Source organism: Mesoplodon bidens (assembly GCF_964165515.1).
Source record: "Mesoplodon bidens genome assembly, chromosome: 13".
In the NCBI taxonomy this organism is placed as follows: domain Eukaryota; kingdom Metazoa; phylum Chordata; class Mammalia; order Artiodactyla; family Ziphiidae; genus Mesoplodon; species Mesoplodon bidens.
The window spans coordinates 56,439,406-56,511,494 of NC_138169.1; positions in this window are offsets into that span (position 1 = coordinate 56,439,406).

A 72,089-nucleotide genomic window follows, 5' to 3' on the forward strand; every position below is an offset into this window, starting at 1 on the left:
AGGGATCTCTCCATAGCCTCTTTTATAAGGGCACTAATCCCATTCATGAGAGCTCCACCCTCATGAACTAATCACCTCCCAAAAGCCCCACCTCCTAATATTATCACCTTATCATCACCACTTTAATGGTTAGGATTTCAGTGTATGAATTTTGAGGGGACACACAAATATTCAGGAGATATTCATATGTGTGTGTGTGTATTTTAAGGAATTGGCTCACATGTTTTATGGAGGCTGAGAAGTCCCAACATCTGTAGTCAGCAAGCTGGAAACTCAGAAGAGTGAATGGTGTAGTTCCAATCCATCTGCAGAAGACTAATGTCTCAGCTCAATAAATCAGGCAGAAGAACCTTCCCTCACTCAATATTTTTGTTCTATTTGGACCCTCCAATTATTGGCTGAAGACCATCCATATTTGGAAGAATAATCTGCTTTACTAAATCTAATTCAAATGTTACTCTCATACAAAAATGCCTTCACAGACATACCCAAAATGATGTTTGACTAAATGTCTAAGCACCTCATGGCCCAATCAAAGTGGCACATAAAATTAACTATTACAACTTCATACCTAGAACATCATACATTTTTAAAAGATAAAGTGTCAAATGCCAAAGATAAATAATCTTGAGAGCATCAAGAGAAAAATGAATTATCACATGCAAGAGATTCTCAATAAGATTTTCAGCTGTTTGTTCATCAGAAACCAGAGAGGTCAGAATGCAGTGGGATGACACCAAGTGCTTAAGGACATATTCAAAGTGTTGAAAAGTGAATTCTATATCTAGCTAAAAAAGTAACATGTAGCTGCAAATACACATTGCTTACTAAAAGAATTCCCAACCTTTGCCATTCTGATGGCATTATGAGAAAGCGGAGCAAACTCTAAGGTATGAATAAGGGATATGGGGAGTTTCCATTTGGAAGTACATATTACTCATCTGTACACATCGTAACACCAACAATATATTCATTTTATTATATGTCTATTTGCTTTGGCAATACTAAACATTTATAGAGCAAATAATTTAAAAGCTGAATTGTTTTGTTTTTATTTGCTAAAACTAGGGCATGACTTTCAAATAAACTCATTTTAGTCTTTTTCTATAATCCTAATTGTCAATATATTTTAAAAAAACCTCTTTAAAAATTATAAAAAGTCAATTTATGCTGTTTTAATTGAAAAAAATGTTAAATTATGATTTCTTTTCCTCTTTGATTTAGCACAGTGATTCTTACATTCACACCAATTACAAAGTTATCCCCCCATCCCCTAGCCCAGTTCACATGTTCAATGTTAGATCATAGAGACAATGGTTGTTCTTTAGAACACATTCTCAAATATTACACAGATCATAAAAGCATCTTATTTTCTTGTATTTTACTGTATTAATTTATCAAACTCATTTTTAATCTATTCACATTTTATGAATAGAGTTTTAGCAGTGTGCTCCATTGTGTTAAGAAAAATATTATTTAAACTGTGGAAAACTCATCTTTAAGAGTTAGCGTATTTTCTTAAATTTGTTATTTCATGGTGAATTGATACTTCTAGTTTGCATGTCTTCCCTCTAGGCATTAGATCCAAATTAATTCCATTTATCCAATCACTAAGTTCAGGTACTAACATGAGACAAGTGCTGTGAAACTACCCTCATAGAAGGCTTAGTCTAATTATAGAGAAAAAAAGCAGCATTCAGGCATTCCTCATTTTATTGTGCTTCCCATTATTGTCGTTCAAAGATTTTGTGTTTTTTACAAATTGAAAGTTTGTGGCAACCTCACATCAGGCAAGTCTATCAGCACTATTTTCCAACAGCGTTTGTTCACTTTGCCTCTCTGTCACCTTTTTGTAATCTTCTCAATATTTCAAGCATTTTTGATGTTATTATATGTTATGGTGATCTGTGATCCGTGATTTCTGTTGTTTCTACTTTGACTTGCTGAAGGCTCAATAATGATTAGCACTTTTTAGCAATAAAATGTTTTTAATTAAGGTGTACACGTTGTTTTTTAAGACATATGCTATAGCACACATAATAAACTATAGTGTAAACACAACTTTTATATACACTGTGAAACCAGAAATATTTGTGTGACTCAATTGTGATATTTGTTTTATTGTGGTGGTCTAGAACAAAACCTGAAATATCTCTGAGGTATGTCTGACTCAGACAGGAGAGTACTGATACTAGGAGGAAAAAACAGAGTGCTCTGAGACAGTAACAAGTAACTCAATTTCTACTGGGCCATAGGGAAAGTCAACTGACATGATGTAAAAATGATCTGAGATTTGAAGGATAAGGAAGATCTAGTTGGGAAAGCAGTGAAGTATTCTAGGATTGGCTAGCATGGGGTAGGATTTCAATGTTTACTTGCATGAGCTTCAGCAATTTCCATGTTATTTTAAAGTCAAGACTAAATGCTGCTTTGCTTTAAAAATTTCAGGTCATGATCTCACTCTTGCACATTCATTGGCAGGGAACCTGGTTTTCCTGGTGTTGGACAAGAAGTGAGAAGGGACGTCTTTAATATTCCATTTAAGAAAATTAGGGCTGCTTCTATCTTCAAAGTGAAATACAAATATTTCAAAATTCTGGAAATATTTCAAAGATATTCTGTCAATGTTTCTAAAGAAGAGATCTGAAAATTTTTTTCAAGAAGCTACTAGTAACCAATTATTTATCTGTTTGCTTTCAGGTAGTTGGCACTTAAAATTTTTTTTTTTTTCTAATTTTAGGTTGCTGGGGTATTTTCTTTGCATAAAGATGCAATCAATAAATTGAATGATTTTTTGAGGAAGAGAGGAAGTGATTTGAGTCCCAAGGTTTTCAGTTATCCCATGAGAATAAGTGCAGACAATTTGTTATTCCACCTCAGTATCCAAAGGTATGAGATTTAGATGCTTATATGCAGAAGCAACTAGGTGAGCATTCTAAATTTACAGTTTCTCCTGAAGTCACAAAAATGTTTGAGATATTACTGTAAAAATTACTTGTTAATATATATTTGCATATCTTTGGAGCAGTAAAAATTATTTTTAAAAGTTGTTACAGGGCTTCCCTGGTGGCACAGTGGCTGAGAGTCCACCTGCCGATGCAAGGGACAGACACGGATTCGTGCCCTGGTCCAGGAAGATCCTACATGCCATGGTGCAGCTAGGCCCGTGAGCCATGGCCACTGGGCCTGCGCATCCAAAGCCTGTGCTCTGCAATGGGAGAGGCCACAACAGTGAGAGGCCCGTGTACTGCAAAAAAAAAAAAAAAAAAAAAAAAAAAAAAAAATTGTTACAAGTTCCAAAGCTAAAATATCTGAAAAGCTCATTAAAATGAGATGCAATTTATTCACTAACTCACAGGCGAATATTTTTTTAGTAATGATAGAAGAGCAAGGCTAAAGAAAAATACACCTTTCATGCATTGCTGTTGAGAGGCTAAATTGGTACATCTTTTCAGGAGAAACACGATAAAAGTTTAAAAATAGACATGCCCTTTGACTCATAATCATATTTTTAGGAACTTATCTTTAGGACATTGGTAAGAAATTCTAGGAAAAAATGGATATAAAAGTGTGTTTTAGGGTCTCATATACTTGCAAGTGACTTATACCCAATTAGGGAACTTGTTAAATATATTATGGTATATTCATATAATACTATGCCAGTATTAAAATGATATAATTAAGGTTTATTTTCATTGAAAATATTTATAACATAGGTTGGAAGAAAATTGATTCATAATCATATTAAGATGGATTTAGGGGGTTCTTGTTCAAAATGGCAACCTAAGGGGGTCATGAACTCACCTTCCCTGACAGATACGTGAATCTACAGCTACATATGGAATGATTCTCTCTGAAAGAAACCTAAAAACTAGCAGGGTCAATAAGAAAAAACACACACTGAAACAGGTAGGAGAGCCTGAGACACAATGTCATCATAAAACCACCCCTGGTATGGCAACCTACAATCAGGAAGGAACACACAACTCTCAGCTTCACCCTAATAAGTGAAAGTTTGAACCCCACATCTGACACACCATCTTTTAAGGCCTGCACCTGAGAGATGGGTCCCCACAACATCTAACTCTAAAAGCCAACAAGGTTTGCATCCATGAGACCCTAAAGGCTATGGTGAACTGAGAAACAATTCTGAAAAGTCTCACACAGATCAGATTTGCTCTGGCTAATGCCCCAAGACACAATGCAGAGACAGCCATCTGAATCTTGCCCAGTCTTTCTGTGAAAGAGGCCTATTTGTTTATCTTAAAAGACTTTGTGTGAGGGGCAAGTGTCTAATTTAACACACATATAGGAGTCAACTGAAATACTGAACACAGATCATGGAGGCCAGCACATCTTCCCTCTCTCCCTCTACCTTGCTCCAGGTTGCTGATGTCTCCCAGAAAGAGCCTTGTGCACACATCTGGGTGGACACCCCTTAATTATCTGGTTCTGGTAACCAACAGGGCTTGCATTTGCAAGTGCACAAGACTGTAACAAATGGAGAAATGGTTCTTAGCCAGCTACTTCAACACCCCCAACAGACAGAAACACCCAGTCTTTCCATAAAAGAGGTCTATCAGGTTATTTTCACAGCTACAGAGAGCTAATTAAACATATATCTAGGAGTTAATTGTGATTGTCTCCAGAGACTTGTACCATCTTCATGCTCTCCTTCTGCCTCATCCAAGATTGCCAGTGTTTCCAAGAAACGACCTTGTGCATACATCTGGTGCTCTAGATTTCAAGGCTTCTGCTTAGAGGACACATCCCTTGAGAGCCTGGCTCTTGTGGCCCAGGGGTTTTTGTTCACATGTTCAAAAGCACTATAGCAAACAAAATATTTCCAAACAAAATAGTTATCCTTTAAAATAGAACAAAATAGTACTTGACTGGCTCAGAGAGAAACGCCCATATTCCAGTCTTCCTCTGAAAGAGGTACATTTGTGTACTTTAAACTCTGCTTGCTGAGGGTCTTCCTTCCAATCAAACTGAATCTAGGTGCTCACTGAGATAATCCCCTTCAGGGCACTGACAGGTCTTGGTAAACCCTCAACTACTGGGGACTACTTAGAGCAAAGTACACTTCTTGGAAAATCACAAAGTTTTGAGTGGCAACGAAGAGGGAGGGCAAGGTTGAACAATAAGTTTTATCTCTTACATGATTTAATCCTTCAAGACTGGGAGAAGTGGCTGTTTTTTTTGAATGCATAGAAACCAAAACTGAGAGTCAAGAAAAATGAAGAAACAGAGGAATATGTCCCAAACAAAAGAACAAAATAAAACCTCAGAAAAATACCTTAATGAAATGGATATAAGCAATTTACCTGATAAAGAGTTCAAAATAAAAGTCATAAAGATGCTCACCAAGCTCAGAAGAACAATGCATAAACAAAGTGGTAATATGAAGAAAGATACAATACAGTAACTGAACTGAAAATAATGATAGAGGGGTTCAACTCTAGACTAGATGAAGTAGAGGAAAATATCAGCAAATAGAAAACAAGACAGTGGAATTCATCCTATCAGAGCAACACAAGGAAAAAATAATTTGAAAGCATGAAGAAAACTTAAAGGGCTTATGGGATAATATCAAGTGGGCCAATATTTGCATGATAAGGGTCCCATAAGGTGAAGAGAGGGAGAGAGAAAAGAGCATAAAACTTTGAAGAAAAATGATGGTTGAATACTTTCTTAATCTGGGAAAAGGAAAAATACATTCAGATCCAGGAATCTTACAGAGCTTCAAGTAAGATGAACTCAAAGTGATGCACATCAAGACACATTACATTTAAATTGTCAAATGTTAAAGACAAGGAGAGAATCTGAAAAGCAGCAAGAGAAAAAATGTTTTTTTTACATGCAAGGTAACTCCCGTAAGTCTATCAAGAGATTTTTCAGCAGAAACTTTGCAGGCCAGAATGGAAGTGGCACAATATATTCAAAGTGCTAAAAGAAAAAAAAAAAAAAAAAGAAAGAAAAGAAAAGAATGCTAACCAATATTACTCTACCTGACAAAATTGGTGAGGTTGTAGAGAAAAGGGTGCCCTTGTGCACTGTTGGTGGAAATGTAAATTGGTGCAGTCACTATAAAAACAGTCTGGAGGTTCCTCAAAAAAAATAAAAATAAAAAATAGATCTATCATATGATCTAGCAATTCTGTTTCTGGGCATTTATCCAAAGGAAACAAAATCACTATCTGGAAAGGTTATCTTCACCCCATGTTCACTGTAGCATTATTTACAATAGCCAAGACATGGAAACATCCAAAGTATCCATCAAGGGATAAATTGACAAAGAATTTGTGATAGGGCTTCCCTGGTGGCGCAGTGGTTGAGAGTCCGCCTGCCGATGCAGGGGACATGGGTTCGTGACCCCATCTGGGAAGATCCTACATTCCGCTGAGTGGCTAGGCCCGTGAGCCATGGCTGCTGAGCCTGTGCATCCAGAGCCTGTGCTCCACAACAGGAGAGGCCACAATGGTGAGAGGCCCGTGTACCACAAAAAAAAAAAAAAAAAGAATTTGTGATATATATACATAAAATTGAATATTATTCAGCCATAAAAAAGAAAGTTCTGGGCTTCCCTGGTGGCGCAGTGGTTGAGAGTCCGCCTGCCGATGCAGGGGACACGGGTTCGTGCCCCGGTCTGGGAAGATCCCACATGCCGCAGAGCGGCTAGGCCCGTGAGCCATGGCTGCTGAGCCTGCGCATCCGGAGCCTGTGCTCTGCAAGGGGAGAGGCCACAACAGTGAGAGGCCCGCCTACCGCAAAAAAAAAAAAAAAAAAAAAAAAAAAAAAAAGAAAGTTCTGCCAATATTTTTTAATAATGTGATTTACTTGAGTGCATTGTTAAGTGAAATGAGCCAAATAGAGATAGATAGATATTGTATGATCTCACTTGTATGTAGAATCTAAAAAACATAAAAACACAAACAAAACAAACAAACAAACAAAAAGAAAACATAAACTCATAGCTACAAAGAACAATTGATTGGTTGCCAGAAGCAGAGGCTGGGGTGGGGAGTAAGATGGGTAAAGTGGTCAAAAGGTGCAAATTTCCAGTTATAAAAATAAATAAGGGCTATTCTGGTGGCACAGTGGTTAAGAATTCCCTGCCAATGCAGGGGACACGGGTTTGATCCCTGGTTCAGGAAGATCTCACATGTCTCAGAGCAACTAAGCCTGTGCACCACAACTACTGAGCCTGTGCTAAAGAGCCCATGAGCCACAACTACTGAAGCCCGCATGCCACAACTACTGAGCCTGTGTGCCACAACTACTCAAACCGAGAGCCCATACTCTTCAACAAGAGAAACCACCAAAATTAGAAGTCAATGCATCACAACGAAGAGTAGCTCCCACTTGTCACAACTAGAGAAAGCTGGCGTGCAACCATGAAGACTTAACACAGCCAAAAATAAATAAATAAATAAGTCCGAGGATATAATGTACAGAAAGGTGACTATAATTAATAATATTGTATAGTATATTTGAAAGTTGCTAGGAGGAGAGATCTTAAAACTTCTGATCACAAAAGAAAACATTAACTAGGTATGGTGATGGAAGTTAGCTAGATTTATTGTGACAATTATTTCACAATATATACATATCTTGAATCTTTATGCTGTACACCTGAAACTAACATTATGTTATGTGTCAATTATATATCTATAAATGTAAATTAATATTTTAAAAAGATGGAGTTAGTAAATAAGAATTGCAGAAAAACTTCTAGAATGCTACACTTGCAAAAGCGTTTGTGTTTATTTCTACATGATGAGATTAAACGTGATTTGTTTTTTTCTGTTTTTGATCATCTATATTTGTTTTTTTCTGTTTTTGATCATCTATATTTTCTATAATAAAATATATATTCCTTTCTTATCAGGAGAAATCATGTATTATTTTTCAATTAAGTTTCTAAATGTAACTTACATTAACAAGTAAAATAACACCACTAAATGTAAGGTCAAGAGGTTTTTAAATTTTGTTTTCAAAGTTTTATCTAAAGGTTTACCTATAGAGATGCAAATTTCTAGAGTGACATTAAGGAATTTTTTTCTTATTTTTCCAACTCTTGAGTCACATTTCTAAGTTAAATCCTTGTTTATGAGATCTTATGACTAGCTATATAGAAAAGAAGTGTTATTCAGGATAAATGATATTTGTTAAGGTTTTACAAAATACATACTGGATGTAGATTTCATATGGAAACAATTCAGAAATAAAAATCATTATACACTGATTTTTAACTCTGTGAAGTTTCTTTTGTTGGCATTTATGGTGGTTATTCTATCATCAGATGGCAATGTCTATACAAATATTTATACTTTTAATGCTGGTTTAACTGGTAATATTTCTCAATATTGTCCCATTCAAGGTGACCTCAGAGATTATTGAAGTGAGTTGTATTCCTCAGAAAGAATTGAATATTTGCAGGTTAGTTGCCATTATTTAAAAATAAAAATTAATATAAAAAATAATAATAAAAGAAAGAGAAAAAAGGAAAAAAGAAAAAAATTAGTGATCTGAAGAAATTTTCAGAACCATTATTATGATCCTATGATTGTCTGTCAGTGACACAGAGATGCTACAGATGATCTTTGCTCTCTACCTGAATGTTTAGACTGGAGTCTGGACAAACCATTTAGTCTCTCTTCTTTAAATATCATTTCACGGAAGGAGAAAATCTTCCAGATGAGAAACTGAAAGTAACATGATGCTCATTTTCTCCTAATCCAAAATTCCTCTGGAATATTAATAAAGCATTTTTTGAGTGTATTAAATAAATGAGATTTATACAACGATTTTTAAAGCTAACAATGAAAACCAACAAATTCAGGTGCTTCAAATCATTCAAATATATAATTTAAGACATTACAACCTCTGAAGTCAGCTGAGCAAATAGTGTTTCATTTACTGCTGAAGAAACTTCTAACTTATCCCAGATGAGTCATAAGTGAGTGACTGAGTGGTGAGATGGAACTGCAAATGAATTGACTATTTTCTTCTAGTATTTATATGTCTGTCTGTCTGCCTTTCTATCTGAAAAATCAAAATCCCAAATAAAAGTGGAAATTATCTTTTTCATTAGTGTTCATATATCTGTGTGGGTTTATTTTTGCAGAAAGTTGGAAGGAATATCCTTGAAAGCAGAGAGAGGGAGAAAGGGAGGGATTAGCACATTGAAATTCTTTGCTGGCACTTTTCAATCTCTTTACAGTTATTTTCTCCTTGAATTGTCTGGCAAATTTTTGATTTTATTGTTGCTCATATTTGTTTCATTTTTGTCTCCTTGATTCTTGTTGTAAACTGCATATGAAATATGAAGAAAGCAAACAAATAAATTTGGTGGATGGTCTATCTTTAGTCAAAATGACCCACACCAGAAAATTCCAGATGAGCTCATGATTTTAATCAGTGATGAAATGACATACATGTATAATTCTAACTTCCTCATTTTCTGATTTGTGTTTGATTCACACTGCGGCTGAATAGGGTAGGAATTCTTTTAAGAGGTGTGGCTTTTTCTTCCTGATAGGATTTTAGACATGGAAAAAGATTTCTAGTTGTACTGGATAGATGCTATAGCTGAATTATAAGGGAACCAATGGCACTTTTGAGGGTCACCTATGTTGTAACTAGAAAGAAGAGCGAGCACACCTCACATACCAGTATAAATTATTGTACTTGTTTACATCTTTAATTTGAGAGACTTAAAATTTTTAACACTGCAATTAACTAAATACAGTCATATAGTTAGACTATTAAATTGTCTGTGATTAGATATGCTGTTAAAAATTATAAACCAAATCATCAAATCCAACCTTTCTTCTAGGATTTTTATTATTTCAGGACTTACATTCAAGTCTTTAATCCTATTGAGTTAATTTTTGTGTATGGTATAATATAGTGGTCCAGTTTCATTCTTTTGTGTGTTGCTGTTCAGTTTTCCCCAACACCATCTATTGAAGAGACTGTTATTATCCCCATTATATATTATTGACTCTTTGTCAAAAATTAATTGCCCATGTATGTGTGGGTATATTTCTGGGCTCTCTATTCTGATCCACTGATCTTTGTGTCTGTTTTAATGCAAATACCATACTGTTTCAATTACTATAGCTTTGTAACATAGTTTGAAATCATGGAGCATGATGCCTCCAGTTTTGTTCTCTCAAGATTGCTTTGGTTATTTGAGGTCTTTTGTGGTTCCATACAAATTTTAGAATTTCTTGTTCTAATTCTGTGAAAAACGTCATTGGAATTTTGATAGGGATTATCAAATTCCATCTTGGTAACTCTTCATGGAATCTTTTTGCTGGATCCTATGAAACTTATATAAGCAATTCAAATGCAGTTAACATAAGCAGGAAATAGCTGGGAAAGTATTAAAATATAGCACACAATGTTAAATTGGAAGTGAACTTTGAAAATGACATGGCTGAACATGGATATCTTTTTATAAGAGAAATAGAATCCCAGAAAGATGAAGTGACTTATTGAGGTCAGAAAAATTGCTTGTGCAGTGGGTAGGTATAAAGCCCTCTACCGTTTTTCATACTTCCTGCCATTTCCCTGAAATTACTAGCATTCACATCTATTTCTTGTAGGCATACACTTCTGGCCATGACATTTTACCATGTTATATTGATCTGAAAAGGACCTTCAGATCCCTTTCTGTTTTCTCACTCTTTTATACACTAACTGTATCACCTTAAAAATATAACTTAACTGCTCTGCACTTTTGTTTCCTCATTCATGGTATCTATGATTATTAGTATCCATCTCATAGGATTTTTATAAGGATCCAATAAAAGAGTTCCTCAAAACAGATTGGCATATCAACTGGCATTGAACTTGGTGTTGTTTATTGTTTTTATTGTTAGTAATATGATTGCTTTCAGATAAATAGAAGAGGAACACCATGATGAGGAACTCTCTATAAAAGAAAAGAGATATAAGGAAAATAAGTCTGTCTAGAAAATAATATTTTTGAGGAAGAGTCTGTAATTTTGAATTCAGGTCATCAACACAATCTCCTTCAACATAGGCTCTGCTGATGAATGTTTGAAACATAAGGAATAGCTAAAATGCAGAAATAACTCAAATGTCTATCAACTGATAAATGGATAAACAAATGTGTTATATACATACAATTATGTGGTATTCAGCCTTAGACACATTCAACAACATGCATGAAACTTGAGGACATTATGCTAAGTGAAATAAGTTAATCACAAGAGGACAAATTCTGTATGATTCTATGATACATGGATTGTTCAAATTCATGGTGGCCACGGGATGAGAGGAGGGAGGGAATGGAAAGTGTTGTTCAATTACTATGGAGTTTCAGTTTGGGAAGATGAAAAAGTTCTGGAGATCGTTGATGCTGATGGTTATACTACAATGTCAATGTACTTAATAGTAAATTTTAAAATGGCTAAAGTGGTTAATTTTATGTTATGTATATTCCATCATCATTAAAACAAAAGAAACAAAACACATAAGGAAAGGGTGTTGCACTGAAATATAAAAGTTTTGAAGATCTGTACCACAGGATTCTTAGTAAAAAAACTGAGATGGAAAGCCAGCAGTGTGCAGTGGCAGCACATAGTGTGAATGAGGGAAATATGTATTCCTCACTACAACAGTGGTTATTAGCACAGGGAACAGAGGTATAAATGATTGTACTTCTTCAGAAATGCCAGTTCCCCACATTTTCCAAGCCAGCAGCAAAGGAAGAGGTGGTCACATCAGTTGTTGTCACCCAACCCCAAGGAGATAAATTATAGAATTTGCAAGACCAGAGGAATTATTACTGTTTATTTTCATTCAGATATTGAATATACAGAAGAGTTGAAAGAAACGATTTAAAGCTTTCTGTGTGTCAGAGACTATGGTGGTTACTTTATGTAATCCCAACATATTTATTTTTAAGGATGTCTAATATTTTCAGGGATGGAATAGATTATCCTTCGGGAACAAATACTCACCCACAAATTTTTACCCTTTTACACTAATACATCATTTAAAAATTTATCAGTAGAGTTTGAAGTGTGTGTGTGTGCAAGTGTGATGTGAAGCATTATCTTTTAAAAGGATAAACCACTATAATTTTTTACAAATTTATTTAGAGGCAGTGGCAACTTACAGGCATGATTTTCTGAAAGAGTTAAAAAAAGAGCTACCTAAATCTTTCCAAGATGCTAAGAAATAACAGTTTATCACTACTTCTGTTATGTCTTTATATTGAAGGCCATAAAAATTAGATAGGCTAGATGTTAAAGAACCCAGACCTGGAAATCAGACAGGTTCACTGATGTGGTCCACAGTCCTACAAGTGGCAAGTGTGGATTATTTCAAGGAACAGGCCAAAGAGAAAGAACTTGAAACTCAAAGTGGGAAAAGGCAGAGGAGAATCTGTGAATAGGTCTGAGATTTACCATTTACTCTCTATCTAACCTTGACCAATTTACTTAATTTATTTATGCCTCAATATTCTCGTTTTTAAAACAAGGATTTCAATATCATTGATATTTAACTCATAAGGTTCAAGGGAAGATTAATTAAAATAATACCAGTATAATAAGTAATGCATAGTAACTTCATACAATGCAAATAATTTAGACATTCAATTAATAAATTAATACATTAATAAGGATGTTCTCAATAATAGCTATGACAATAATATTTAATAATATGAATTGATATAATAAATCAACATAAGTATACAATTAATATTAATTATATTGAACCAACAATATGAATAATTATAATTAAGATTAGATTTATGTAAGACTATTAATAAAATTAATAATGAAAATAATAATTCATATTACTTTTGTGTCAGGCGTAGTGCTAAATGTTTTATAGCTATTACAGTAATTCACACTGCCAACAACCCTATGAGATCTGTACTATTATTCGTATACTCCTGCCCCCATTGTGAATAGAACATAAGACACAGAGAAGATAAATAACTAAAGGCCACTAAGTGGCAGAGTAAGGATTCCACCCCAAGAGGTCTGGGTTCAGAGCTCATGCTACTCACAGACACAGTAAATGTGCATGAATTACCATTCATGGCACTAGCCATTGTATTTAACACAGGAAGAGCACAGGGCACACTAGCATATGCTAATTGTCATTATTCGATTGATTTCTTCTACTTCTATCTTTTAATTTTACAAATGCTCTATTTTAGTTATATTAGTCCTCTTATAAGGCGAACAGTCAGCTCTCTTACATTACTACTGAAAATGGACCTGTTCTTACATATAAAAATGGAAGGTGATGACCCATTTGGTGCAATAGGATTTCTCTTAAATACCTACCACATTAAACTTGTAAATTCAGATATCAAAACTGGGAAGAACTAGGGAACTAGTGAAAGAAACAATGCAGAGGACAAGCTTTAAGCACAGGAGAATGAGTGAGCAAGGGGGATAAGAAAAATTTACCTGCTCTAGAGTCATCTAGATTGTGGAAATAGGTAGATTTTATTTAATGTTCCAATCTAAGAACCAAGTATATTCCTTAGACTGAAAAAATACAGATGTGAAAAATATTTCTAGGGCAGAAAAAGAAAGGCTGCAGCATAGATGTCAAGATGGAGAACACCCATGTGGTTGGAACTATGTTTCTCCAAGCCAAAATTCCTACTCCTACAGTGGGATTGTGGCTTAGCTCAAGGAAGGCCTTCAGTTTTCATGTGACATTCCAGCAAAGGGTGAGATTAGTCGCCTCACACATAAAGTCTTATGCTGGAGGAGATCTTCATGATTAGATAGTATTACAAGAAAGTTCAAGAAGGAGACCTAGAGTGTTAAATAATCGGTCCCAAGTCACACAACCCATGAGCTTGGTCTTAATGTCCCCATCTGTTTTTCCTTCTACATATCTACTTTTATTTTATGTCTCATTTCCACTTTTACCACTTTACTAGGCAACAGACATTTACCATTGAAGGGTGCCTCTCGCTTAATTTTCTATGTCAGAAGACTTCTTAAACCATAATCAACTGGGCTGACTGCATTTTGTTTCCCAAAGACAATTTCATTTTTAAGTATAGGAACTGAATCTACAGTATAGTTGTGCCTGTTTCTTTTTCTTAAACCAGAGTGCTGACAACTAGCAAGCTGGAAGCTGTACTATCTACAGGCAGCCTTCTTTATTTTATTATATTATATAATATTATATTTTATTTTATCATTTTTGATTGTCAGCGCCCTTTACCTTATCTCAGTTTAAAGATGTCCAGAAATGGGTACCTTGTGGTCTACTGCAATGCCTTTTGGTATTTTGTTACTTAAGTGTATCCCTGCTAATAATATTGTGGAGATATTCTTTTTATTTTAATTTATTTTTTACTTTTTTCTCTGCCTAACGAGGTTTCATGGCAAAATCTAGCAAATGTCACTATCAGCTTGTAAATCATTATGTTAAAGAAGTAGAATCTATTAATGTATGAATGTGCAAGACAGTCCTAAGACTTTCTCAGCAAGGCAGAAGGGAACAAAGGAAAAAAAAAAAAAACAGGATACTCTGCAAACTTTTAGCAAAGCCTACTTATATATAAAGCTTAAATGACTATAAAGAGTTATGAAGAAACAGAGAAAATACATCATATTCTGGAAGACAAAGCTTGTACTGTTGAATTGCTTTGCATTTTAATGTGTAAATTTGCTCTTGGCTTTTCCATTGAAAAAAAATCAAACCATTTGGCATTCTGTGTGAAACATAAATGTATTAGAAATGTACAGTAACATTTATTAAAATATATAATGGAAAAAAGGTTAAGATTAATTTCCCCCTTCTCTTTTTATTTGAGGGCCACCACTGGGACATTTAATATGGGTTAAACCAGATTCAGAAAGCTTTCAACTAGCCAGTTAACACAAATGACTAAGAGCTTAATTGGCATATATCTTTTAAATACATTCAATAGAGGAATTGGACTGTTTATTGCATTGTAATTTATAGGTTTTTTTTATTATTACATAAGGGAAATTCATTTTTTATGCCTTAAAAGCGTTCTTTTGTGATGTCAAAAATGTATTACATTATTGTTCAGAAAATGGTGTTTCAACTTGGTACGAAAATCTAAAATCACCAGAGTGGAAAAGATAACAAGTGGATTCTTCAAAGTCTTGCCATTTGTGATTTCTTTTTTCTTCCAAAGTTCTTTTCTTTTGGTTAAATAATGAGTGCAACTCTGCTCAATGGCATCTTCCAATTCTTTCTAAGTGTTTAAATCTTATATTTAGTATATTTGTGGAAAGTCAGTTTAAACAGGATTAAAATAAGTACTTAGTTACTATTTCAAACAGACATAAGGAAAGAAAATGACGTTGAAAATAAAGTTTGATGTTTTTCTTTATTTTTTTTTTACATTTGGTGGTAATATAAAAGTAATTCTATCTCCATTTAAGTAATACCTAAGGTAACTATTTGGATCAGCTGTTCCATCAAAGATGATTATAAGAAATAAACTCCTAAAGAGGCAAAGCAGCTCTTCTTGCAGTAAAGTTTATCAGCATAATAAGGAGGATTATTTTCTGAAGGCGAGGCCCTTTGTAACAATTTCCACCTCCTCATATGGCAGCCCGTTTCTCTCCTGAGCTGGTCCCTGTGGCCATGCCTCCTCTGTTTATCCCTTTCCTTATTGCCCTCCCCACATTCATCATACTCTTAACAAAAACAGTAAAGAATCACTGCTTATTCTGAAATTATTGTGAACTCTTATCAGTCAAAAGGAAAAGGACACTTTCCTTTCCCTGGGAGTTTGCTGTAGTGACTGTTTTTGTAGGTCAGCCGGGAGGGAAACACTTTCTTTGGGATCATATCCTTCATTATTCAGAGGAGAGCTAGAGATATCATTCTGAGAAAGGAGAACACCCAAGTCATACATCTCCCCTCCCATTCTCTCTTCTCCAAAGAAAATGATTTACATACATGTTTCCTTCTGAGGTTTGTCCAAGTCTGCTTTTGACATATGCTACCTGGAAAAGTGACTATAGAGAGAAAATGGGTACACGAATCAGGCATTGCCAATGTGGGTTGGAGCAAAGCAGAATTCTTCACTTCTGATGGGAAGATGGCCCTGGGGAGACAGCCACCCCTTTCCAGCTTCCGAAGACTTATCTAGATGTCTTTTGAAAGCAACTTGCTCTATAAACTCTGGTAAACTACATATAGTTCCTATAGTTGCACTTATCCAAAATTAATTATAAATATTCTACATATTATGGGGCTCTTCTGAGGCAAACAAAAAATAATACATGTGAAATTGTTTTGAGATATCATTAAGAATTCATGAATATAAGGAATTGCCGTCTTTAGGAAACCAACCAGAACTTGTTTCAAAAGTACTAACCTAAGCTTACAGTTTGATTTTTAACTTTAAAATATTCATATATTCACATATTGCATATATATATATATATATATAATATCTATTTAGATAATCTTCTCTCTTAATTCACATTTGATTAACCTGATCTGTGTAATGACACAAAGGTAAATGTTTTATAACTTTCTATTTAAATTATGCAGAGAACTTTACTTCTGACTTGCCTTATTCTAATGTCACATCCTATGTGTACCTACTTCTATTGCAGTAATTGTTATCATATTATAAATATAATATACTAGTCTTTAGACTAGTGCTTTTCAAATATTTTAAACAGTGGAATTGTTCTAATGATACCTCATTTAAAACTTCAAAACATAAAACATAAAGTTAACAAAAGTGTTAGTTCCATTCAGAAAAGTGGATTTTATATATTCAAACATGGCATTTATTTTTTAAAGTTTCGACCACTGAAGCAACAATATGATTTATATGAGGACAATAACAACAGCATTTTTAAATCAGTTACTATGCTTGGCCTCTTTTTTATTGTATCTCTTGAACTTGTATCTACTGAAAAGGAACGACTTATTGCCTGTTTCTCTATCCTTCCGAATCTGGCCTTTTTCTTTATTTACAAGCCAACAGAAATCTTTTGCATCCTTACAAAGCCATTTAATGGGTCTTTCTATGGAGTATACTCAGTTTTCACTCAGCGTCTGATTATCGTTTCCCCTAATACAGAGAATTCAAAATATAATATTTAGATTTGACATTTTTGACATGGTATTGTGGTGCTTCATAATATTAATAAAACAGTAATAAACACTCACTGAAGTCTTACTCTGTGCCAAGAATTATGCTAAGTAATTTATGCATAATGGATCTTTTAATTAAAAGAAAAAAACTACAACAGAATATTAAATGATTATTTTATTACAAGCTTTATTACATTTTTTACTCTGTTAATAAATGTGCACCACACATCAGTGACCCGTCTGTAGATAATATGAGATAAGAACCAGTGAAACCATATTCACTAGGTAAATCAAAAGCACTCAACTCTAAGGAGGGTCATTTGTTTGGTACAGAAGTAATTGGCCTCCATTGGGTGTAACCCATCAATTCTCCCAAAGAACTGGTTAATTGATGGAAATGTCAATCAATGCATTTGTCAATCTTATTAACTCAGCCATACTTAAAGGCATTAAAATCACATCAGTGTTTTGCTATTTGCCCCTCTGCAACCATGTATTCATACTAAAAGGTGGATACAGAGATACTGTCATGAGAATCTATACAAAATGCTCAAATGAATCATATAATTAGAACATTCAGTGTTATGTTACTTAATAAAATGGTATTTTTGTATACAGTTAAGAGTACACGTGTCTTTATAAGTCTGTACTCATATACAAAATATATGACCATATGTATTTATTGTATGTTTTACATATGTATGGGTGTATATGTGTGTATACGTGTATGTGTGTGTGTGTGTGTATATATATATATATATATATATATATATATATATATATATATATATATATATGATATCTATAGATAAACACATCCACATCTCTCCTGCTACTTGGATAGATGCCTTAGGGCACATTTTAATAAATGAATTTATATTATATTTGCATTAATATTTAAAACATAAAAATATATGGAATTTTCCTCAAAATACAACATAGAATTTGAAATAGTAATTAATAAATTAAATGAAAGAATACCTAGGATCTACTTATTGCTGAAGTGAAGGTCTATTAATTCATGTTCTTCCTGTGAGCAAAAGTGGGGGAAACTTTTATGGGAGACAACTGTAATTTTCATAATGTCTAGCTGCCAGCATGCACTGGAAAATGAAAATGACCTTTATTTAGGGTAGTGAATGCTCATCAAAGCTCTCAGCCCAGGTGACTCAGTCATGCTGTTAACAGCTAGAAAGAGCCCCCAAAGGCAAGGTCATTATCTGATGATGGGCATTTCTCATCTAGATGCCCCCTTTATGTGCAGAAGTTGAGTGGAAAGTAGAAATATACTCCTTGTGAGAAGATCAGCTGTCAGATAAAGTTTTCTTCCCAAGAAGTGACTTTTCCAAGCTACCTCAATCCAAACAACTGGCATGTGGTGCATTTTGAAGATGGATTGTCAGCTGTGCTCCCACAGCTGTGAGAGTCTGGCACACTGGCTCTCAAGTCAGCTAGCAGGAAGACAGATACTGTCATTTGGGGGGGAATGGATCACCCACAGATGTTTAGAGGAGGAGGAGAAGTGTCTATGTCCTTTGGCAAGCTCATCAAAATCAAACTCTTACACACAGGCATAGAAAGAACTGGAATCACTACCTAGCCTGCCATTACATTACCCAGGACACTTTCAAACTATTCATCCTTAGGTGGAAAAAAAATTGAGATGAAATTCTTTGGCCCTTGAGCAGATGGTACCACATGCCTCATGTGAAGGAAACCAATACACCTGGATTTTTTTTTTATTGCAAATTTTCTTAAGAGCAAATTCCTGCTCTAGAAACCCAAAACCTAATTTTTTTCCCCTCTAGAAATGTTCCAAACGTAGAGTTGATGTTTGCTCATGAATACATTTTTGTTCTTCCCTTGCCCTACAGTAGCAGTACTCTTTCTTTATATGCTACCTCTGACTTTGTATGCTTTAACGGACCAATAACGTAATTGACAGGAGTCATTCTGACTAGCAGACATGTGGCTTTGTAGAAACTTGCCTCTTCAGTTCTTTCTGTTTGGGTTCTCTCTTTTTGCAGACTTTTTGCTCTTCTGCTTTACATAACCCAAACACTACTACTCCATTCTCAGCTCTACTATTGTTATGTCTGCTAAATGATCAAGTCTCAGTATCTTTTTTTTTCTTTTTCCAAAATATGACTGAGTACCATTAATTCAGAGAAACAATAAAAGAGTGACTGGTCCACATATCAGTGAATCTTTTATTGTGAGAGTAAGGGGTATCAAGTGCCTTTCTTAGATGCAAACATGGGTTAAGATTGAACAATGGCAGACTGGAAGAATTAGCCTTTTGAAATGGACATGATCTGGAAAGGCAAGTTTCCCATCTATACATCCCCCACTTGCATCACAAGCTATTTATTTCTTAGTGTTTACATCGGATAAGAGTTTTAAATAATAGTTGATGTAAACTAAAAGAATGCTTTTTTAAAAAGTAATCATTTGTCTTAAACTCATCACTTCTGTTTATAATCTCTTTGGCAAATGTAAAATGCTCAGTTATTAACACAGAGAGGAATGTTTTAAGGGTGATCAATAAGATTCTTTTAAAATAATGTTTCATGCCTGAAGTGCTCCCCTTAACATGGACCTTAGTTCAATATTTTTTGTCACTGTGCCTTGTTGAGTTTACTATTATTCATTTGCTTTGAGTTACCTCCTTTTATCCATTCACTTAGACCAAATTCACCTAATCTTTCAAAGTCATATGTACTTCTCACATCTTCTATGAACATTTTCTGGAATAATGAAATTGCATCTTGATTTTCTGTAGTAGTTTTGAGCTGTACAAAGGTTTATTTGGAATTATTATTGTAGAATTTTAGAACTACAATGCATATTAGAGATTGTCTATTCCCACTTGTAATTTTACAAAGAAAATACTGAGACCCTTAGGTTCCCTCCTCTTCTATACCTGCCTTGTAAAGCTCAATTTTGTGAATGATACCTTAGCTTTTATTTTAAAAATGATCATCTACTATATTTATTTCTAAAATGCTTTTGTTTGAATATTATTACTATTTCTTTGTGAGATATATACATGTTGTACACATATACATTGTACATATCTATACATATATATTTGAATGTATATATTTATATAAAACACTTCTACTATTATGAGGATTTTCTCAAGGAGTTAGGGTTCCCATTATGTTAGTTAGCAATGAAAGTCTCACTTCTCAAGAAACCCCTCAGACCCAGGAATTGGATTGTTGGTCACCCTACATCATGTTATTTTGTCTTCTTTGTAAATAAACATTTAATGTCTATAATATACAATTAACCATTCCTTTACTGCCTATTCAGATTGCTTCCAAGGGTCCAATATACCCATATTTTTATATTTCCCTAAATCTAAAACCTCTACACTGGATGGCATGGACAATCCAAGAGCAAACATTCATCCCCTAGACCTCAGCAATCTAATGCAATAGCCATGAGACACATGTGGCTAATGAAAATGTTACTAGTCCAAATCAATATGTACTGTAAGCATAACATATACCTTAGACCATGAAGACTTAATAATACAGGAAAACTGTAAGATATCTCATATTTTTATCCTGATTATACATTGAAATGGTAATAGTTTAGCTATATTAAATATGTTGTTAAAATTAATTTTTCTAGGTAAAATTATAGAAATGGAAGATGGATAAGTTGCTAGGGGTTAAGAATGCAGGACACAAGAGATAGGAAACTGAGACAGATAGGGATCTTGGTGGTGACTGAACTGTTGTGTTTTGACTGTGGTAGTGGATACACGAACAGATGTGACAAAATTGTAAAAAAACACATTCACACTCACATACAAATGAGTACAAGTAAAATGGATGAAATAAGAATAAGATTGATAGGATAGCATCAATGTTAACATCCTGGATGTAGTATTGTACTCTAGTTTTATAAGATCTTATCTCTGGGGGAAGATGGCTAAAGGGTACAGGGATCTCAATATATTATTTCTTACAGCTGCATGTGAGTTTACCATTATCTCAAAATAAATTATTTAATTAAACATAATTTTACCTGCTTTTAAATTATTTGATGTTCTTACTTAGAAAATTTAAAATGTCATATGTGCTATGCATTATATTTCTATTGGAGAATGCTGTCTTAGGAAAATGGTATATTTACCACCAGTAATTATGCAGATATTTTGTTGACATAAGGCATCCTTCCTTTATTTTTACCACTCAACACAGTCTATGAAGAGATATATAATAATTCAGCTCCCTATCAACAAATCACTATACAAGGTGAGGGGAGATCTTATTATATTACTGTCAGTCCCCACCTTTTATGCCAGTAAATCAATATTTTTATTTTTCTCCTAAAACTTCTAGAAACGGGGCCCCTGAATTCATCACTGTAGCCTTACAACTAAATTTCTATACAGCCCATCTTATACCCCCTGCAATTTTGGAACCTCCCTCCACTGAGGAGCCTCATGTTTAGCCCATCTAGAAGAGTTTCTGAGATTTCAAAGGTAACCCCTTTATCTTTCAATAGGAAAAATAACAAAATCCTATTCTGGAAAGGCTCAAGTCCTGTTCTGTGAGCTTACATTTATCCAACATGATGCTATTCCTGCCCCAAAGCTTCCTGTTCTGAAGACCCATCACCATGAGAAGCTAATTTCTTTGTTGTATAGATTCTGATAGCCTTCCTCATTAAGTGGCCATATGTCTCACCATTATCTCACAACATGAGTCTTTTCAAACTCCTCCTCTACTGAGGGCTTTGATTCTTTGGCTTTTTCTTAAAATATCCCCATTAGAATTGAATAGGCCTATATCTTCAAGTAAACTACTTTATTTCTCCTATCAAAAGAGGTTTGGGGACCTCCTTTATATTTTGATTGAAATAGACTACACCAACTCTCTAATTATCAGTTAAGCATCATCCTAAATATTCCTAAACATTTAAAAATTGCCTCCTCTCAGACTTGATATATTCCTGGAAGATAGTTCACAGTCAGTAAAATTAGTATTTTGAACAATGGCAAAATAATGCAAAGATTCTGACCTATTACATTATTTCTCTATAACAGACTTTGGACATTACTCATTGATATTCTCATCCTCAAGACAATTTAGCATTTTTTCTTTGTAAGAAATTTAAGGCACAATGAAACAACACAACATAAAATATATCAAAACAACAATTAAACACCCTATGGCAAATGAAAGGATAGCTATATTATATTTACATCCGTTAATAAGATTCCATGCTTATTGAGTTCCTACTGTATTAATTTTAGAATAAGATGGGAATGACATGAAATAAAGTTCATGTTACTCCTGCAAAGGTATATAAAAACGTTTCATGGTATATATAAAATGAACTGTCTTTTCAGACTTCTGACTTTTAAATCCTACTTGTATCCAACAACTGATTATTAATTTCAGATATCGAGCAATCTGAGTTGGTAATGACTTGGTTGAACAGGATTTTTATTTTTTTTAACCATGAACCATGAGAGGCTAGAGTGGAGTAAAATTAACTCAACAACATGTTGTGCTTGAAGGTAAGATGCTACAAAGGGCTCCAAAGATTAGTATATAAGCAGGAAGTAGGTGAGTGTCAAGAAACCCTAAATAAGAGAAAAGAAAAGATGATATGGGAAGGGGTAGAGGAAATTCACAATTGTTGAGTGCCAACTAGTGAGCTAAGCATTTTAACTTTTTTTTCCTCTCATTGAATCAACTCAGTCATGCCATGAAAAAGACAATGTTAAATTAGTCCAGAGATGAGGAACTAAGACTCAGATTACCATCAGTATCCAAATAACATTTACCCATTTGAACTCAATTTCTGCATGAATTTTTAAAAAATGTACTTTAACTCCTCTACCACAAGCCCTCATGGGAATATCATTTTGAAGTTCAGTCTTTAAGAAAGACAGAGGATTTCCTTCTGTTCTGGCTGTGAAGGAATTAGCAGCAAGGTTAAATGAAAGTGACTGAAATAAGTAGTCATAGCAAACAGGGACTATGTAGTTTAGCAAACAGGCAGCTTCATCAGCAGAAAGAAGCAGAAGCAATGACCTCTAACAGGTGGTGGTATGTTCTGTCCACCCCTGCCTTTCCTATCCTGCTGGTTACACTGATAGATGCTTTTACCATCTCAACTACTGGGAACTAGACAAAAATGGTATCTGCAAGCTCATCTCTCTAAACAGTGGAATCTCTGGCAGTCCAGTGTGCCAGGAGTAAAACCTTGTTATCCGTGAGTACTTAAGTCACAACATTTAGGTACTTTCCTGTCACAATGGCCCAATTATTTTTATTCAGTTTTCTCCTTGTTTTCTTGCATATCCCTCTATTCTAAGAATAGAGGTTTTGATATTCTGCTTAATTTTCATAAATCCCTTGAAAAAAGCCATTGTTTATACTTTCTATACTCATAATAACACTTACAGCATCACCATTGGTTTGGCTTTGGGTGTTATTTAGCATTTTGATTTCACTCTGTATTGAACCTTCTCAGATATTAACACTTAATCTAATCAAGCAGAATTCACAATATTTGCACACCAGTTGGCTACCTTTAAGGGGCCACATCTATAACTAGACTAAATTCCCCATTCATCATCCTGTCCAATTCAAATCCATCTTTTCCCTTCCCTGATCATGTGGCTGAGGTCCTAACAATCCATGCAGTCACACCTAAGAAGAATAAGGTACGGTCAAATGGGTTCACTGGAAATATTATGTTCAAAAGGGGAAGAAGACTGACAGCAGTTAGCTATAATCCCGCTTCAGTGTCCCCTGATATAACACAGCAGATAGATTGCCATTGGCAAAGCCACAGGCAATGTTGTTAAATTTTTGTTTTTTAAGGTTTTAGGTGAATTAATCTTAAATGCTTTCAAGTGAGAATTACTCAATAGTCGAATAGTTCTTTGTTTTGCTTTCCCTTTAGATATTTAGTTAAAGACTTCAGCAAGAAGACATGCAATAAACCTGTGAATATAATGAGTTTTTAGAGTACAGATTTCAGTGATATTCAACTTTTGAGGGGGAAACATTATCTCCAAGAAAACTACATGCGGTATTCCATAGAAATATCATGGCTGCTTCATGCTTTAATTTTAATCCATTCAATTTTCCTTTTCTTTCAATATTTTGGTTACAGTATTAGAGTTCTTTAGAGAAACAGTACCAACAGTAGATATAGATATAGATATAGATATGTAAGAGAAGATTTATTGTGGGAATTGGCTCACTCAATTATGGCATCTGAGGAGTCACATGATATATTCCCTCTGCAAGCTGGAGAACCGGGAAAGCCAATGGTGTATAATTCAGTCTAAGTCCAAAGATCTGAGAACCAGGGCGTCAATGGTATAACTATCAGTTGGAAACTGAAGGGTTGAGAATGTAAGTCCTGGAGTCCAATGTCCCAAGAATCAGGAGCTCTGATGTCTGACAGCAGGAAAGGAACAATGTTCCACTGCAAGGAGAGAGAGAAAGAGTTTGCTTTCCACCATTTTGTTCTACTTGGGCCCTTAATAGATTGGATAATTCCACTCACATTGGTGAGGGCAGATGTTCTTTACCTCAGTCTACTGATTCAAATGCTTTATCTCTTCCAGAAACACCCTCTCAGATACATCTAGAAATAATATATTACTGGCGATCTGGGCATCCCTTAGCCCTGTCAAGTTGACAAAAAATTAACTGTCACAGCTCCTGCTCTTACCTCCCAGCTTCTTTCCACTGCTAACCCCTGACCTCCTCTGTGCAATATGCCTTTTCTCACCCTCGTTTGACCTTCTTTCTTACTTCTTCCTTTGTCTTAACCCCCTGGATATGATAACACTCACACCTCCAAAAGCTATGGGATTTTGGTTATCCTAGTACATCCACCTTATCTTTCTCCCAAATCTTTCTCCTTTTGTAATGGACAAGCTGAGGTGAAATACAGCAAAGAGTAGCTGAAGGCAAAATTACCTCCAGGGCCTACATCCTCTTCCTCCCCGTAGTTTGCACTTTTCATCGCTGGCTTTGTCTGTTACCTTTTCCTCTTAGAAATAAAGACACATAAACTTCTCAGGGTTAAATTTCTTTTCTCCATTCATCCGGGACATTCTTCCTATCCTAAACAAACAGATAGTCTTTTCCCATGGCTCTGTAAAATGAATTATTTGATATGAGAGTCCATAATGAATTTTTCTGTCTTAATTAGATCATTAAACCAGGGGTTGAGATCAAAACATGTCATCCTAATGATATCTGTTTAATCAAAATGTCCATTTGTTTATATTACACCAAGTTTAGAGAGCAATTCCAAAGTGCTTTCCAGGGTGTTAATTTCTCTTTTAGGTTTCTTTCTTTCTTTTTTCTTTTTTAATGTGGAGGTGAAGAATGTGCTGCAATGGACAAGAAATGATTTTACTAGGTCAGTTTCTGGTTCTCCTTTTCTGTCTCTCATTATCCTCTGTTCTTCAATGTTCACCCTAAATGTTAACTTTTCTAAGAAATCTAGACAAGGTTTGCCTATGATTTTTCATCATGTTAGGTAATCCCTTGATCTCCATTTATCTACCAATATGTAAAGGAGTTAGTAAAGAAAACAGTCCCTAGCAAAAACAAAAAACAAAAAACAAAAATCAAACAAAACAAAAACAAAGCATCCTTCTTAATGTATTTTTTTAGAAATGGCAACATATGACAGCAGCTATCACTAGTTCTCCCAGTGGGAAAAAGGAGGACTGCCAAAGTGGCTGACAAATGAGTTTGCACAAAGAGGTGAGTCTTGGTTATCCTTGTGAAATAAGACATAATATGTGCTCTAAAACAGAGTTTCTCAAAGTTTGGTCCCAAACCAACAGCAACAGCATCCACTAAGGACTTGTTATAAAGTTCCACACCTGAACTGCTGAATCAGAAACTCTGAAGTTGGTTCCAGTTGATTCTGAATGCACACTGGAGTTTGAGAATGCTTAGAAGATAGACGGTTAAGCACTCCCAGGTTACTTAGAGCAGGGGCCCCCAACCCCCAGGCTGCAGAAGTTATGTGAAAAAATAGCATTATCTGTTTATCAATAAATAATCATATATGGAACAATATCTATGAGCCAAGAATTTAATCTTTTTGCCAACTTTATTAAATATGTATCAATAATTCAATTTCCCAGATGAAAACACATTAAGTAGTTTAGACCAGAAAAAGAACTTACACCAGTTGCTTTATAGCAAAGCCAACTTTCAAATGCAGGCTGTCAGACTACAGAACTTGAAGCCTTAACTGCTGCAACATTTTGACTCCATAATATAAAGATGGCATTTCTCTTGTTCCCACCTGTGTCCCAACATACATATATTCCTGGCAAAGACAGACACTTGGTATGCTTTTAAGAATGAGTGAAAAAATGGAACTAATTTGAGATGGGCACAGAGAGCAAGTAGAGTAATGCTCTTCTGTTTTCTTATCTACCTAGATTTTCACTTGCCCACTTTTCATCTACTTTTTATGGGATTCTTCTTTGTTAGGAAATAGTTCCATTACTACACACAGAAACAGAAACCCAAAGCTGTGATGCTTTGTTCTAATTCGATATCCTCCAAACACAGCCAACCTTTGAACAACACATGTTTCAGCTCCATGGGTCCACTTATCTGTGGATTTCTTTCATCAATACATACTACAATACTACATGACCTGGATTGGTTGAATCCCAGGGATGCAGAACCAGGGATATGGAGGGTCAGAGGGCCAAATAAAAAATTATAAGGGGATTTCGTATAACCCTGGTGGAGGGTTGGGGCCCCTAACCCCCCACCCTTGTTGTTCAAGGGTCAACTATGTAAGTTCATTCCTATGTTTCTCAAGTATTGGTCTACGTCTGAATCACCTGGTGAACTTGTTAAAGTTACAAACACCTAGACCTCGCCATTGAAGATACTCATTCCCTAGTTCTGAAGCAGAGTCTGAGTTCTGGAATTCTTTTTTAACTGAACCCCTAAGGGTTGCTATGGAAGCCAGTGAAACTTTTTTTTTTAACATAAGGAAAAAAATTTAATAGATTTACATAGACAGTTGTTTTAGCTCCAAGGCAAATAAATATAAGCAAACTAAATAAATATGCAATTCAAGTGGGGGAAGATTGTAGTCCTTAGTGTTGTAGTCGATATTATACATAGATTTTTCAGGACCAAGTTATAGTTTCTTAGTGATCTTTCACTGAGTTATAAAAATACAGTGAAGATTAATTTGAGAAAATAAAATTGAAAGACTGAGAGAAAAGAGTCCAGTGTTAATGAGGGGTTGATTATATTTGGTATCACTTGCACTGTTTGAAGTTCACTGGTCTTTGTTAACTGGGTCAGATAGCCGTCAAGAGAACAGGTGGTTGAGCACAATTACATAAGTACCTGTTTAATATTTGGCTCTGCAATTTCCCTAATGTTGATCAAAGTGGAGATATGATCATTACCCAAAGATTGTTTAGAGAGACTGAGCCTTGACTGATGAGAAAGGAGCTAATTAGAAACTCACCTTTCCAATCTGGAAGGTGATCAATTTTAAAGAAGAATGGCGAGAAACAGACTGACCTGATAAAATTGGTCTCTTGCCACTGTTCTTGTCCCTCCTACCACCAAACATTTTTTGTTCACTTTTCCTAATTTAATTATCCCCTGGCTCTGTTAGAACATACACATTTGTTTTCTATTCTCACTTTTTTCTCCTTTATTAACTGGATCTAACACTGTCACAAAATCTTTAAAATACAAATAGATCACATACATTGTTTGTCCTTACCTACATGTAGATTTATCTTCTTTAATAGTCTCAGTAGATTATGTGCACAAAATTTTTCTTTATAGAACTCATATAGCTTTGATTTGGAACAGTGTGCTACCTATACACTCTACATAAGTCACTTGCTGGGCAGAACTGTAGTGGTGGGTAATGTGGACACATTTTAGCACACAAATCTTGCCTAACAAATACAGGTATTGGGAGTATCTAGGTCTGGAATTCAATATATAATTAAATCTAGTGAAACTAGTGAAACTATGTTAGTTTCAGTAACTACATAGGGAAACATTTTGAGAATGAGATATTATGAAAGTATAGAGCATTGATATCTCAACATAAGTTTGAAAATTAAGTGAAAGAATGAGTGACAGAAGACTAAATCAAAGATTTTCATCTTTTCTCACTAGTATTAATGTATACTTTAAAATAAGCATTATACAATATATTATTTAAAGTAGCAAATAATATTTTTCCTAAATAATTAGAAAACATTACAGAGATGGTAATGATATTCTGTTTTCATCAGCTCCTCAACAAATTCCTAAACTAATAAATATACTTATCAAAACTTTCTAGGTTATAAGCAAGGTAACCACTGAAAAAAGAGCAAACTTATATTTTTAAACTTTTTAATTGAAAATCATATGGTAAACCCCCATTATGGGAAATTGGAGATAATAAATAGATGCATAAAGAAGAAAATCACCATCATCAGGGTTACATACATAGTTAACAACTTCAGCATCTGGCATCCTATCTCAGGGCTGAAGGTTGGTGACTGCTACAAGAATATACAAACAAATATATAAATTTATCATTTTATTTTTTCCTTTATTGCTCATACACCTAATTCAACAAATATTTATTGAGGACCAGCCAATGGGGCTACATAAGAGAATCAAGAGTAAAATTCCTGCCCTCATAGTACTTACATTCTGGAGGACAAAAGAAGTGAATTTTATATTGATGAAGATGGAACATTTTCTTATAGATTCTCTTTCTTACTTATCATGTAAGCAAACACTCAGATGCAGAACAACCAGCCTGGTGAAGGACAAAAGTGGCCACCAAACTAGTAGGTGAACAAGGTAGCTCAAGAGACTCTGACACTGGTCAAGCTCATGAATTCACATGAGGAAAGGATATATTTCTGGTAAATGATTTGAAGACTGTATACTCTTTTGAATCCACTACAAGAAATTTTCTCAGGTATGGAAGACCTTCTATGGTTTTTGCATAGCCAAAGATGTAAACAAACCACCATTTATGCATGGAAAATTGTCTTATTTGCTGTCAAAAAATCCTAAATTATATTCAATTAGCAAGAATTTTGTGGCACTGTATCATGTGGTCTAGATTGAAATGAAATGCTATTAGGAATATAAGTCAAGTATAGAAAGTGATCTCTGATATAGAAATAGTGTACATTTACACTTTGGTTCAATGTATAGGCATACTTGTGGACCAACACTTTTTTGTGTTAGGGAGGTATTTAAAAAGCCAATTGTGCCAGGCAGACAAATCTCACATTAAAAAAAAAAAGTATTGGAACATAGCTGATTTAAGATGTGTTAGTTTGAGGTGTACAGCAAAGTGAAACATTTATATATATATATATATATATATATATATATATATATTCTTTTTTAGATTCTTTTCCCATATAGGTCATTACAGTGTACTGAGTAGATTTCCCTGTGCCATACAGTAGGTCCTTATTAGTTATCTGTTTCATATATAGTGGTGTGCATATTTCAGTCCCAATCTCCCAATTTATCCCTCCCCTCTTACCCACTGTTAACCATAATAACCATAAGTATGTTTTCTACGTCTGTAACTCTATTTCTGTTTAGTAGTTATGTTCATTCCTAAAAGTTTTTTTAGAATCCACATATAAGCGTCTTGCTTACTTCACTCCGTATGACAACCTCGAGGTCCATACATGTCACTGAAAATGACATTATTTCATTCTTTTTTATGGCTGAGTAGTATGCCATTATATATATATAGGAGTATAGCTGATTTACAATGTTGTGTTAGTTTCAGGTGTACAGCAAAGTGAAACAGTTTTTCTTCTTTATCCATTCCTTTGTTGATGAACATTTATTTTCCTTCCATGTTCTCCTGGTTATTGTAAATAATGCTGCAATGAACACTATGGTGTATGTATCTTTTCAAATTATGGTTTTCTCCAGATATAGAAACAAGAGTGGGATTGCTGGATCATATAGTAGCTATATATATTTTTAGTTTTTTAAGGATCCTCCATACTGCTCTCCATAGTGGCTGTACCAATTTACATCCCCACAAACAGTGCAAGAGGGTTCACTTTTCTCCACACTCTCTCCAGCATTTACTGTTTGTAGAATTTTTGATGATGGCCATTCTAACTGTTGTGAGGTGATACCTCATTGTAGTTTTGATTTGCATTCCTCTAATAATTAGTGATGTTGAGCATCTTTTCATGTGCCTTTAGCCACCGGTATGTCTTCTTTGGAGAAAGGTCTGCTTAGATCTTCTGCCCATTTTCTGATTGGGTTGTTTGTTTTTTTGATATTGAGCTGCATGAGCTGTTTGTATATTTTGTAGGTTAATCCCTTGTTGGTTGCTCCATTTGCAAATATTTTCTCCCATTCTGAGGGTTGCCTTTTCATCTTGTTTATGGTTTCCTTTGTTGTGCAAAAGCTTTCAAGTGTAATTAGGTGCCATTTGCTGATTTTGTTTATATTTTCATTACTCTAAGAGGTGGGTCAAAAAAATTCTTGCTGCAATTTACGTCAAAGTGTATTCTGCCTATATTTTCCTATAAGAGTTTTATAGTATCTGGCCTTACATTTAGGTCTTTAATCCATTTTTGAGTTTATTTTTGTGTATGGTGTTAGGGAGTGTTCTAATTTCATTCACTTACATGTAGCTGTCCAGTTTTCCCAGCAGCATTTATTGAAGAGACTGTCTTTCTCCAGGCAAGGAGGTATATTCTTGCCTCCTTTGTCATAGATTAGGGGACCATAGGTGTGTGGGTTTATCTCTGGACTTTCTATCCTGTTCCATTGATGTGTATTTCTGTTTTTGTGCCAGTACCATACTGTTTAGATGACTGTAGCTTTGTAGTATAGTCTGAAGAAACAGAGCCTGAGTTCTCCAGCTCTGCTTTTGTTTCTCAGGATTGTTTTTGCTATTCATGGTCTTTTGTGTTTCCATAAAAATTGTAATTTTTTTAATTCTAATTCTGTGAAAAAATCCATTGGTAATTTGATAAGGATTGCATTGAATCTGTAGATTGCTTTGGGTAGTATAGTCATTTTCACAATATTGATTCTTCCCATCTAAGAAAATGGTATACCATATGTTCCATATTGATATAGCATGTTATATCTCTCCATCTGTTTTGTCATTTTTTATTTCTTTCATCAGTATCTCATAGTTTTCTGAGTACAGGTCTTTTGCCTCCTTAGGTGTGTTTATTCCTAGGTATTTTATTCTTTTTGTTGAAATGGTGAATGGGATTGTTTCCTTTATTTCTCTTTCTGAACTTTCATTGTTCATGTATAGGAATGCAAGAGATTTCTGTGTATTAATTTTGTATCCTACAACTTTACCAAATTAATTGATGAGCTCTAGCAGTTTTCTGGTAGCATCTTTAGGGTTTTCTATGTATAGTGTCATTTCATCTACAAAGAGTGAGAGTTTTACTTCTTTTCCAATTTAGATTCCTTTTATTTCTTTATTTATTTATTTCTTCTGTTTGCTGTGGCCAGGACTTCCAAAATTATGTTGAGTAATAGTGGCAAGAGTACACCATTGTCTTGTTCCTGATCTTAGAGGAAATGCTTTCAGTTATTCACCTTTGAGAATGATTTTTGCTGTGGGTTTGTCACATATGACCTTTATTATGTTGAGGTAAGTTCCCTCTATTCCCAACTTCTGAAGAGTTTTTATCATAAATGGGTTTTGAATTTTTTCAAAAGTTTTTTCTGCATATATTAAGATGATCATATGGTTTTTATTCTTCAATTTGTTTATGTGGTATATCACATTGTTTGATTTGCATATATTGAATAATCCTTTCATACCTCAGATAAATCCCATTTGATCATGGTGTATGATCCTTTTAATGTGTTGCTGGATTCAGTTTGCTACTTCTGTGTTGAGATTTTTTGCATCTATATTTATTAGTGATATTGGCCTTTAATTTGCTTTTTCTGTGATATCTTTGGTTTGGTATCAGGGTGATGGTGGCCTTGTAGAATGAGCTTGGGAATATTCCTTCCTCTGCAGTTTTTTGGAGGAGTTTGAGAAGGGTAGGTGTTAGCTCTTCTCTAAATGTTTGATAGAATTCACCTGTGAAGCCATCTGGTCCTGGAGTTTTGTTTGTTGTAAGATTTTTAATCAGTTTCAATTTCAATACTTGTGATTGGTCTGTTCATGTTTTCTATTTCTTCCTGGTTCAGTCTTACAAGATTTTACCTTTCTAAGACCTCATCCATTTCTTCTAGGCTGTACATTTTATTGGTGTATAGTTGCTTGTAGTAGTCTCTTATGGTCCTTTGTATTTCTGTTGTGCCAGTTGTTACTTCTCCTTTTTTCATTTGTAATTTTATTGATTTGAGTCCTTTGCCTTTTTTCTTGATGAGTCTGGCTAATGGTTTATCAATTTTATCTTCTCAAAGAACCAGCTTTTATTTTCATTGATCTTTGCTATTTTTTTCTTCATCTGTATTTCATTTATTTCTGCTCTGCTCTTTATGATTTCTTTCTTCCTATTAACATTTGGTTTTGTTTTTTCTTCTTTCTCTAGTTGCTTTAGGTGTAAGGATAAGTTGTTTATTTAATATTTTTCTTGCTTCTTATTGTAAAATTGTATTGCTGTAAACTTCCTTCTTAGAACTCTTTTTGCTGCATCCCATAGATTTTGGATCATTGTGTTTTCATTGTCATTTGTCTCTAGGTATTTTTTGATTTCCTCTTTGATTTCTTTAGTGATCCATTGGTTATTTAGTAACATATTGTTTAGTCTCTATGTGTTTGTGATTTTTACAGTTTTTTTTCCTGTAATTGATTTCTAATCCCATAGCATTATGGTCAGAAAAGATGCTTGATATGATCTCAATTATCTCAAATTTACTGAGACTTGATTTGTGACCCAGGATGTGATCTGTCCTGGAGAATGTTCCATGTGCATTTGAGAAGAAATTGTATTCTGCTGCTTTCGGATGGAATGTCCTATAAATATCAGTTAAGTCTATCTAGTCTAATGTGTCATTTAAGGCTTGTATTTCCTTATTAATTTTCTGTCTGGATGATATACCCATTGGTGAAAGTGGAGTGTTAAAATCCCCCACTAGTATTGTGTTACTGTTGATATCCCATTTTATGGCTGGTAGCATCTGCATTATATATTGAGGTGCTCCTCAATATATGAGGAGCACCTCAATATATGGGTGCATATATGTTTACAATTGTTATATCTTCTTCTTCTTGGATTGATCCCTTGATCATTATGTAGTGGCCTTCCTTGTATCTTATAACAGTCCTTGTTTTAAAGCCTATTTTTTCTGACATGAGTATTGCTACTCCAGCTGTCTTTTGATTTCCATTTACATGGAATATCTTTTTCCATCCCCTCACTTTCAGTCTGTATGTGTCCCGAGGTCTGAAGTGGGTCTCCTTTAGACAGCCTATATATGGGTCTTGTTTTTGTATCCATTCAGCCAGTCTATAACTTTTGGTTGGAGCATTTATTCCATTTACATTTAAAGTAGTTATTGATATTTATGTTCCTATTACCAGTTTCTTAATTGGTTTTAGTTTGTTTTTGTAGGTCTTTTTTCTTCCCTTCCTCTTTTGTTCTCTTGTGGTTTGATGAGCATTTTTGGTGTTGAGCTTGTGTTGCTTTTCCTTTTTTGTGTGTGTATCTTTTGTAGTTTTTGATTTGCTATTCCCATGAGGTTTTGATAAAGTAATCTATATATATACAAGGTTGTTTTAAGTGGTTGGTCTCTTAATTTCAAGTGCAATTCCCATTTCCTGCATTTGTACTTTCCTCTTCTCACAGTTGCTGCTTTTTTTTTTTTTTTTTTTTTTTTGCAGTGCGCGGGCCTCTCACTCTTGTGGCCTCTCCCGTTACAGAGCACAGGCTCTGGATGCGCAGGTCCAGCGGCCACGGCTCACGGGCCCAGCCGCTCCGCGGCATGTGGGATCCTCCCGGACCGGGGCACGAACCCGTGTCCCCTGCATCGGCAGGCGGGCTCCCAACCACTGCGCCACCAGGGAAGCCCACAGTTGCTGCTTTTGATATCACATTTGTGTATGGATGATTTCCTACTTTCACTGTATGTTTGCCTTTACCAGTGAGCTTTCCCATTTGTGATTTTCTTGTTTCTAGTTGTGCCCCACGCCCACCCCCATTTTGAGAAGTTTCTTTAAAATTTGTTGTAAAGTTGGTTTGGTGGTGCTGAATTCTCTTAGCTTTTTCTTGTCTGTAAAGCTTTTGATTTCTTTCTCAAATCTGAATGAGAGTCTTGCTGGGTAGAGTATTCTTGGTTGTAGATTTTTCCCTCTTATCACTTTAAATATATCATGCCACTGTCTTCTGGCCTGCAGAGTTTGTGCTGAAAAATTCAGCTGATAACCTTATGGGAAGTCCCTTGTATGTTATTTGTTGCTTTTCTCTTGTTGATTTTAATATTTTTATTTGTATTTAATTTTTGTTACTTTGATTAATATGTGTCTCAGCATGTTCCTCCTTGGGTTTATCCTGTGAGGGACTCTCTGTGCTTCCTGGACTTAAATGACTATTTCCTTTTTTGTGTTAGGGAAGTTTTTGACTACAATCCCTTCAAATATTTTCTCAGTCCCTTTCTCTTTTTCTTCTTCTTCTGGGACCTCCATAATTTGAGTGTTTGTGTGTTTAATGTCCCAGAGATCTTTGAGATTGTGCTAATTTCTTTTCATTCTTTTTTCTTTATTCTGTTCTGTGGCACTGATTTCCACCATTTTGTCTTGCAGCTCACTTATTCATTCTTCTGCCTCATTTTTCATTTCAGTTTTTATATTGTTCATCTTTGTTTGTTCTTTAGTTCTTCTAGGTCTTTGTTAAACATTCCTTATATCTCCTTGATCCATGCTTCCATTCTTTTTCTGAGATCTTGGATCATCTTTACTATCATTACTCTGAATTCTTTTTTGGGTAGATTACTTATCTCCTCTTCATCTAGTTGTTCTTGTAGGTTTTTATCTTGTTCCTTTGTCTGCAACATATTCTTTTGTCATCTCTTTTTGTCTAACTTACTGTGTTTGTGGTCTCCTTTCTGAAGGCTGCAGGATTGTAGTTCCTCTTGCTTCTGGTGTTTGCCGCCTGGTGGGTGAGTTTGGTGCAGAGGCTTGTGCCATTATCCCCTTGATAGGGGGTTTGACTGGTGTTGTGGTGACCAGAGCCTGCCCTGGATATTGAGCAGGGCCTCCCCTTTGCTTTGTTGTTGTCATGCCTTTTCAGGGGCAGGGTCTGCTCCCTAGTTGTTGCAGTAGAGTCTCCCAGATCTGTTTCTTAGTTGTGTTTCTGATCTGTCATTCAAGGTAGGTGGGATTGGAGCACTCACACTGAGAGAGAAGCCACTGAGTATTCCTCCTATGGAGATGTTCACCTGTGAATGTGCTCTGATGTGTCTCCTTTTGCCCACTATTTGGGCTCACAAAGTACACTGTTGTCACTGCTCTTGGTCCCACTTTAACTGTGAGTATGCTGGCAATTGGACCTGGTGACTCTCAGGCATTTTTTTCACCAGGCCACTGGCTCAGATTCACTGATGTCAGGTCCCAGGACTGCAGTAGTTGTGAACCTGGACCTGCTGTGGGAGGTATGGAGAGAGATTGAACTGTGGCCTGGCCCAGGCCCCACATGTACATGCCCACAAAGCCCACAGCTGCTAAAGCCAGACCTGTCTCAGCTCTAGGAGCACTTGTTGTCTTTTCAGAAGTTTCACAGGTGCTGAATTTAGGAAGCTGTTAGTGGAGGTGTAATTCCACAGTTTGTGAAGCTGTGAGGAAAGATTTCATCTCTTCTTCCTTAATCACATGGCCCCTGGTGCTCAGCTGGGTTTTCAGCCCCACCTCTGTGTGTTCCTGTCACCAGAGTCAGCTCCAGAGGTTGCCAGAGCACAAGAACCTGTCAGTGAGGAAGGAGCCAAGGAGGTGATTGGGGCAAGCAGACCACCCAGGAGGGAGGGTGCTGGGGTAGCAATTAGAATGCACGAGATTGTCAGTCGGCAATTGGGGTGAGTGGGTCACCCAGTTTTGGAGGGAGGGCAAAAGAGATGATGACAGGGACATTCAAGCTGTATCTAGCGGTAGCCGTCCCCTAGTTCCTGTGAAGACAGGGGCAGGCCTGTGAGGAATGAGGCTGCAGTGGTGACCCCACTTGTTGCACATCACTCAACAATGACACTATGCTTCTGTGGTGGTCTGGGCTTCCTCCAGGATCATTCCCAGTTGTGGAGCTCATCACTCCCATTCCCTCAGGCTGTCTCCTCACAGCCAACAACAGTCCCCTCCCCCAGTCTACTCTCTAAACCCCACAATGTAGCACCCAGTCCCTGTTCACATTGGCAGACACCCATCTCAGGCTGCTGTGGGCAGGGCTGTGTCACGGACCACCTATTTAAGTCTCACTCTGTCCTGCCTGCCATAGATGTGTTGATGGGCTCTCCTCCAAGCCCCTGGATCTCCCCTTCTATCCCAGCTGCTCTTCCTGCCAGTGAGGGGCATCACCAGATACGGAAACCTCTCCGCAGTTTCAGCCTCCTACCAGGGGCTCAGGTCTCTTCCTGCTTCCTCTCCTCTTCCTTTTTCCTCCTTTATTTTGTCCTACTCGGTTCTGTGGGGAACTTTTTTGTCCTTTTGGGGGTCTGAAGTCCTCTGCTGGTGTTCAGCAGGTGCTCTGTGAGAATTGTTCCATTTGTAGATACATTCTTCATGTGTTTGTGGAGAGAGAGCAACTCCATGTCCTCCTACTCCTCTGCAAACTTTTTTTCCCCCAAGTCTTACATATTTTAGAAAAGGGATTTTTTTTTTTTTTTTTTTTGCATTACGCGGGCCTCCCACTGTTGTGGCCTCTCCTGTTGTGGAACACAGGCTCCGGACGTGCAGGCTTAGCAGCCATAGCTCACGGACCCACTCGCTCCATGGCATGTGGGATCTTCCCGGACTGGTGCACAAACCCATATCCCCTGCATTGGCAGGTGGACTCTCAACAACTGCACCACCAAGGAAGCCCCCTAGAAAAGGGATTTTTGTGAGCTTTTAAGGTTTAATAAAGTGACAAATGATGAAGGAAAGACAAATTATTGTCTCTGTTCATGAGAGAAGAAATAGGAAACTCTAAGAGAATACATATGTTAAACCCCTTCATGTTGGAAAGAAAGAGAGAGAGAGAATTATTTTTTAAAAAAAATTTACATAAGTAGAATATGACATTTACAAATCCAGAGATATAGGATTCTCAAAGATTCTCTCAGAGGCTATTGGCTTATTGGGGGTTATGGGTTTGGAAACAACTTCCTAATTTTCTTAAGTTTATTTTTCCTTTCTGGTCCTCATAATCAGATACCTATCATCACTGGCCTTTACAAGGTCTTTATTTTAGTACTTTATCTCATATGCTTGATCTGTCTACCTAAATCCCTCCCCCCATGCTCTTCACTTTCCTCTCTAGTGTGTTTATGCATATCTGTCTGCATGTATTTTTTAAATATAGTGATATTTTGATATTTCAATATATGTAAGTGGCACTGTGCATCAAATCTCTAATTTGTGTTTTAATAATCGATACTGTATTTTAACATCTATCCTTGATCCTGTATCTCAGGAGTTATAAACGTTTTTGTTCTGGAGATCTTTTGGCAGTCTAGACTCCCCAAAATAATCTTTTATGGAACCCTATGGATCATAATGTCTTTAATATTTGTGATAAGTATACTCAAGTACAGTGGATTACAAAATAGACGAATTTTACTGATATACACTTATCAAAATAATAAAATAACAAATGTGTGGCACAACAATATATGTATTTATGTATTAATACATCAAATAATACAATCTAGTGGCCAGTTTAATAACTACCATCATTCCATTATGGTGACTAACACATGAAATATTTTAGAATGTCTGAAACAAGTAATTTAAAAAGAAATGTGATGTCTATTAGTGACAAAGTCAAGATACTACTAATAGAACTGTAGTTTGTTGTCTTCATTCTTAATTAAATGAAATACTAAATGTCAGTTAGATATTTGTGAATGTGAAAATGTATTTTTTCCCAATATAATTTAATTGGCTCACTGGATTCTATCTGATTTCTTTCTGAGGGTAAACAATCCTGCTCTAGTTTACTGATTCTGTTTGAAAACACTCCATCTTACTGACTCATTCCCTTAGTGATGGGCACCTAGATTGCTTCTGACTTCCTGATTCCACAGATAATACTGCACTTTATTCTTCATAGTTAAAGATGTAGTTAAGGGGTTTCCCTGGTGGCACAGTGGTTGAGAGTCCGCTTGCTGATGCAGGGGACATGGGTCTGTGCCCCGGTCCTGGAAGGTCATATACACCGTGGAGCGGCTGGGTCCATGAGCCATGGCCACTGAACCTGTGCATCCGGAGCCTGTGCTCCACAATGGGAGAGGCCACAACAGTGAGAGGCCCACATACCACACACACACACAAAAAAATACAAAGTGTTATATACAAGTAAGAAAAAAATATTACTTCCTTTCCTCAAATGTCAGGGTTTGTGTAGATTATCATAGTGAATTCTTCTGAAAAAATAGAAAAAGACAAAAATACTTTTAATATAGCCATCATGCAATCTCTATTAAAGCTTTATAGGGGCTTCCCTGGTGGCGCAATGATTGAGAGTCCGCCTGCCAATGCAGGGGACGTGGGTTTATGCTGCAGTCTGGGAAGATCCCACATGCTGTGGAGCGGCTGGGCCCGTGAGCCATGGCCGCTGAGCCTGCATGTCTAGAGCCTGTGCTCCACAATAGGAGAGGCCACAACAGTGAGGGGCCCACGTACTGCAAAAAAAAAAAAAAAAAAAAAAAAAAAAAAAAAAAAAACAACTTATAAACACTTTGAAAAAAACATTTTGACGGATTCTTAAAAAGTTAAATGTTTACCTACCATATGATCCAACTATTCCATTCCTAGATATTAAACCAAAGAAAAGAAAACATATATTCATAAAAACACTTGTACATGAATACTCATAGAGGCTTTATTTGTTATAGCTAAGAACTAGAATCAACTCAAATGCCTTTCAAGAGATGAATGAATAAACAAATTTTAGAGTATCCATGCAATTCTAACAAGCAATAAAAATAAATAAACTCTTGCTATATACAACAGCTTAAATGTAACTTAAAACAAAAATGTTGAAAAAAAGAAGCCATGCAAAAAATAAATAAATAAATAAAAAGGAATACAGAGAGTGCACGGCACACCTCAGGCTGCTGCAACGTCCTGCAGGCCTCTGCTGCCGCAGGCTCACCCTCCATCTGAACCCCTCCCTCTCCCCAGGCCTGAGTGAGCCAGAGCCCCTGAATCAGCTGCTCCTTTAACCACGTCCTGTCTGAGCAAAAAACAGATGCCCTTAGGCGACCTACACACAAAGGCAGGGACAAATCCAAAGCTGAACCCCGGGAGCTGTGCGAACAAAGAACAGAAAGGGAAGTCTCTCCCAGCAGCCTCAGAAGCAGCGGATTAAATCTCCACAATCAATTTGATGTATGCTGCATCAGTGGAATACCTGATTAGAAACGAATCATCCCAAATTGAGGAGGTGGACTTTGAGAACAATATTTATTATTTTTTTCCCCTTTTCCTCTTTTTGTAAGTCTGTATGTGTATGCTTCTGTGTGAGATTCTGTCTGTATAGCTTTGCTTTCACCATTTGTCTTAGGGTTTCTGTCCATCCATTTTTTTGTTTGTTTGTTTGTTTTTGTTTAAAAATTACTTTTTAATAATTACATTTTATTTTTTATTTTAATAACTTTATTTTAATTTATTTTACTTTATTTTATCCTCTTTCTTTCTTTCTTTCTTTCTTCCTTGCTTCTTTCTTTCTTTCCTTCTTTCTTTCTAATTTTTCTCACTTCTATTCTGAGCCATGTGGATGAAAGGAAATTGGTGCTCCAGCCAGGAGTCAGTGCTGTGCCTCTGATGTGGGAGAGCCAACTTCAGGTACTTGGTCCACAAGAGAACTCCCAGCTCCATGTAATATCAAATGGCAAAAATCTCCCAGAGATCTCCATCTCAACACCAACACCCAGTTTCACTCAACGACCAGCAAGCTACAGTTCTGGACACCCTATGCCAAACAACTAGCAAGACAGGAACACAACTTCACCCATTAGCAGAGAGGCTTCCTAAAATCATAATAAGGCCACAGACACCCCAAAACACACCACCAGACATGTACTGGCCACCAGAAAGACAAGATCCAGCCTCACCTACCAGAACACAGGCACTAGTCCCCTCCACCAGTAAGACTACACAACACACTGAGCCAACCTTAGCCACTGGGGATAGACACCAAAAACAACGAGAACTATGAACCTATGGGCTCCAAAAATGAGACCCCAAACACAGTAAGATAAGAAAAATGAGAAGACAGAAAAACACACAGCAGATGAAGGAGCAAGATAAAAACTCACCAGACCTAAAAAATGAAGAAGAAATATGCAGTCTACCTGAAAAAGAATTCAGAATAATGATAGTAAAGATTATCCAAAATCTTGGAAATAGAATAGAGAAAATGCAAGAAACATTTAACAAGGACCGAGAAGAACAAAGGAGGAAACAAGCAATGATGAACAACACAATAAATGAAATTAAAAATAATCTAGAAGGGATCAGTAGCAGCATAACTGAGGCAGAAGAATGGGTAAGTGACCTGGAATATAAAAGAGTGGAAATAACTACTGCAGAACAGAATAAAAAAAAAAAAGAATGAAATGAACAGAGGACAGTCTCAGAGGCCTCTGGGACATTAAATGCACCAACATTCGAATTATAGGGGTCCCAGAAGAAGTAGAGAAAAAGAAAGGGACTGAGAAAATATTTGAAGAGATTATAGTTGGAAACGTCCCTAATATAGGAAAGGAAATATTTAATCAAGTCCAGGAAGCACAGACAATCCCATACAGGATAAATCCAAGACAAAACATGCCAAGACACATGTTAATCAAACTATCAAAAATTAAGTACAAAGAAAACATATTAAAAGCAGCAAGGGAAAAACAACAAATAACACACAAGGAAATCCCCAAAAGATTAACAGCTGATCTTTCAGCAGAAACTCTGTAAGCTAGAAGGGAGTGGCAGGACATATATAAAGTGATGAAGGAGAAAAACCTACAACCAAGATTATTCTACCTAGCAAGGATCTCTTGCAGATTTGATGGAGAAATTAAAAGGTTTACAGACAAGCAAAAGCTGAGAGAGTTCAGCATCACCAAACCAGCTTTACAACAAATGCTAAGGGAACTTCTCTAGGCAAGAAACACAAGAGAAGGAAAAGACCTACAATAACAAACCAAAAACAATTCAGAAAATAGGAATAGGAACATACATATCGATAATTACCTTAAATGTAAATGGATTAAATGCTCCTACCAAAAGACACAGACCACCTTAATGGATACAAAAACAAGACCCACATATATGCTGTCTAGAAGCAACCCACTTCAGACCTGACATACAGACATACAGACTGAAAGTAAGGGGATGGAAAAAGATATTCCATGCAAATGGTAATCAAAAGAAAACTAGAGTAGTAACTCTCATATCAGACAAAATAGACTTTAAAATAAAGACTATTACAAGAGACAAAGAAGGACACTACATAATGATCAATGGATCAATTCAGAAAGAAGATATAACAATTGTAAATATTTATGCACCCAACATGGAGCATCTCAATACATAAGGCAAATACTAACAGCCATAAAAGGGGAAATCAAGGGTAACATATTCACAGTAGGGGACGTTAACACCCCACTTTCACCAATGGACAGATCATCCAAAATGAAAATAAAAAAGGAAACACAAGCTTTAAATGATACATTAAACAAGATGAACTTAATTCATATTTATAGGACACCCCATCCAAAAACAACAGAATACACATTTTCCTCAAGTACTTATGGAACATTCTCCAGGATAAATCATATCTTGGGACACAAATCAAGTCTTGGTAATTTTAAGAAAATTGAAATTATATCAAGTATCTTTTACGACCACAACGCTATGAGACTAGATATCAATTACATGAAAAGACCTGTAAAAAAATACAAACACATGGAGGTTAAACAATACACTACTTAATAACGAAGTGACCACTGAAGACATCAAAGAGGAAATCAAAGAATACTTAGAAACAAATGACAATGGAGACATGATGAACCAAAACTTATGGGATACAGCAAAATCAGTTCTAAGAGGGAAGTGTATAGCAATAAAATCCAACTTGAAGAAACAGGAAACATCTCGAATAAACAACCTAACCTTGCACCTAAAGCAATTAGAGAAAGAACAAAAAAAAAACCAAAGTTAGCAGAAGGAAAGAAATCATAAAGATCAGATCAGAAATAAATGAAAAAGAAATGAAGGAAATGACAGCAAAGATCAATAAAACTAAAAGTTGTTCTTTTGAGGTGATAAAGAAATTTGATAAATTATTAGCCAGACTCATCAAGAAAAAAAGGAAGAAGACTCAGATCAATAGAATTAGAAATGAAGAAGGAGAAGTAACAGCTGACACTGTAGAAATACAAAAGATCATGAGAGATTACTACAATCAACTCTATGCCAATAAAATGGACAACCTAGAAGAAATGGACAAATTCTTAGAAATGCACAACCTGCCAAGACTGAATCTGGAAGAAATAGAAAATATGAATAGACAAATCACAAGCACTGAAACTGAAACTGTGATTAAAAATCTTCCAACAAACAAACACCCAGGACAAGATGGCTTCACAGGCAAATTCTATCAAACATTTAGAGAAGAGCTAACACCTATCCTCTCAAACTCTTCCAAAATATAGCAGAAGGAGGAACACCCTCAACCTCATTCTATGAGGCCACCATCACCCTGATACTGAAACCAGACAAAGATGTCACAAAGAAAGAAAACTACAGGCCAATATCACTGATGAACATAGATGCAAAAATCCTCAACAAAATACTAGCAAACAGAATCCAACAGCACATTAAAAGGATCATACACCATGATCAACTGGAGTTTATTCCAGAAATGCAAGGATTCTTCAATATACGAAAATCAATCAACGTGATACAGCATATTTACTAATTAAAGGAGAAAAGCCATATGATCATCTCAATAGATGCAGAGAAAGCTTTTGGCAAAATTCAACACCCATTTATGATAAAAACCCTGCAGAATGTAGGCATAGAGGGAACTTTCCTCAACATAATAAAGGCCATATATGATAAAACCACATGCAACATCATCCTCAATGGTGAAAAACTGAAAGCATTTCCACTAAGATCAGGAACAAGATAAGGTTGCCCACTCTCACCACACTTATTCAACATAGTTTTGGAAGTTTTAGCCACAGCAATTAGAGAAGAAAAGGAAATAAAAGGAATCCAAATCAGAAAAGAATAAGTAAAGCTGTCACTGTTTGCAGATGACATGATACATAGAGAATCCTAAAGATGCTATCAGAAAACTTCTAGAGCTAATCAATGAATTTGGTAAAGTAGTAGGATACAAAATTAATGCATAGAAATCTCTGGCATTCCTATACATTAAAGATGAAAAATCTGAAAGTGAAATTAAGAAAACACCCCCATTTATCATTGTAACAAAAAGAATAAAATTTCTAGGGATACACCTACCTAAGGAGACAAAAGAACTGTATGCAGAAAATTATAAAGCACTGATGAAAGAAATTAAAGATGATACAAATAAATGGAGAGATATACCATGTTCTTGGATTGGAAGAATCAACATTGTGAAAATGACTCTACTACCCAAAGCAATCTACAGATTCAATGCAATCCCTATCAAACTACCACTGGCATTTTTCACAGAACTAGAACAAAAAATTTCACAATTTGTATGGAAACACCAAAGACCCCGAATAGCCAAAGCAATCTTGAGAACGAAAACAGAGCTAGAGGAATCAGGCTCCCTGACTTCAGACTATATTACAAAGCTACAGTAATCAAGAGAGTATTGTTCTGGCACAAAAACAAAAATATAGATCAATGGAACAGGATAGAAAGCCCAGGGATAATCCCACGCACATATGGTCACCTTATCTTTGATAAAGGAGGCAGGAATGTACAGTGGAGAAAGGACAGCCTCTTCAATAAGTGGTGCTGGGAAAACTGGACAGGTATATGTAAAAGTATGAGATTAGAACACTCCCTAACAACATACACAAAAATAAGCTCAAAATGTATTAAAGACCTAAATGTAAGGCCAGAAACTATCAAAGTCTTAGAGGAAAACATAGGCAAAACACTTTATGACATAAATCATAGCAAGATCCTTTTGGACCCACCTCCTAGAGAAATGGAAATAAAAACAAAAATAAACAAATGGGACCTAATGAAACTTCAAAGCTTTTGCACAGCAAAGGAAACCATAAACAAGACCAAAAGACAACCCTCAGAATGGGAGAAAATATTTGCAAATGAAGCAACTGACAAAGAATTAATCTCCAAGATTTACAAGCAGCTCATGCAGCTCAATAACAAAAAAACAAACAACTCAATGCAAAAATGGGTAGAAGACTTAAATAGACATTTCTCCAAAGAAGATATACAGATTGCCAACAAACACATGAAAGAATGCTCAACATCATTTATCATTAGAGAAATGCAAATCAAAACTTCAATGAGATATCATCTCACAGCAGTCAGAATGGCCATCATCAAAAAATCTAGAAACAGTAAATGATGGAGAGGATATGGATAAAAGGGAACACTCTTGCACTGCTAGTGGGAATGTGAGTTGGTACAGCCACTATGGAGTCAGGATGGAGGTTCAGTAACAAACTACAAATAGAACTACCATTTGACCCAGCAATCCCACTACTGGGCATATACCCTGAGAAAACCATAATTCAAAAAGAGTCATGTAGGGCATATACCCTGAGAAAACCATAATTCAAAAAGAGTCATGTACCAAAATGTTCATTGCAGGTCTATTTACAATAGCCGGGAGATGGCAGCAACCTAAGTGTCCTTCACTGGATGAATAGATAAAGAAGATATGGCACATATAAACAATGGAATATTATTCAGCCATAAAAAGAAATGAAATTGAGTTATTTTTAGTGAGGTGGATGGACATAGAGTCTGTCATACAGAGTGAAGTAAGCCAGAAAGAGAAAGACAAATACCGTATGCTAACACATATATATGGAATCTAAGAAAAAAAATGTCATGAAGAACCTAGGGGCAAGACGGGAATAAAGACACAGACCTACTAGCAAATGGACTTAAGAATATGGGGAGGGGAAAGGGTAAGCTGTGACAAAGTGAGAGAGTGGCATGGACATATATACACTACCAAATGTAAAATAGATAGCTAGTGGGAAGCAGCCGCATAGCACAGGGAGATCAGCTCGGTAGTTTGTGACCACCTAGAGGGGTGGGATAGGGAGGGTGGGAGGGAGGGAAACACAAGAGTGAAGAGATATCAGAACATATGTATAAGTATAACTGACTCACTTTGTTATAAAGCAGAAATTAACACACCATTGTAAAGCAGTTATACTCCAATAAATATGTTACAAAAAGGAATACATACGGTATTATGTTTTTATAAAACTCTGGAAAATGCAAACTAATCCACAGTGACAGATAGTGAGTGAGTTGTTGCCTGGGAGGGCACTTTTCACAGACCACTAATATTACCAGTCTGATTAAGGGCCCAAGCAGTAAAAGATTCAGCCTCTTTTGATATAATTAATGCAATAAACCTCTTTCCCTTTCCTACTCATCTTTGTAATCCATGATTCTTCTGTGATCAAAAGGTCAGGAAAACACATTATTTAAATGAACAATCTAAGTATTTGTTGATTCCTCTGTCAGTGCCTCAGGTGAGAGATGGGCAAAAGCTTACCATTAAGCCCCATGTCTTAAACGTCAGTGGAACCAAACAATTCATTTTTTGGAAATATTAGAACTTCCTTAATCTGATTCTGTGCCTACACGCAAAATATGAAAGTGATAATAAAAAAAGTCACATTAGAAAGAAGGTTAAAACATGTTTACTTTTATCTAAGAATCAACTCAAGTAGCTTTCCCAAAGATAGTGGTCCTTCATTTCGCCTGAGGAGGCATTTTAAGCACTTTCATATATAACAATTAATCTGAACTTTCTCTTGTCAAAGTTGGAGAGTGGTCCCTACTTACAGATGAGGAAGCTGAGTGTCAGAAGTAAATTCTCACACAGGCCTCTGTCCATGGAGGGCATGGACTTAATGCTCAGTAATGCCAATTCTGTGAGTTTTGGACTTTAGTATCTCATTTCCCAATATGAAATATATTTGCTAAAATAAATGCACATTAATCCCACATGGTTTACTCTGTTTCTAAGATTGGGTATCTGTGATATTTTAATATAATAAGAAATGTATATTTGTCTTTTCTCCTTGGTTTCTGGCACAGAGCTCCTAAAATCCTTATAATTATCTGAGTGGTAAGGGAGAGCGGAGCATGTTTTCCTATTTATAACAAACCCTTTTCAACCATATCTGAGTTTATGCTAATAACATGACTTTTGGTGGGCCCCTAGATAACTTTAGGATGAGGGCTGCTTGCCAGAGGAACTAACTATATGATTAGAGGATTGGAATTTTCAGTCCTCCTCCCTGACCTCCTAAGAGGGGAGAGGAGATAAAGGTTGAATTAATCACCAATGGCCAATGATCTACTCATTGTTCCTATGTAATGGATCCTCCATAAAATCCCTAAATAAAGGGGTTCAGAGAGCTTGCAGGTTGGTGAATGAATCCATGTACCAGGGGAGTGGTGCACCTCAAACCCCAAGGGAACAGAAGTTCCTGTGTTCAGGCTATTTCTGGACCTCGTCTTATTGACCTCTTCCATTTGGCTGTTCACTTTATCTTTCATTTTATGCATATTTTATAATTTCCTTTATAATAAACTGGTAATCATAAGTAAAGAGTTTCTGTGAGTTCTGTAAGCTGTCATAGCAAATTAGTGAAACTGAGGAGGGTGTCAGAATTCTGAATTTGTAATGCAGTTGGACAAAAGTTGTGTGTAACCTGGAGACACATATTTGCAACTAATGTCTGAAGTGAGGCAGTCTTATGGTACTGAACCCTTAACCTATGTTATCTGCATGAACTCTGGATAGTTAGTGTCAGAATGGAATTAAATTTCAGGACACCCAGTTGGTGTCCACAAGAATTGGACAATTGTTTGGTGTAGAAAATTTATACATTTGGTGTCAGAAGTGTTGTGAATAGCCACATAATTTTCTGGTAGTAACCTTTAAGGAACTCAAATCCCTATTACCTTTAAGTCTATAGATATTTGATTTTTTTCTTTACCTTTTTTTTTTTTTTGTGGTACGTGGGCCTCTCACAGTTGTGGCCTCTCCCGTTGTGGAGAACAGGCTCTGGATGCGCAGGCTCAGCGGCCATGGCTCACGGGCTCAGCCGCTCCACGGCATGTAGGATCTTCCTGGACCAGGGCACGAACCCGTGTCCCCTGCATCGGCAGGCAGACTGTCAACCGCTGCGCCACCAGGGAAGCCCTTTTTACCTTTTTGAAACTTTTAATTTTAAAGGAATTTCAAACTTTCAGAAAAGTTGCAAAAGTAGTGCAGATAAATATCTTATTTTCCCCTTGACACCAGAGAGGAAGCTGTTGATGTGATCTTTTATCATCCTCAAATATTTCTATTGCATTTGCTACAAACAATGATATTCTCCAAAATAACCAACATAGAACTGTCAAAATCAGGAAACTAATACTGCCTTATTACTGTTATGGAATCCACTGATGTCTATTCAAGTGTTGCCAATTGTCCCAACAATGCCCTTTTTAGTAAACTATTCCCATCCAGTATCATGTATTGTTTTAGTTATAATGTGTCTTTAGTCTTCTTCAACCTGAAAAACTTCCTTAGTTTTTCCTTGACTTTCATGAGCTTGATATTTTGAAGATTACAGGCCAGATATTTTGAATAATGTCCTTCACTTTAGGTTTTTCTGACTTTTCCTCATGAAAATATTTAGGTTATGTGTTGGGGGGGCAGGGATGTCACAAAAAGAGATCTTGCATTCTTCTAATTGTAGTCTGTTGGTTGGCACATTATGTCCATTTGTTTCATTAATCATGATTCTTAATTTGATCACTGATTAAGATGATGTCCTACCAGGCTTCTCCACAGTAAAGTTTCTGTATTAACTAACTAACTAAATAAATAAATAAATAAGAGAGAGAATGAAAGAGTGAAATAAAAGACAGTACCACCCTACCATCCATGAGGGGACCCCTGTCATGCAGGTGGTCTCCATAATGTTTCAGACCCTGGCAGAGATCACAAAGCAGTGCAAAGAAGGTAGTGCCAAGGTGGCTGCCAGTCAAACTTCAGGGCCTGATTCAGACAACTTTTAACCCTAAATTTAATCTTTTATCAACTTTTAACTTTAGTGACATCTAGAACTTTCCAAAGTATTTAAGAGATTATCTCAATCCTCTAGAAGCCAGGGCCCCTGACATGAAGGTTGTTTCTGAGTCAGCACTGTCAAGCCAAACATTTGCACCCTGTTTCCATTTTTCACGAGAGCCACTAAAGACCTCTTTTCCAATAAAATTGTCAAATTTATAATTACTTAGAAAGAAGAAAATTTCTCCTTGTTCTAGACTGGCTTTGCCACTACTGACTTAAGCATTATATCTTTTTTTTTAAGGTTTTTAAAAATAAATTTATTTTTCCTCTTATCTGCAGTCCATTCAAGCCATGATTTCTGTAAGACTCTATTAATTAAAAGTTTAATATATAACAAAGATAAACAACAAGCACCTACTGTATAGCACAGGGAACTATATTCAAAATCTTTTTAAAAATATTTTTATTTTATATTGGAGTGTAGCTGATTAACAATGTTGTGATAGTTTCAGGTACACAGCAAAGCGACTCAGCCATACATATACATGTATCCGTTCTCCCCCAGACTCCCCTCCCATCCAGGCTGCCACATAACCTTGAGCAGAGTTCCCTGTTAAGCATAATATCTTTAAAATAAAAGATCAACAAAAAACCCTGAGCTCTAGGTCCCAGGCTTGTCTGCCCATCTAGACATCCAGAGTCCCATATATGCAGAGTAAACAATCGAAATTGGTGTAGGAAAAGAGAGTAATCAGGATGATTTCTTCTGCTCTAATCTAATCTTGACCTTACCATCCCCACCTGGGCTCAATGACATCATGCTGCTGGTTTTGGGGAGAAAGGAAAATGGAAAAGAAAAGGCAAAGTGTGAGAAAATGAAATCTAGGCCTGCATTCTACCTGTTCCATCTGGCCCTGACTGAGTCTTCACTCACCCCAAAGAGGTGGCTGCAGCAAAGTCTCAGAGACTTCAGCACTGCTAGAACTGAACACCTGCGGCAGAAAACCAGACTTACCCAACCTCTTCTGCTTACGCCCCACAAGCCAGTTGTCTCTAAAACTGGGCTCACGTGTCATCATAGGTCAATAATGAGCTCACTATGGAAATTATTTTCCAACAGCAACACCACATTTTGGGAGAAAATCCTAAATATTATTGTTGATTCCAGACCTTAGTCCTCTCCACTGTCTTTACCTGTCTAACCCTTGAATGACACCTACATTGATTTAATGTTTCACATTATCATCCTTACCACCATCATCCCTTGCTGACTTTCTCGAGGAGAGTTTACTGCTTATTTAATGCTTCTAAGTTTGAGCGGAGTGTTAAGTACATGGCTTATTTGGTTTCAACCCCTCTTAGGAGTATAGGACTGGTTGGACCCCTTTGAGACCCCCAGCCCTCTAATCACCTTTTCCTGGATGATGACTGACTCGTAGTTCTCCTGCAGCAAAGAGGCGTGAAGAGGAGAAAAAATGGGACAGGAGGATGTGAGCTTCTGATACAGTGCATGGCAGCTGAGGAAGAGAAGGAGGAGTAATTCAGTAAATTAAACATAAAACTGATAATTCAAAAAGATAACAATGGTTTGACTTCACCTTGAATCCTCTACCTTCAGCATTAACCCTAAAAATATCCTAAGTGAGAAAAGTAGAGTTGGAAGAGTCTTTACAATTTCTGTAAATCAATCTTTTAATTTTCAGGTTTAAAGTGCAGACACCAAGATGTCTAAGTTTGAACAAGAAAACCTAGTGAGTTTGCAAAGAAGTGAGTGCTTCAATTTCTGAATCCAGATTTCTTCCACTGGACCATCCCTTGTCTAAGAGCAAGAGGTGAGAAGGGTAGGAACACTGAGCTCCAGGAATGGGAAATAGCATCAAAATTGAAGTGGTGGGATGGCACTGAAGACAGCTTGACTTATTTGACTTTATTTACTTATTTACCTTATTCCCTAAACTCCTGCTGCTTGAAAGGTCATTTTTGTTACAGAAGCTGAGAGGGAGCCTGCAATCCCATGTGTTGGAGTCAGTTACATTTAGGTGTCTTCATATTTCTTCATGGCAGAAACCACATAAAAATGGTCCCTCTGTGCCTCCAGTACAATTGTGGAGGGGTTACTGTGGGGCATCGTATGGCTTCCATCACTGCCTCCAGGCATGAGACTCTACACCACTCCTCTATGAAAACATTCTCAGGACATTTAGGGTTTCTCAATGGCTTAACAAGTATCTCTGTTTAAGCTAAATATGCTACTTTCATGTTAGAATTCCTTTCAACTTCTCTCTCTTCTTCCTCATTGCCCTCTCCCCACACCTACCTGCTGGAAAAGTATGCTTAGCAACTGTCATCTTTACTTTGCTTAAAATGGACTGTAATATTGTTTGTAATATGTCTTAAGGCTCAAAGTTTCAGTTCATCCCTTCAAGATTACCATTCAGAAGTCATCTTTATAAGAAAAAGTAAAGAGTGTCTTCTTCCTTACTTAATTTTATCTGTTAGGGTTATTCTCAGAATCATCATGATCTAAAATACAGAGATACTTCCAGATTCAAGAACATTTTATTCTTTTATTCCAAAACAGCATTAGAAAACTTAGGAGGGAAAGAAATATAATAAAGTTAGTTTTTTTTCATATTCTAGTAGAAACAAACAAATGTTTTGTAATGTGATAAGGTCTTTAATAGGTATGTACCATTAGGAGATGCCCAGGTAGGAAAATAAGGGAATAAAGTTTCCTGAAGCAAAGAAAGTCTGAGACAAGATTAGTTTTCTTAATGGAAAAGGGTTGAAAAAGCTTTCAGGTATTGATAAGTTCCATGGCGAGTGAAGGGACATATGTGTTTGTATGAATTGAAAAGTCAGATGCTTTGGTATAGTTTGATATAGTGTCATCCTGGAAACTTTGGTGTTTGGTACAGAGTGGTTAAGGATGAAAATTTGGAATCAGTTTTTCTTTGCCCTCTCATTCCATATTACAGTGAGTTACTTTTGACTTGGATGTTTTTTCATGGCAATTCCTTCCAAACATGAATCATAAAAGCATAGCTTGAGAAAGGATCCATTCTACCATAATTTACAAAGAATGGGTTTAACTCTGATGGGAAGCAGAAATTAGGCCAGTCAATCCTACTTTTTGCATCTTTACTTGCTTTTCACTTTGCTTTCTCCACTAATTATGTTATTAATTTTTTGAATTTATAAAAGTAATATATGTTCTCCAGTTCATGTACCTTCAGTCAATATATATACTACAGATCAACCAGACTATATACTATCAGATAACCTTTATTAAACAAAAAATAGTTCATTGTCTTCCATTGTTAACAAAAAATGTATACATTTTTAAAGTCATAACTCCTTGGCCTGGTATCAGCTTGGTCTGGCCTCATGGTCAGCACCTTACTACAATCCCTAGACAATCCATTTGCTTGATCCTTAATCAAGATGGGAGGGATTCCCATTGACCCCCTTTCCTGCAATCTTCATTTCTTTCCAGTTTCCATTTGTTCAATCATGTCTTTTCCTTAATTAAACCATCTGCAGGGCTTCCCTGGTGGCACAGTGGTTGAGAGTCCGCCTGCCGATGCAGGGGACATGGGTTCGTGCCCCGGTCCAGGAAGATCCCACATGCCGCGGAGCGGCTGGGCCCATGAGCCATGGCCGCTGAGCCTGCGCGTCTGGAGCCTGTGCTCCGCAACGGGAGAGGCCACAGCAGTGAGAGGCCTGCGTACCGCAAAAAAAAAAAAAAAAAAAAAAACATCTGCATTTTCACCTCTCCAAACTTACCCTCTTTCAGGGCCAGATTAATTCCTTACATCTGGTGTGAAGTCAATCTAATTCCAGTTTGTTTAGAAATTGATTTTATGAAATTACGTAGTATTTATCTTCTACATAAATTACATTGTCATTAAAAATACATGAGAGACAGAATGACAAGTTGGAAAGGGAAATATCTTTGAAATAAGATCCATGTTTCAATTTGAACTCTTCAAATGCATGACTTCCTGTTCTTCATCTGAAAATAGGGTAATATCTTAAAATAATAAGAATCTTAAAGCATTATTGTAATTGTTAGATGAAATAAATACGTAAGTATTTGGCATGGAATAGCCTCAATTCTCCTTTCTTCAAAATGTTTTCAAGTTTAGTATCACAGTAGTATTGGTATACACAATTGTCATGCACTGCTTTGGATTCTTATTTCTCATGTATCATCTTTCAAAACATATTTTAGTGTCTTAAGGGTAACAACTGGGTCTCTTGTCTAGTATCTCTATATCATCTAATTCATAATAGGTTCTAACTAAATATTATTTTTCATTATCAGTATATTATATATGATGCCAAATAGTTATTTGGAATAAAAACATCATTTCTTACACACATAAAATCATATATTGATGTTTTTACTAATTGTCTGGTAGGAAATGTCAGTTAAACAGGCTCCTTTTTTCTCAAGTCTTATCTCACTGTTCACATCTTTTTTAAAGAGTAAAATCATTTCTTTGAACCCAAATCCGACATCCCCATTGTGGAGCCATGCTTGGGAAATATTAAAATAAAGTAGCCAGATGGCCAAATCCAGGTGTGACAGAGAGATTTGGAGAGGTTCTTATCAGAATTCAGTGAAGACCCTTCAAATTAGTCTGCTTGCACTTGGGACATCTTCTAAAATCACTTCATATATATATTTCCCCATAAGTCTCTCTTTCTAAAGACCATCTCCATATTGGGTCAGATTATGTATATTAAGGGATCTGCAAAAGCCATGCTAAATTAAGCTGCAAGCACTACACATTACAAATGACCCACACCAATAAAGCCTCTAAGTCTCTGTGTGTGTGACTCATCAACTTCCAGAAAATCAGGTCAGAAATTACTCAGTTTAGCAATTAAGGATCTGAAATAGAACAATAGCCATTTAGACAGAATGCTTAATATTATCATAGGACTGCAACAGGTCTTAAAGCCTGAGTCTTTTACTCAACTTGAATCTAAAACCTAAGCAAGATAGTTGCTGCTGTTTTTTAGATAGATCATCAGAGAACACTCTACCTTCAGCACTTGGCTTATAATGTATTATTCTGTTATCATGTTAGTTCTATATTCTTTCTTTGATTAATGCTATCTATCTATCTATATCTATATCTATATCTATATATAATTAACTAGTGAAAACAAGGATATAGTCTGAACTCTAGTCTGACATTCAAGGTCTTTGGCAATGGGATCCCAAACATCTTTACCCCAAACATTCATTAAATAGTTAACTGCAGATATTGCATCCCTACTAGTTGCTCCAAGTTGCTTAGAGTTCAGTGGAAAAGACAGATGTGTACTCAAGAAAGTACAATGTCAGGGCAAACACATAGAAAATAAGATTGAAAATAATGTTAAAATAGCCCAGAGGAAGGTGCCTAATGGGAGCTAGGGTTTTAAGAAGAGAATTTAAGATAAAATATCAGCCAAACTGAATCTTGGAGGAAGAATAGGGCATAACAGAGAGGTAAATGGTTGATATTCCAACCAAAGAGATGAACATGTGCAGAGGAAAATATACTAAATGTGTTATCTATTTTGGAAATTGCAATTAATTCAACAGAGTAAAAATATATATAACAATGTCCATTTGTTAAACAATGGAACTGTGTGTAAGATTAGCTTCTCCAAAAATAGCAATAGCGATATTTCGGACCCCATGTACTCTTCCAGAAACTTGCCTTTCTCCCGTTAAGAAAGAATCCATTTCCCACCCCTTGAAGCTAGGATGGCTTGTAACTAACCCATGCAGTGTAGAGAGAGTGACCTTACAAGACTGAGGCTAAGTCAAAAAAGGGCACAGGTTCCACTTGGCTCTCTCTTTTCCCTTGAAATCTTTCCACTGTATTCTGAGAAAGCCAAACAGAAGCTTAGAAAGTCCATGAGTAAATGTTCTCACTGACTGCCCGGACTGTGTGCATCTTCCCAGCCAACAGCCAGCATTGACCAATAGAAATGTGAGTCTGCCCTCAGATGGTTCTAAGCCTCAGCCTTTGAGCTGCCTCAGCTGATATTGACTGAGCGGAGATGATCTGTCCCTGCCCAGCTCTACAAAAGTTGTACTTTATGAACAAAATATATGGCTTTATTGGTTTAAGCCACTAAGTTTGGGGGTGGTTTGTAACACAGCACTAATAACTGGCTCAGATTGGAAGATAGCTAGGTCCTACACAGTTTTAGGATCTTAGGCAATGATTTTAGAGTTTAGCATGAATGTTATGAGGAATGTTTAATCAAGGAAGTGTTTTGATTTGATTTTCCTTTCAGCACAATTATTCTAGCAGCACAATAGAGACTGAATTGGAAAAAAAATGAAACAAGAGTCAGGGATACCTGTTAATATCGTAGTTTAATAATTTAGACTAGGGCTTCTCTGGTGGCGCAGTGGTTGAGAGTCTGCCTGCCGATGCAGGGGACACGGGTTCGTCCCCCAGTCCGGGAAGATCCCACATGCCGTGGAGCGGATGGGCCCGTGAGCTATGGCCGTTGAGCCTGCACGTCCGGAGCCTGTGCTCCACAATGGGAGAGGCCAAAACTGTGAGAGGCCCGCATACCACACACACACACACAAAATTTAGACTAGACATATAAAGGTTTAAAACACTTCAGTAATTATGGAAATGGGAATTTGGAATAGGTATGAAATATATCATAAACAAGAAATATCAAAGGACTTGGCATCTATTGCATATATTACAGAAGATGAGATTAATTTCCAATTTCTAATTTGTATGACAGGATGAGTGACAAAGTGATCACTCAGACAAAGAATACTAGATGGAAATCATTTTTAGTGGGGAAGGTACATGCTGAGAATAACATGAATTTGAGGTCATGTCTAAAGTTATAATGTCAAGTGGAAATATTTGGAGGTAACCTGGATATATGATCTATAAATCAGAGTATACATTTGCGATGAAAATATGAATTTGGGAAACATTAACATAATGGTGGTAAGTGAAGTCATGGGAATGGAAAAGATTTCCCTAAGATATTTTATAAATGGAAAAGAGAGAAGATCAAAGATGATGACCTGGGAAACAGCAACATTAAAAAAATGCAGAGAGAGAAGATACACAAAAGGAACCAAGAAGCATCCAGAGGAGGAAAGGGATCAGAAGAGAGTGTTAAGAAATCCAGGTGTACAGGTTATCTAGTACTTTGTAAACTATTATACAATGGCTTAGCAAAAACAACAATAAGAATGTATTATCTCACAATCTGTAGGTCAGGGATTTCAAAACAGCGTAGCAGGTTGGTTTTGACTCCAGATCTTCTCATAATGTTGTTACTATGATATCATCTGGGTTTGCAGTCACTGATAGCTTGAATAAGGCTGAAAGATATGCTCCCAAGACAGTTCACTTATGTGGCTATTGTCAAGAAAGCCTCAGCTTCTCACCTCATGAACTTCTTCATAAGGGAGAGGCACAATATGGCAGCTAAACTTCCTGGGAGTGAATGATCCAAGAGAGCAAAGGAAGAAGCTATAGGATCATTGCGACCTAGTCTCAGAAGTCACACATTATCATTTCTGCACAATCCTATGAGATACACATGTCAGCTCCATTCAGTGTGTGTATGACTACGAAAAGCACAAATATCACAAGGTGGCTCATCTTGGAGGACCGCTCCACTCCAGGGAAGGTGACTATCTAAAGAAGTGAGTGGTCTTCAGTACAAAAGAAAAATTTTATTCTACATGACCACACATCATTTTTCCATTCCAAATAGTTTACCCACTTTCTTTAACTATACCATGAACTTTCTCTTTTTTGATCTATTGTTTATTCTAATTCTCTCAACTAAAAGTTCTTCTATTTTTCCTCTCCGTCCCTATCTACATTCTCTAAATCCTTCTCTACTTCCAGTCCATCTTGTTAAAAAATTCCTCCTTGTTATTTAGTCTGAGAAGCCACTATGATCTCTTTCATCTCTGAGCCCACTCTGGCACTTTGCATCTCACTTATCAGGCATTTATTCACAAATAGTTATTAAACATTTTCTATATGCCAAGCCCTAATCTAGGAAGTGAGGATACAACAATAAACAAAAAGAAAGTTCCTCTTCTCATGGATCTTATATACTAATGAGACAGAGGGAAGTAAGTAAATAGACTCATATAATAATTAAGGTAGAAATGCATCCTATGATAAAAAATAAAGCAAAGTTATAGGGAATAGGTAGCAGTGTGTGACTTTAGGTAGGATTGTCAGAGAAGATTCCTCTGAGGAGTTAAGTTTGAGAGAATTCTAAATGAACTTAGGGAGAGAAAAGAATGTAGAAATAATAACAACAAAACAAAACTTGGTGCTGCACTTACCTAATGCTACCTAATAAACCATCTCCAAATTTAATAAGTTAATATTTTAAGTAATCTTTTTTTTTTCCTCAAAGAGCTGTAATTTCCACAGGGCTTTGTTACAGTAGCTTCTCTGTGCCACACCAGTGTCAGTTCAAGCAACTCGCCTGGGGCTGGAAAATCCATTTCCAAGATGGCTCACTCATTTAGCTGGCAAACTGGTCCTGACTGTCAGTTGTACATTTCAGCTCAGAGCCTTAGTTCATTTCTACATGAGCCTATCAGTTGGGCTTTTGGAAACCCCTCATAGAAAGATGGCTAATTTCCAAATTTGAGTATTTAAAAAGGGAATGTAAATTTCCTACCTCTTAAAACCCATGCCCATAAATTGGCACAGAGTCATTTTCACTGCATTCTTTTGGACAAACAGCCACAGAGGCTACCTGGATACTAAGGGGAGTGACATTTAGCCTTTTTTTTTTTTTGCGGTACACGGGCCTCTCACTGCTGTGGCCCCTCCCGCTGCAGAGCACAGGCTCCGGACTCGCAGGCTCAGTGGCCATGGCTCACGGGCCCAGCTGCTTCGTGGCATATGGGATCTTCCCAGACCGGGGCACAAACCTGTGTCCCCTGCATCGGCAGGTGGACTCTCAACCACTGTGCCACCAGGGAAGCCCTGCAACTCATTTTTATATATTGTTATTTATCATTTCTAATCAGAAATAATTCCAGAATTAAACTAAATATTTTGAAGGTAGACACTGTCTTATATTCTCTTTAAATGAGCACTGAAATAGCTTGGAAATAATATAAGAAACACTTGTTTAAATAAATACAAGAGCATTATAAGGTTTTTTTGTTTGTTTGTTTGTTTTTTGTGGTACACGGGCCTCTCACTGTTGTGTCCTCTCCCGTTGCAGAGCACAGGCTCCGGATACGCAGGCTCAGCGGCCATAGCTCACGGACCTAGCCGCTCTATGGCATGTGGGATCTTCCCGGACCAGGGCACAAACCCATGTACCCTGCATCGGCAGGCGGACTCTCAACCACTTCACCACCAGGGAAGCCCAAACATTCTTAAAAGTATTTATTCATATCTTCTTATTCCAGCTCCACCTTATGGACAAATATGGGAGCATAGCACCTGATAAACAGTTCATTAATTAACAAGATTAGATTCCAATTACACACAAAGGCATAATAAATAGGGAATTAAAAACTGGAGATTGTATTAGGACACATGCAAGGCATCATTTAGAATTCGTTACAATATGGCAGTATCTAGAATATAAATTCAACTAATGTCAACTGAACCAGCAAGTATCAATTACTTGTCTGGGTGTCCTGAAACAGGACGAGGTGAGGCCAAGATTTGCACTGAGGCTGGAGATGGTGAAATTGCGAGGCTAGCAGACCAGTGATGCTTTCATGGAATTTACTTTCTGTTGAATTTAAGATCATAAGAAATAAACAAAAATAAGTAAAAAAATTCCAGCCAGAGATAATGTACCATGAAGTTCAGATTATTGGTTAGGCAAAGGGAAAAATACTGGTAGGTTGTTAGGACCTGATGTAAGGGAAATTTTTACTGTGGAAGAGAGACAATGGTTAAGGAAATGGAAATGGGGTCAAGGATGAGGAATTTTGAAAGTGTTATTATAGCTTGTCCAGAGAATACCCTATTCAGGTTATGTTGGGTAAAGAAAAATAGGTATTTTCAAAGGGAAATTTTAGTTATATAATTGTAAAATATATCTCCTGAATCTGTCTTTATTTTTATTTTAAGCAAAAGATTCTTGACCTATGTTTTCTCAAAGTAGCACTGTACTTGGATTCTTACACTAAACAACATTTAAGGCTCCTTTAGCTTTAAATGTGTAATTGTGAGATTTGGGTTCAAGTCCTGATTATGATGCTTAACTTTCTTTGAGATATTGGTAAAAATCCTTTAATTAGTTGGTTTATAATTTTTGATCTATAAGGTAGAAATTATAATAGAATCCTGTATCAGAGAGTGGGATAAGAAACAGATCGGTTAAACAATGTGACTATTCTAGTAATCAACACTTTCTCTAGTCTTTCAGATTCATCTTCCCCAACAAGTCACTTGTATGCTAAGGCTGAGGATGAAATTAAGTGTACCACATCAGAATTCCCATGCCAGTCAGGGTTCTCCCTAGGTTGACTCAACCCTACCTATGTAACCTACAGTCTCAAATTAAATATTCCATTGTCCCTAGGCATCCTATGCATATGTGACGATGCCCTTTCTGAATCTAAAATGTTATACTATACAATTTAATTCTTAAATATAGGCAGTTGAAAAAGTTAAGATTGAAAATGTCCATAGAGATCTTTGTCATTATTTCCCTATATTTTACAAATTAAAATAAACCAAACAACAAACAAACAAAGACAACAAAAGAAGAGAAGCTCAGAGATACTGAATCGCCCAAGGCCAGCAGTCTAGAATTTAAATCTCCTAATTTCAGGAACAGTGCTTTTTCTATTATAACATGCTGTTGATCTGTATTTCCTGCTAGGATTGTATGTAAATTCTTTCAAATAAAATTTTAAAAGTAAAGTAAATTTAAAATAAAATACAATATTTGACTAATTGTTATTTGACCTTTTATTTTAGAAACAATTTGTGACAAAATTATGGTGATGCTACTGCAATATTAAACATGTATACCTTAGAGCAGCACCCACTGCTTCACTGCCTCCCTCTTCAAATTGACTTCAAATAATACTGGCTATCCTGTTTTTTACACTCCAGCATGAATATAAGCTGTTGGAATGTGATACTGGGGAAAAAAAATATTTGCACCGGTCTTCCCTGGTGGCTCAGTTGTTAAGGATCCACCAGCCAATGCAGGCAACATGGGTTCAAGCCCTGGTCCAGGAAGATCCCACATGCTGTTGAGCAACTAAGCCCTTGCGCCACAACTACTGAGCCTGCTCTCTAGAGCCCACGAGCCACAACTGCTGAGCCTACATGCCACAATTACTGAAGCCTATGTGCCTAGAGCCTGTGCTCCTCAATAAGACAAGCCACCGCACACCACAATGAAGAGTAGTCACTGCTCGCCACAACTAGAGAAAGCCCGCATGCAGCAAGGAAGACCCAAATAAATAAATAAAATAAATAAATAAAAAATATATATATTTGCACAATTGTAAAGCAGTTTCTTTGAGATGGTAAACAAAGTATATTCTAGGGCTGGACATTTGCCTGGAAAACCCACAGCTACATTACCCTAGTGGCTATGTGTTTGATCTTCCCTACAATCTCTTAGTCTTCCAAAAGAAAATATTGATTATTTCATTTTGAATGGATCTCTGTCCCAAGTTGTGTATTAATATTTTCCTTAGTCGATGAGGATGTGAGTCTGATGAACACAAGCCTGCTGAGTGGGCAGGTAAGCTAGGAAGAAGGAAAACTCAGGGGAATCTTATTCCTGCAAATGATCTTCCAGATACTAAAGAAACCAACAACTAAAGATGTACGTCTTACTAAACTTACCTAAAGATAGTACGCTCTCTCAAATCTGCTCCTGCTTGAGGTGCTCCTTTCATCATGGCACATTTACAGGCTAAATCATAGAGTGCTTGAGTTTAAAAATAAATTCTCAATCATGTGAATATTAATGGAGAGTCAGGGATATGTTTTATAATGGCTCACTTCCCCCTGTGGACAGGTAACCTCATTGATGCTGGCATTTCCATTTGCAATGATTGAATTTATATATTATTTTTAATCATGTTTTAACACACTTTCTCTTGTGTTCCCTCCCTGAACATCTGCCATTTTGAAAGTCTCTCCTAAAAAAAATAAAATAAAATGAAATAGAGTATCAGACCTACAAGTTACGCTAAACGTGACCTAATCATTCTTTATTGTTATTTTTGTTTAACAGATTAAGATATTAAGGGCTGGAAAAGCCACCTGGCCATGCAAAATCCCATGGCCAAATAGAGCAGAGATGGAACTAAAAGTCAGAATTCCAGGCCAAGTGCTCCAGCTTTCAAGACAAACTGGAACTGCTTACAGCTTGTCACTCAGTTTAATTCAGCTTACTGTGCCCTTCTAGTCACTCTTACTCCAAATAAATTCTATTCCACCTTTTCAATCAATATTTAATATTTATAATTATATGCCAGACAAGGGAGTCATACCAGTGGACTAATAGGCATGATCCCTGTTCCACAATTAGTAAGATTTCACTTTCTGTGTCCTCTATGAAGATCAAAGAGCAGATTCCATGCTTTCCTGAGACACTCAGGTTCATGCAGCCACCCCCATTCACCTTGTTTCTTGCTGTTTTTTTCCATCACTAGAAGGCCCACCTATTGCCTAACCTGCTCAGACACTAACTCAACCTCTCTTTCTGTCATTTATACAACCGTCCATTGATGGCAGTTGCTGGCAGATTCTTTTGCTCAAGGTATTTCAGTATGGAAAAATGAAAACATGGAAGAGTGCCTTGAGCAATAGTGGTTGCTGTTAAAGTGCTTTGGCAGTTTGTCAAGATTTAGCCACCTGCCTGGAAGAAGTTTTACTCACCAGCAAATTCTCCTCTCTGGCACCTCCCTGCCTCCCTTCTCCAAAACTCACACACTCATCAACAGTGGATCCTTTCTGTATTTATTCATTATGATCCTCATGGAAGTCAAAGGTGTTTGATTCAAAAAACTACTATGGTAGAAAAATAGGCTTTTTTTAAATCTCCAATTTATTTTCTTCCAGATGACTGCTTTCCAGTGTTCCTTCAAACTCAGCATCATCCGTTGCCAGAGCACCTGATGGTTACATAAGGACAAATCCAAGTGCAAACAGACTCAGCTTTTCTAATTCTCCTGTTTCCCAGCGGAGGCAAAATAAATAAATAAATAAAACTAAAATCACACTGATGAAAAATAATTAAACTAAATCTCAAGATATTAGAAAGAAATAATTTTGAATGATGCTGAAAAATCCTCCCATCTTGCCAAACCCCATGCAAGCATTTTGTTTATTTCTTTGAAAAAAATTACAGAGGAGAAGTCTCTTTGTAAAGTTATAGATATTTGGAGGAAACTGTATGAAATTCAAAGGAAAGGGAAGATGTAGTTTGAACACTGCAACTCGGGTTTTATTAAGAGGGAGGTAAACAATGGAGTCCAGGGTCGGAGAGAAGTGAAAGTAAACATTTTAGAGTTGGACCATTCTGTGACCCTGGAAAATTAATTTGCACTGCATAGAACACAACAAACGCTCTATGCCACCGTCTCTCTACTTCGAGAATCAGTTCATTAGTACCGCGTACAAGCTGTACCAGCTCCTCACTGGGTCATCTACGCACTTATACTCATGGCCATGGTCTCACTGAGACTAATTTCACAGAGATATGAAAGAGGAACAATAAGAAAGGTATGGTCTGAAAAGTAAGTTTTGTGGCTTATGCCAGGAATCAAAGAAGGCAAGGGTGACATTGGAAATCGGACCAGAAAAGTGAAGAAAATAATATTTTGCTTCCTTGAATGTTTACTTTTTTTTTTTTTTTTTTTTTTTTTGTGGTATGAGGGCCTCTCACTGTTGTGGCCTCTTCCGTTGTGGAGCACAGGCTCTGGACGCGCAGGCTCAGTGGCCATGGGTCACGGGCCCAGCCACTCCGCAGCATGTGGGATCCTCCCGGACCGGGGCACGAACCCCTGTTGCCTGCATCGGCAGGCGGACTCTCAACCACTGCGCCACCAGGGAAGCCCGAATGTTTACTTTTAATGGTAATTTTTACCTTGAGATTGTAAATTCCTTGAGAGAAGGGAGTACACAATGTGCCCATTTCATAATTCGCAGGTAAGAAGATTGACAACTTCCATGCCCAATACCTGGATGGTGGATCACATTTGTCAGTGTCACAAACAAAAGGGCAGAAGTAGAAGGAAGCAAATGGATCCAAGAAGAAAACTCCCTCGTTCTACAGGAGAAACCTGACCTCCATTCACAAGGTTGGGTTTGTGGCAAAGCAAGGACAGATACATTATTCTGAGCTTCATGCTTGTCCGGTGCTAGTTTGACTCTTGTCTCTGCTGAGGGGCTATACTTGACACTACTGAATCCACATGCTGAATTTTACTAGATAGTCTGCTACTGAACATGTTTCTCTTTCTATTCCTACTTTTCCAAATCCTATTCATCTTTTAAAATCCAGAAGAAACCCCATGTCCTTCCTCAGTAATTCTACCATCCAAGCTCTCCATTCCAGCCATTCTTCACCTAAAGCTAGAAATTGTTTGTGCACAGATTTACTGTGGCTGCAGATATCCCCATTTACCTACTGCTGGTGCCACTTCCCTTACATTTTCCTTTTCTCTGACTTTTTGTCTTTGCCTGGGGGTCCCTCCTTACTCTTGCTGTGATTGGAAAACATTTTTAAATCTTAAGAAAGCATCGTCTTTTATTTGTCTTCCTTATTGTCTCTTTTCCCTTCCCTTCATTGAGCTACTTCTCTGATTCTGTTGTTACCATCCTCATGGTGGAAGGATGGAGTAACCTACAGGTATTTCTAATTTTGTTTTTCTCCAAAGGTTAAATTTTTCAGAGAAGGTAGAATGTTTTCAAAGATCAAGTGAAAAAAGTGAAGGAAGCACTAAGAAGAAATGTGAGAACAGAATGTGGGGAAAGAAATGTCTGGAAATTCCACAGCAAGGAGGCTCTGGTCCTTAAATCTGGACAGTATTGCTGGTTAATGGAAAGATCCTCCAACTGGAATGGCAGCAGAGTTGGTGAGTTCTGGGCACAGGGTTCTCAGACTTAATCAAAATTCCCAAGTCCCAAGCATGAGTCTGAGACAGCATAGAGCCTGGGAGCCTGAAGAGGTCATGTACCCAGGAATTATGGACGCCTCAGAGGTAACTTATATAGATAGATGTTGGGGTGTCAGCATCTTCCCAAATCTTCAGCCCATACATAACATCCTAGAATCCTGTATCACCTTAGGGAAATTCCAAGAACAACTAAACTAAACTTCCAAACACTTTGTAGGATGGAAAATCATATTTAGAAATAAAATTGAGTTACAGAGAAATAAGGAAAAGGTATTTCTTACACATCTGAGATGAAACTCTAAAATTCATCCCACTACCTCATCTTGCTAGGTTTAGAATCAATTCAGACTTTTAGGGGCTAAACTAACTGTGATGGATGATTAGGAAAAAAAAAAAAGGAGGTTGGAAGGAAGTAACATCCCCTTAACAAGACCTTTCTTAGCAGGGGTATTCTGGTCTCAACACTGGTTCTCACCAGCATTCTTGAGCCTCATCCCTTTGAAGAACGTGTCACCACCTCATCGCCTATGAAGCTTTGTGGTCTTGGGCAGTGCCCCAGTTTTCTCATCTGTACACAAGAGATAATAATTGTCCTTACTTTTTAGGAAGATTAAATTAATTAATGCATGCAAATTACCTGAAACATTAATTGTCATATAGTATATGATCAATAAATATGAGTTATTTTTATATGAATGTGTTATACTCTCAATTCTCTCCTTTCCTAGATTGGAATGACGTGACTGATCTTGTTCTTTGAAATGAAAATGATTATGCATAGATATTCACTTGGTGTCTAAGATCTAAGCTACAACATGAAAACGGACACTGAGGGGAGAGGAGATGTGTATAGAAGTAGAAAGGGGAAGAGCCTTTTCTTCTGTGTCTTCCTTGCCTTCACATAAGAAGTTAAAAGAAAAAAAAAAGCAAACAAATCTTAAAAATTCTTAAAAGAAGTATGCAATCCCTTCAGGGATAAAAGGAGAGAAAAATTGTGAGACCAATCCTGGAGGACAGCCAGAATAGAAACCCATCCTTTCCTTGGAGGACATAAATGAAAAACAACTTCACAACCATGAGCCAGTCAGGCCAAGCCACGCCCTCAGGAATTAATATAGACCAGTAGCCAACATTTCTCAGGACTCCTCACCACCATGCTCTTACACCTCCCCTCTGGGCCTCAGCACTTACTTCTATATACATGCCTGCAGGCCCTGCCCTGCTGAATTGCTGAGTGAAAATGACAGGGACCCTGAGGACTTGGAGCTAAGATAACTCCCCTTCCAACACAGTAGCTGAGACCCACTCCTGGAGATGCAAATTTAAATTCCGAATGCATTATGCCATAGAAACATTGTTATGCTTTGCATTTAGTTTCCATAGTGTTATTAGGACATTACTGTAGTTCAGCTACATTATGACTTAAATAGGCTTTTGTGAGTGGATTGGGAACTAAAATACCATGTCTAAAACACTTTTCTGTGGGAAAAATGCCTCCCAACTTCAAAAATGGACTTGTAAATCAAACTTCTTTTCAATATATGGGAAGGAGACTATTGACAATAGTGTGTGTTACATTTTTATTTGAATGTGTCTTATATTACAAACTCAACCTAAAATACTAAAAGGCAGATTTCTCTAGAGTTTCCTTATAACACTCAAACTATACACATATCCAACACAGTATTTTTTACATAGATGTTCAATTAATATTGGTTGAAACTCACTTCTTAGTCCTGCCAGAGCTGGCTTTTCTCAGCAACTGCTCTGTGTATCACCAAAGCAAATTTATTGGTAACTAATTTGTTTTGATTGAAGTTTTTTGTTTTTTTCCCAAAAGTTATGCTCTGTATTTCTAATACCCAAATGGAAACAAACAAATGAACACAAAAAGACTGTGTACCATATTTGGAACTACTTGCTTACATCAAAACAAATGTCACATGCAGCATCAAACCCTGTGTAATCTGAGCACTGGCTAGTATAAGAGACCACTAGGAATTACCTCTAATGATATTTCATTTTCCTGTTCTTTTTCACAAGAGCAAAATCATCATGGAAGTCACTTTAGACAAATCTGTTTGTTTTTCCCTGTTCAGTGTTTGTCTGCACGATTGAGACCCAACCTCACCTAATTTCTTCTGCTCAACACCACCTCTCCCCCTCAAGCTTCCCCTCCTCCTCTTCCTTTCTTTATTCTTTTCCCCCTTTGAAAACTCTAATGACTAGAATAAACCAAAATGTCAACATTTGCAATTCTGGTGCTTCATTTAAGCAATAAAAATAATAATTAAAAGGGTAAAACCTTAGAGAGATTTCTTCATTTTATATGGTTTGCCAGCGATGATACACACTCAGAAAAGCCAGTAAAAGAATTAATTAGAAACAGCCAAAGCTCGACAAGCTCTGCAAGTTAATGAAGCAGAGAGGAAAATGTCATCTCTGAGACCCAGAGCTGCACTGGCTTGGATAATATCCACTCCTGCTTTACTCCCCTAACTAAACCTCTTTTAATCTCTCCTTGAGAAATCAATGCTAATGACATGGATTTACCAAGAAATGACAGCAGCATAATACACCGAGAACTGCTCCTGTTTAATGTAACTTAGTTCTGATGGGAACACTCAGAGTTTCATTCTGACAGCAAGTTGTTGTTTTGCAGGCTCCTTATGGGACTCAAAATAATGGAAGAGCTTCATTATATTTTATTTTGAGTCTTTTCATTGTGAGTTTGTTTTTTATATTGCTCCCTTTATCCCTCTTTCCAAAGCAGATTTCTTTTCTCTGGCCATAAGATTCCCACCCCTGCCATGCCCATTCACATTCTACATACCAATCTTATTTCCTCTATCCTTTTTCAGAATGGTTCTCTTATGGCCACAGGTGGCATTGTTGTATGCACAGTTTTTTCCCCATGTCTCTGGTACAAAAGGTAATTTATGTACATACATCTACTCATTTGTGTTTCTATTTAATTTGACTATTTGTGTGGTTGCTGTGGTCAACACAGTATATTTCAATAATATGTTTAGAATGCACAATTCACATACATGTAAGAAATATCATTTTATTATTAAAAAATAAATGCAATATTCATACTATATAACAGTTCTGTTCCTAAGCATATTGTAGTAACAGAGATACGTTCCACAGGGTTTTTTATTGCACCTGTAAAGATTTAGAGTCATAAAGGAGTGAATGTGTCTGTTTGCCCACTTACTATATCTGGTAGTGACCTTGGGAAGGAAATTCAATTCTTCTGAAGTTTTTTATTTTTTTATTTTTTTACACTGTAAAGAGATGTAAATAAAGTATCTATCATATATTTCCCTGTCTGTAAGAAGTAATGAAGAAATGTAAAGTGCCTGGCACATATGTGGTCCCCAATAACCCTGCTCCCTTCTTTGTTTCCTTCTCTGTCTAATTTCTTTCTTTGGAGTTATCAAATATATTGTACCTCATTTTTGCATGAGAGTCCATCAGTCTTTTAAACACAGCCACTGTGGTCACAAAGGCTTTTTTTCTTTGGGATAAACATCTCAGTAGAACTGTCAAGCCTCCCTCAAATGACAGAGATAATTTTAAGCTCCCCAAGTGAAAAATGAGACCTGTATAGATGGATTAATTAGTGTAAAATACAGTGTTTATTTCTATGGCCTTTCTAAGGATATTGTTAGGAGTAGGTTCAGCTTTGTGGGACCTAAAGCTTACACAATTCTCTTTTAATAAAAAGAACACACAAATGGATACAAAGACATGGAGGAGTCATGAAGCTCAAGTTTCATTTTGTTTCACAGAAAAGGACAAATAACAAGATTCCTCTCACATACACACCACATCCTACCACCTAACAAGGGTCATTTGGGGAGCCCCTAAAACTTAGTTGCACTTTGGAGTCTGATGAGGAGGGAAGAAGAGGCAGGGGTGTTCCTAAATGTACTGAGATAAAATTTCTGCTTTGTAAATAGGAATCAGTTTGGTTATAGAAAACAAAAAGAAGTAAAGCAGAAAGCTCCATTTCTAGAGCAACTGAAATATGTGACTACATAACCAGAGATTCATGACTGCATAAATAATTTCAGATAGGATGGTATTGATGGAAAACTTCTAGAGAAACTGTGAGTTTGGGGGAATGTGACTTTAGATACTGTGATCAGAAAGATGAACGTTGAGGCTGTTAAAGTGTGAGAAGAGTTGACAATGCCAAGAGGCAGGAAAAGGGAAGGCCCAGCAGAGGAAACATCTAGCACAGAGCCTGGTAGCCTGGAAGCCTGGAAAAACTCTGGAATATGAAAAGAAAAAAACAAACAAAAAACAAACAAACAAAAAAGACTAATGGTATCAGATGAATTTGGAAGGACTATGTCTCACTTATTTGTCAAAATTAAAATTACAACATAATATCATAAGGCAAACATGTCCTTTGTTATATTCACTCTTTCATTGAATCCACTAGAGTCCCATATATGTACTGTTAGCCTTTCTATCAGAAAGTAAGAAAAACTGGTAGTAGATTTCAGAATCATGTACACAATTTTATTCATAGTGAATACAATGATCACCTAAAGCTTACAAACTCTTAAACTCTAAACTAATTGATTATCCCAATAGATAAGTTAAATAAACTCACTGATAATAGTTGTAATATTTTTCAATATTCCTCACAAAATTGGAACCTAGGGATTGTTGGTGGGCATCAATGTCACTTAGTTTCTCTCTGACTCTCAGCCTTTTAGTAGCACATCCCTCCATAGGTCATGTAGCCTTAAATTCAAAGTTCAAATGCCAGAGTTCCTTTAGGATCTTGCACAAGGCTGGGTCCTCTTTAAAATACACTTGTAGTTAACTTGTATCAGCCAAATTTGGAATCTAGGGTTTGATTCCTCTCCTAGAACATCAAAAGGGGAGGGCAGATGAGTTGCAAGGATGGATATTGGTTTTACTCTGGAAAAATTTAAAGAGCTCAGCAGGCAGCAGCATAAACATCATGTTGCAGAGATCCTTTGCTGTCTACAAGTCTCATACTTCCTTTGTATGTTATTATGTTGTTGTTACTTAGCAGTTATCTAGCCAAGGACTTTATTTCCCAATGCCCCCACTTCCACTTCCTGGATTGAGAAAGGGTTGAGTGGTCTTCATCAATAAAGTGTGAGCATAGGTGACATCACTTATGAAGCAATTTAAATAGCCAATATATTTTCTCTGCCCCAATGTATTGCATAATGGAGCCACACTGGATAGTTACATGAGAAAGTAGTAAATGTATATTGTTTTAAGCTGCTAAAATTCTGGGGTTTGCTTGTTATAGCATCTTGTATTAACCAACTAATACATGGGATGTTCAAAATTCTTGAGCTATAGCAAACTGGGTTAATTAGGTATCCTACTGAGGGGGTGAAATTAAATTTAAGAGTTTTGTTTTGCTTGGTCTTTGTTTTATCTTCTTGCATGAAAGAAGATCTTCTGGAGACAGCTAAAAGTAGTTCTGAAAGGTAGGTGTGGAGTTTATTGAAATTGTAGTAGAACAAACTTGATTCCATATTGATTCTATTCCTTTAGTTCTAACCTTTGTACTCTGTTCCTGTGCTTAAGCATGCTGGCTCTGCACCTTTTGTAAAAGAATGTTTCCTGTAGCCTGAAATATATGAGGTAGCCCATTCTCAAGGCTCTAGCCTTTAAACTTTTTCCTATTCATGTAGAGATAAAAAGTTTCAGGACAAAGAATAAAATTTGTCTTTTTGGAAGTTTATAAAAACTTTGTTACCAGACCTACACAGACAACTGCAAGAACAAAGGATTCCAGCAGGAAGAAGTTTGCAACAACGAGCCATACCCCCTCCCCATTTAGTTTAAAAGAAGCCGGAATTCTAACTCTGGTAAGATGGTTCTTTGGGACACTAGTTGAGCATCTTCTCAGTCTGCTGGTTTTCTGAGTAAAGTTGCTATTTCTTGCTCCAACAACTTGTCTCTCTATTTATCAGTCTGTCGTTCTGCAAGCAGTGTGAGCTTGGATTCGGTAACAAAATGATTTTAGAAGATATTCTTAGAGAAGTAAATTATCCCAAATTCAAATTCATTCATCCCATAGGACAAGAGAGTGCATCACAGTACAAGGAGTGTAGGAGAAAAGGATGACAATTCTGGGTCTGTGATGTGGTTGACAGTAGACCTGAAGTGAATTGGGTCTTTTGGGCCTGGCTATGCCCTGGAAGATACACAAATGAAAATATGAACTATCTAAAGAAAAGATTAGAACTCCCTAATTGCTGAATGCAGAGCATTTGGTTGAGTTTAGCATGAGTAGGACTGTCCTCCCTGCAAAGCCATGCCAGCCTTTATGGGATATCAGCAGTGGCCCAGCACAAGCAGGCAGATTGTGTGTTATCAATTTTTAGCAGCAATACCATGTCACAACAAGAAATTCTGGCAATAGTAGACTGATCAGATCCCAACTATTTTCCAATTATAAACTGAAAACTGAACACGGCCCCCTTTTAGGACTACGTGTCACCCTGGGTGTTGTTCAATAGTCAAGAGGGAGACACTGGGTGTTCTGTCAGTAAAGTAGTTGGGGAATCGAGCCACCCACATATATCTCTTTTATAAATAAAATGTGGGAAAAATCTTTAAGATTATATATATTGGAAGATTTTTCAACATGTAATATTCCTAATATTTGTATAAGTTCTTATAATTTATAAAGGATTTTCACAAGCTTTATTTTATTTGACTTTCTTAGCAACTCAATAAGGTAGATATTATCACCTCAATTTTATTGATAAGAAAACTGTGGTTCATGGAGTTAAAGCAATTTGCTGAAAATTACACTAATATTAAGTGGTGAAGGCACAGTTCAAATACTGGATTTTATCTAACCTGCAATCTTAAACTTTTACTGCAAAACTGTGATATAACCAACTGTAATCTAGATAAATAATGTATCAAAATTTGCTCTTAAGTCTTTTGGCTGCTGCCTTATAGCTGTCTCTGTGGTTTCTTTTCTCCACAACCTCCGTTGATTCCTTGCAAAGAAGAGGCTACAGACAACTTCACTCTTCTTTCCTGCTTCATTTATTCCGTTCCAAAATCTGGCTGACATCGAACAGCACTGATTTAAAAATTTTATGGAAAATGAAAAGTGGCTTCTACATACACTCATACACCCAGAGACACTTGATTTAATACAAAATAAGTTCATTGTTTGAATTTTACATTAATAAATGATTGACAATTTTGTACCCTTGAATAAATTCAAAAGAAACACCACCTAAATACTCATGTACAGCTTCTATTATGATAGATTCAGATAATGTTCACAGAGCTGAGCATAGTGGCAGAGGGGAGAGAAAGCAAAAATAATTTGTTTTATGACACATAGTTTCTTTGTACCCCTTCCTGAAGGCAGAAAATAAACACTCACAAGAGGTTTGTGCCATTGGACCCTGAAAACTCAACACTACTTTGCATTATTTAAGTTTCCTTCTTCAGTGGCTTAGCCACTACCCCTCCATTCTGATATTTTCCTCACAGGGATTACTTTCTATTTTCTTCACAAACTAAATAGCTAAATATTATGTATTTTCCCATGTGACATGGGTGACCCAAGCTCTGGGTGAGAGAACCAGAACATATACAGAAAAGCCAGATTTCAACTATGCCAAAGGGCCAATGGGGATATTTTTCTGCATATTGAAAAAAAAAAAAGAAACTTTTATTCCATAACAGAATCAGAGCATTGTCCCCATGCACTAATTTTCTCAAATAGTGACCCTTTGGGAAATGATGGTCATGAAACTAATTTACAAAAGCATGAGATAAATATTACAATAGAAATACTGAAAGTTTTAGCCTTCTGCAGGTTCTAAGAAACTTGGAGTAAATATTTACCTTGACTTTTCTGCCATGGAATTACTTTGTGTATCTCACCATGAAGAAAATGACTTTTTTCCAGTTATTCTCAATAGCATTCCTCTCAGGGTGATCTTTTCTCTTTCACACTCTAATGTTATATTGAAATGCTGTGAGTGTGCTCACATATTGTTGTGAATTCAAAAGGGTACTTATGCCAAAAAACAAAAGACATTTCTTTCCCTATGGCTTCCACCACCCTTACTTGGCTAGCTGATAAATTGGTTATTTATGAAGGCTTTAACATGAGAAAAATAAAAATGTGGAGATTTGTGTGATGGGGATTGGGGAGAAGTCTTGCTTTAATATAATGAATATTTTCATCTGAGTCTATAGGACAACAACCCCATCAACTGCAGAGTGAAAAGTCCAAGTTTGCCCGACTGCTTTGTCTGTGTCTGTAAGTTGCCAGACACAGAGATTAATGGATTTTTCACACTGAATTGATTG